General features: G+C 31.7%; 2 protein-coding genes across 2 annotated transcripts; both read left to right on the top strand.

The window, feature by feature from the left end:
• Positions 1-5,451: 5,451 nt before the first annotated feature.
• On the top strand, positions 5,452-6,616 carry LOC131848723 (uncharacterized). The gene is made up of 2 exons (XM_059198661.1): positions 5,452-5,493; positions 6,035-6,616. The coding sequence occupies exons 1-2, from the start codon at positions 5,452-5,454 to the stop codon at positions 6,614-6,616; spliced, it is 624 nt and encodes a 207-aa protein (XP_059054644.1).
• A 9,472-nt stretch (positions 6,617-16,088) lies between these two features.
• Positions 16,089-63,799, top strand: LOC131848683 (neuropeptide CCHamide-2-like). The gene is made up of 6 exons (XM_059198610.1): positions 16,089-16,206; positions 38,160-38,237; positions 57,471-57,544; positions 61,369-61,498; positions 62,973-63,040; positions 63,455-63,799. The coding sequence occupies exons 2-6, from the start codon at positions 38,168-38,170 to the stop codon at positions 63,512-63,514; spliced, it is 402 nt and encodes a 133-aa protein (XP_059054593.1). The 5' UTR covers positions 16,089-16,206; positions 38,160-38,167; the 3' UTR covers positions 63,515-63,799.
• Positions 63,800-72,089: the final 8,290 nt, after the last annotated feature.

Genomic DNA, 72,089 nt, shown 5'->3' with positions numbered 1-72,089 from the left:
TTAATTACTTCCAATCACCTTCCAGTAATGGTATTTCTGACACGATGTTAAAACCATCAAGAAAAGAGCTTAATCCTTCTTATAAGGCCGGCGACATACTTACAATTCTCCTGGTGCTGCGAGGTATGGTGTAGGTAGGTGGTTATCGCCACCCATGAGCACCCATGGGTGGCGGTAATCACTTACCATCAGGTGAGCCGCAAGGTCGTTTGTCCCCTGTGCTATAAAAAACCTATCTGACTGTAACGGTACTAGTCCAGGAGGTAAAATTGAGTACTTGAATGTTTTAATTTCTCAACTTTTTACCGCCCTATTAGAGATTCTTGAAGTAATTGACTACAAAAAAATCCTTCAAGAAACCTACAAGATGGACTAAAATATTCTTTTAGTATGCATTGTGAAAGTTTTTATTATAGGTACATATTTTTTTATATATTTATAATCTACTAGTTGTGCCCGCGACTTCGTCCACGTAGAAAAGAATAATGAATTTCCAAATTTTCATCTGCTATTTTATTCTTTTACACTAGGTTTAAAAACGACGATACTTCCATACAATATTTAATCTCCCCTTTCAACCCCTTACAACCCTTTATTCGCATTAACAGTAGCCGACGTTCTTTCTCAGGGTCTGGGTTATCTAACCAGATTTATTAATAAATAAAATTGAAATATCTGTTTGCAATTTCAAATTTTTAATGTATATTTAAACGTATATTTAACTTAAGTTATTTAACTTAGTCGTATTTCTTTAATATGAGTAACTTGATTTTCAATTGAACATATTTTACATTTTATTTTCGAAGATTTCTTTGCTATAAATTTTCTTTTTACTTTTTATAGAAATTCTAAAACGAGGGAATGTCATAGGTACCATGCTTTAAATCCGTAAAAATAGTTATATTGTCATTTCAATATAAATACTTACAATCAAAACGATTTCCTACCTCTAGTCTGATTACCATTTCAGCATAGTATTGTAGAATTAATGTCTGTAAAATATTAATAATGAAAAACCACGAATTTTGATAGGGACCAAGGGTGACCTATTAATTATTTATTAATATCGATCTTCTGCGATTTTAGAAATGGCAAACCTTCAAATAACTTGAAAACACAGCATAGCAGCTTCTTATATGTATTATCTTATTATGTTTCGAGTGCGTAGTGGCCCAGTGGTTTACTACCCAAATTCAACGCCGTAGGTCGTCAGTTCAAATTTGGACGACAGCAAAAACCTTGTATGGTAATTTCTGTCTTCCAAATATCTCCCCAGTGATGAAAACACCGATAATGATCAAAATTAAATTGAGGACCTCGGTGTGTAAAGCGGTGCGCTAAAACCTAGAACTGGTTTTACGTTCGATGGCCGCTGGTTCGATTCCACGCGGGGTATAAATATTTTTATTCATGAGTATGATTGTTTAAATCGGTCTGGGTGTTTTCTATGTATAGTATGCATTTACAAAAAAATACATCTTTTTATTTATATCAGTAGTTTAGTACCCATAACCAAGCTGCTTACTTTGGGATTAGATGGCGCTGTGTGAATTGTCCTAAGATATTATTATTAAATGCTATTATTATTATTATTAAAATCAGTCTAATATTTTCCGTATACCTTGAGAAAAGTGGACATTTCAAGTGTGTCATATACCAAAATACTGGCATTTGATAACGCCTGTCTAAAGGTGTTTAATAAATCTTATACAACAGACTTTGCTAATAGCTTATCTTTAGGGAATATTTTCTAAAATCATAGGAGTAATGAGTTAATAGGAGTATGGAATAATAATTTAGTCTGTCTTTATCCTGTCATCTCCCATAGATTTTACAGGACAGACGGATGATAACGGGTTGCAAGCGGAATTGAAAGTAAACGCTATCTCGAATATATAATTTCAAAGGCACGCTGTAAATTTTTTATAGGCACTTGCCTATAACTTTATAGTTTATCATACAATTAAAAATATCTTTATTGCTTGCTATAAATTATAAAATTATTTTGTTTAATTATAAATGCAGGTTTATTATGTCAGCACAATATATTTTTAGGTCTTTATATGTATATTTAGTCTTCAATTAGCTGCTCATTATAATGATGCAACTACACATTTATGTGGTGAGATTTTTTTGTATTAAATTGTCGATTTTTTGTATAATAAAGATGGTCAGAGAGCGAGTCTATCGTCGTCTTTTGAATTAATTGGGTTTGTGAAGATCGTTTCCATTATCATACATTGATATATGTATGTATTGTTTAAAAATATAAATTTCTTTAAATTTTAATATTTTCTCTTCAGGTATGCTATTTGCTTGTCTATATAAGTACCGTCGAGTCTCGTTTGTTAACAATAAAAACATCAAAAGTAGTACTGAAAGAAGCAACTCCATCGATCCCTGAAGACATGTTAAAAAAGGTCCTACCCGGTTGGAAGGTACCTAACAATGAATTCTGTCGCACGCAAACACTAGCACCTGGAGACCACTACATGGTACTACCATGGTGGTACCATTACTGTCGAGAATTAAGTGAGAATAATATGAAGAAATATTTGGAGAGATCATTGAGTTTGCCGCAACACAAAATTATAGTAAACCAAGTGCAACGGTTCAAGAAATATAAAGATTTAGGAGCGCGAAGGAAAGCACAAGCAATGCTATTACAGCGTTTCTGAGAAGATTGCGAGATACAGATTCTTTTTAATGTTACATTGTATATGAATGTGAAACGATAAAAATTGTGATAATATTGTAAACGGTTGACATGTTTAGTTTCATAGATTTTACAGTTTATTACAGATAGGTACATACTCCCTTTTGTTCTCCAGTTATGTAGTAGAATATAATCTTTATATATAAAAATTGCGTGTCCCGTTGTTTGTCCGCGATGGACTCCTAAACTACTGAACCGATTGCAAATTTTGATTTGAATTGAATTTTGAACATCTCAATTTATAGTCGCGATATTATTTAACCTTAGCCACAGCAATGCGTGGCTGCTAGTATATATTATGCAGAGATAAAAGGTTAATCTTATCCAATGTCCGTTTCTATATATGATTTATTATATATAGAAACGGAAAATATAGGAACGGAAAGTATAAAATGCCACAAGGTTTTAAATCCGCCATGTGCAGCTTTATTTATGGATCTGTGCATTGAAGTTCTAACAAATAAATAAAATACGAAAATAAATCTAGTAAATTTGTTTATTTATTCATGCTCTTTACAGTTTCTTATGATACGTTAAATCTACCGTCGGACCGTCTACCGTCTAGTTTGGAGTGAAAGTTCTAGACCTAAGAAGACCTGACAAGAAAGCTCTTATTCTTTTCAAATGAGTTTGTACATCATACATACATACAGTTTACAAAAAACAGATTCATTTTTAAATTATAGGGATATTATGAAGAATCATATTAGTAGATCATATTAAGGACAAAAGAGTGAGCAATAGAATAGTTCTATATCTACATATATCTATCTATATAGCTATAGAATAGTTAGCAAATAATGGAAAGGATTAAAACTTGTGTAAAATTACATTTGTGATCTTATTTCTGTGATAGAAAACCGAAACTAATCGAGGGTAGGAAGTGGGATCGATATTTGCCGATTTGAAATCGAATATACTAAGCGAAATGTATGTTTCTGATTAATTCACCGGTGATGAAAATATTTATAAAAAACCAATAATCGAAGGAAGGCAATGGTCTCTCTACTTACGGCTTTGGAATCAAAATATATGAAGGGAAATGTATACAAGTTAAATGTTACGTTCACCACATACCACGTGCCTCTAATTACAATATCTTTTTTGCCATTACCTTTTGCGAAGTCGGTTGTCGTCTCCCTACTGGACATTTATAATTCAGTGCATTGTACACAATCATTATTGGATAATGCAAGTGCCACTCGATACAAGCCTGATGTTATTAAAGAGATAAGCTTAATAATAAGTTACTTCATTCATATCGGACTATTTATCTAGATTATGAAAATGTATGAAGGTTTATTATGATATGAATCATATTTTTTATGTTCCTATGCTAATATATAACGGTTTTATTTACATTATTGTAATAAGATATTGATAAATAAAATATATTAATTTAGGAATAGGGCTATTTTAGTAATACACAAATTCTTAATCTATCCAGATTAAGAATTTGTGTCTAAATATATTCAAGACGTTTTTCTGCTCTTAATTATGGTTTACGCAACTATACTTATTTAATACTGACCGAATAAATTTATTATCATATATTGATTGATCCTAAAACAAACAAAAAAACGATTAAGGTGTATGAAACAGTTTTTACAGATTTGATTTGATGTATGTATATCTTGGCGGCGCGGGTGAAATAAATATTGTTTGATTTTGATTTAAGTGGACTGTATCTAAATAATCTGACGGGTACGTGGATTGACACGATACACTGTTAGGTTGGTGATTGAGAACTGCTTGTGAGGATGGAACACAAAGAAAGACAGTTCTGGTAAGGAAGGAGGCACAGTACCTTTGAATTGTAGGTATATCGGTGTCTCCAGGTCCCAGCTACTTGCTTCACAACAATGGCACAAACACAATGGTCTTAAACACACTAGAGCGATGCGGTGGATTAAAATGTTTAGTAATTATCACGAATTACAAAAAAACTTGATCTTAAGCGCGATCAAGGCGGGAATTCAATGTCAACTTCAGCGTTCAATTTAACAGTGACGCGCGAGCGCGATATGTCACTTTCGATACAAGCGAATCTTCTCGCTCGCACTTAAAACAATGGTATGTGCGGGAATAGGAGAGGATAAAGGAATTAGTGTAGTGCCAATCCTTAGAAAATTAACGTTTCGTACCACGCTAAATTATTTATCTGAACAAACTATTACTAATAATAATTATACAATGATAAACAAAAATGTAATGTTATATGGCGCAACCATATCTTTTTGAATTGAATTACATATATCTTTTTGAAACATTAGTTAATATACAGTTCTGTGTTATTATTACTTATATAATTACTTCACAAGGTCAATACTATAATTTTTAATGCCATAAAAAGAGATTTGTATGTCATATAAAAATTCTAACCAACTTTTTAGAGACGGTCTAATGAACCTAAAGCTACCCAACTATCTTTGACGGAAGTCGTAGATAATTTCTCATTAATACTATTTTGGACTTCAATGCTAATGACATCTTTAATAAATAAGATCACTTTTACTTAATTCGTTATAATTGAATAAACAACTTTTTCATTTATTAACCCTTCTGTATCAGTTCTGAGATATTAGTTTCTAATTTGCATATTATTTGTTATCTGTATTAGAAACGGATATGCAGAAATGTGTCATTCCCCTGCAGGAAATTTACAAAACAAAATGTTATGTTTCCATAATCTCACCTCAACTGCGATAAGCGAGAACGTGCTATGATTCCGATTAATGGTTCCATGTAATGTGGATATAATGGAACTGAGAGCAATTGTAAGATTTACTTTTTAAATACGTTACTTGTCTATAATTTATGACTTTGGAAACAAATCAATTAATCCGAGAGAACGCGATAGCAAATGTGGTAATTTCATAGGTTTTTAATTAATGATAATGGAATGGTGTGCCCACCTGCGTTAACGGTTTACACTGGTGGGGCACAAGTCGAGGATGGTAAGACGAACACAAAGTCAGATCAGTTAGCCCATAGTGACAAATTCGCAAGGAATTTACGCGTGGAGGTCAAACCGACAAGGTACTTTGCTAGCAATGGGGTCATCAGTCTACATCTATAATCCCCTTCCCCCAACCTCACATGTTGCGTTTACCACGACAGGACGTCCAACGTTGAGAATACCACCACAGTGATTCCTATTTTGTAAATAAATTACCACATCTGGGATTATAGTAGTGACAAATGTAATAATTTTTTTGGACTTCCTTTGGAAACTCAGACTCCCTACTATAGGAGCTTTTTCAACCCATGCTCACCTGTGGTCATGAGTGGATAATGATGTTTTGTTTCTCATTTCAGTTATTAATCGCATTACACTTACGCGCTGTCTTATCAAAGAAATACATTTCTTCCTCCGACGAGAGCATTGAAAATCTAATCTATTACAAGGATTGCAATCATAAACACGCGACTGTCCCTCCTCCAATTGCTAGAGCGGAAGTGCGTCCACCACCTCCTCAGCCTGAATGCCCCTTCCCTAAAATGTGCTGCACCATGAGCTGTGGTAACGAATGTGGTAATAATCAACAGCCATTTATGAGCAGACAAATGGAGCCGCTGCAGGATTTAATGCCACCCAAGCAAGCATCGTCTCGTCAACCACATTCGCCAGCGCAACCTCAAGTCCAAAGGCCTAGAAAGAAAAAAGGGAAGCAGCAACTGAAAATGCAACCGCCAATAGGAGGGAGAAGAGAGTTTGGGTTTACAAAAGAACGTATTAAGAGTTTGATCGCTCAAGACGATGATATACGGAAGATCTTGAAGGACCTGGTAAGGGTTACAATGCAAAAAGTGGATTTGTTAGAGATGATCAACGCTAGAAGAAATGGCAATGTTAATATTGAAACAACAAACAATAGTGATGAAGATTATGATGATTAGACTATTGTAAAATGAATTTGTTTTCTTAATACTGAATAAATCACACAGCGCCAGCAACTATGTACTGTAGAAACTAACTGTGAGACAAACTTAAATATATATTTTTGGTAAATACATACCTATTTACATAATGAGCATACTAAATCTTCCAGACTGTCATAATCATAAATAGAAATGCATTTTAGGAGTATGGTACACTAAAGTTTTTTCTATTTATGTAAATTGGTAAACAAGCTGATATCTTATACATACGAAATAACCTAACTATATCTTTCTGCTATTTCTCATTCTTCAATCTTACAAAACTCTGAACTAAGTCTAACTTAGTGCAGTGCTAAACTACTGTGATATAACATTTTTTATTTATAAGAGGTAGTACATTCTATATAATGAATTTCGAAATTACTAATAACTTAAATAATATAACATTTTATAAGAACGCAAAAACACTTTCTAAAAATGTTGGAGTGTAAAAAAGGAGCTTATTTAAAGGAAATGTTCATGCTAATACAGAAATTTAAAGATACTTTTCAACTTGGTAACTTGAACAATGTCGTTGTAGACAATAATGGTTTTGGAGGGAATTTTGTAGCGGGACTTATTTGACAATTATCATGTATTAAACGGGTGTCGGTCGGTCCCTTAGGATTGTGAATATTAACAGCGCAATGCAAATTTCTCTAGAAACTGCATAATATTGAAGGAGTTTATTTAAACGGGAGCGAATTAGTGGTTCTTTCACACTTAGTTCTGATGCGAGACTGATATTAATCTACTGTTTAATAAACCTAATAAATAATATATACTCCTATAACAATTGTTGTAAACTCTGCACATTTTTATATGTTTATTTTTCTATAAATTTTAAATGTATTTTCTTTATAGAATTGCCATATATTTTTATTGACACCTTTTTGTCTTACAACCGTTTGTACACGTATCTTCATTATAAGTATTTACCATTTTCTATACATTGTTTGATTTATATCACACATACAGTCCACTTATTCTATCGCCCATATTTTGGTCCATCTTCGCTAAAAAACCAACCAACATTTATGTACATGTTACAATAATAAATAATATATATAAAACTCTTGTTTATTTATTACAAAAATTATAAAAATAAATAACAAATATAAATAAATATCTTAAACATATAAACAACTTAAACGCTCTAAAATTATAACATACAGAAAACACCCCGTTGAGATTCTTGCCAGTTCTTCTCTAGCTAGATTCTTCTCTGAAGTAGCTAGCCGAACTGGAAGGGATAGTGATAAAAATATCACGTCCAGAGGCCGAAAACCCCTACATAAAAAAACGATTCTGAGTTTGAATTGCAATTATAATATTACAGTTGTATCATTAATTAATTAATACGAGGTCATATAAAGGGTCCTTTTTTTGGGATTTTCAATTCTAACTCACAGTAGAGTTTAAATTCCCAAAACAAGATAAAACCTTAACCAAGTAAGTGATAATGACGTATTTATTTGACATAGATTCAAATGATAATAATGAAATACTAATAAATATACATAGATCATAAAGTATTGAGGAAAATGAAATTATACAAAGAATCGTAGAATAAATGGAAAAGCAATATGCGTTCATTCAGTATTTTGTATTTTGCTGTGAAACGTGCTTTGGAGAGGTTCTGAACTGTATCTGAAAAAAATAGGTCAAATTTATGCACTTTATATAAAGGGGTTCCATGCTCATTTTGGTTTCTAATATTTCTAATATTATCTATCTATAAATATTATCTTGATTATGTATTTACGACAGGCATAGTGTAATTTTCTAGTACCTACTAATACGGTGTATGTTTTGAAAAATATCTAGTTTTATCCTCTACTCTATTTATAATAATTATTACTAAATATTCAAAGAAATATAAAAAGAGGTTACAGCATATATTTTTTTATGTCTGCATCACTTTTATTGTATGCCAGTTATAATTCTTCGAAATTTTGAAAATTGTTATTATTTGAAGAAAATGTAATTATTAATTATTCACGGCAGCTTGGCCCGATAGTGTTTTTTTTTTGTAATAATATATTTGGTTATCATAATGTTTCGTCATTGTTCTTCAAATTTATATTTCAATTGTAGTTCTCATATTTACAATACGTAAATATAAACATAGGGTAACATTTTCAAAAAGAAACCTAGTCGTAACATAAAACCTACAGTTATTTCGACTGTTTCTTATTAAGTGAAACGTTTTTCTAACATTTAACGAAGGTTCGATTATATAGCTTTTCTCTTGAGTCACGCTAACGGAACATTAGCTGCATTAAAGCGACTTGCACTTGACCGATTTCATATTTTAGACTAACTGGGCACTTTAAAGTTTAGCATGTCTCAAAGCGGATTTCAAATGAAAATAGAAATAATCCTGCAACACACTCCCATGTCCATACCACGTGTATGGCCAGGATTAACGGTTTGTACTGGACTGTTTGAACTAAGTATAAATATATTTCAATACTGAAAAGAGCAAACTTGAGTTTTAGTTATTTATTTGAGGCTATTTGACCCTATTATAAATACCTTATAGACTAACATACATATGAGTTAATATTACAAAATTAAGATATTGAAATTGTCTGTGTGTCATGGCACTGATGATGGTAATCTGCCACGGTTGCGCTGATACCACACCCTTCGACCAGTAGTCTTCCTTCGTAAAGGTGGGCAGCATGTTTGTGGGGACCAGGGCCACAAACGCCTTGAAACTCGCGTTGTGGCTCGACTTCAACATGCGCGATTCTTAATATCAGGTTACACTAAGATTTTTTTTATAGGATGCCCTATCCTTTGATATAAACGAGCTTGCGGCACACCGGACGGTAAGTGATCGCCGTCGCCCATGAGCACCCGCTACACCAGGGAAATTGCCGGTCTTTTTAGAAGGAATAAGTTCTTTTCTTGAAGGTTTCAATATAATATCTGGGTGGACTATGGAAGACCAAGACTTTGTACGGCGAATTATTAAAAAAATACTTATACATAGAAACTGTCACAAATTATGTGCATGGTGCGGGAATCGACCCAGAGGCAATCTGTAGTCGAAGAAGCGTACTAAAATCTGCCTTAAATATATATATCACTAGCTGTTCCCGCGACTTCGTCCGTGTGGAATTTAACTTTATTTTTCTAAAATAAAAGTAGCCTAAGTTAGTCCTTATTACATCAGCTACCTGCCAAAAAAAGTCCCGTCAAAACCGGACCAGCAATTTCAGAGATTAGCCGGAACAAACAGACCGACAGACAGACAGACAAAAATAATAAAACATAAAAATGTTATTTTGGTATATGTACCGTATATATTCATATGCATGTAGTAAAAAACGGTTATTTCAATATTACAAACAGACACTCAAATTTTATTTATATGTATATATAATAAAAATATGAATGACGGAATATAAATAACATGTTTATTTTTTCTGTAATTATATTATGTAGCGTATTCGTATACTAATATAGTAGCCATCTACATAAATATGAGGTTATGATAATAAACTTATTTGGCGGGAACCAAAGGTTACGTGTGGGCAACAATTTGTTTTGTTGAAACTGTACAGTAAAAAAAAACAAAATTAACTTATTAAATTCATAGTAATTATGCTAGAATTGTGTCATTTATAATATAATATGCTATATATTGTATATATTTATAATTCCCGGCAAACGTTGTTTTGCCATATAAATTAATAACGCTCTAAAAAAATAGGGGTGGACAACCCTTATCACTTAGGTATGAAAAATAGAAAGTAGCCGATTCTCAGACCTACTGAATATGCATATAAAATATATTTCATAAAAGTCCGTCCGTTTCAGAGGATTATGGTAACTAACATTGCGACATGAGAATGTTATATATAAGAATAATTTGTTAATAAATATTTTAAAAGTATTTATATTGATTTTAAGAACATTGGAAACAAATGTTTCTTCACTTGTTGACTAGAGTCTTTTTTATACCATAATGCATTATTGCATTCTATCATGTCATTATGGTAATGACATGATAAAAACTACCATAACCTAAAACATTGTTAGCATATGTGCGCTTTAACTATCCTTAAGAAACTCCCAATGAAATTAAACAATAATTTGTATTTTTCTTATCATTTAAAAAGTGTAAATATTAAGTTTCTTGTCAATTATTCTCGGTACAAAAATACATTTCGAATTAACGAAATCTACGGTAGATTTCGTTACTTCGAAATGTAGTATTTGACTGATCATAAGCGTCTAGTAATAATGTCTATATTCATGTAGGTCACATGAATAAAGATAAATAAATTATTTTTTAGTCTTCAGAAAAAGCCTGAGGCTTCCTCTGAAGACTAAACGTAGTTCAATCCACAACCTGATTGTTATACAACCTACCTACGAGTTAAAAGTGGTTTCATACACTAATGGTACGTGATTTCCAGGGTGCTGTTCATGTCAGTAGGCGACGGTTGTCACCATCAGCATCGGTTGTCTACCGGATTAGCACCGCCTTATTCCGATGTTCGCGGGTTCGATTTCTCGCACGGTACTAACATTTGTATTTATTACAATAATTATTTGTATCTAGTATTTTACTATGTATTTAAGAAATATCTACGTATTTCTAACAATTGACCGATATCTACAAGGACTATTTAGTTTAGTACTAGATGGCGCCGTGTGAATTGTCCTGAGATGTTATTATATTTAACTTGACATTCATGGCATTATACACTTTCTTCCTTGGTCTTATAAACAAAGGGGCTAATGAGGTCACCTAACTTTTACTTTTAAATTTGCTGGTTCGAAACACTTTATTGTACAGTAAAAACTTAGTGTTCATAAGACAGAAAAAAATGAATACGAGAACAAACTTATTCTATAAAGGGATTTGTTTCAGTCAACCTTTGTTATGGCAAGAGAAATTTGTGTCTATGGTGCTATATATTTTTAATATTTTTTAATACGGTGTGTATTGTAAACCTCACTAATTCCAGCCAAGCAGCTTGCTTTATAAGCAGAATGTCGCTTAAAAGGCGGGATAAGGCAGTAAAATTACAGGGTATGAAGCATGACGCTTTTGTCTTCAGGAACGCCTGCTCCTCCTTCAGTAACGCCTGCTCCACTTGCGTTTCTAACGCATGAGTAGACGTTACATGATAACATGTTATCCATATTATTGTTCATATATATATTCAATAAAATTAGACAGCTTCGGTGGTCTAGCGGTCTAGTTTAGTACACCTCCTTACTTCCGGTTTTCGCGGGTTCTATTCCTATCACGGTGCAAATTAAATTCATGAGTATGATTGTTTGTATCAGTCTGGGTATTTTCTATGTTTAATACGTATGCATTTTTATTTTATTTTTAAAATCTATGTATTTGTATCAGTTGTCTAGTACTAATAACACAAGCTCTAGATACCTTAACTTGGTTCTAGATGTCGCGGTGCGAATTGTTCTGAGATTATCATTATATTGCAGTTATGACTTGTCAGCTTGTTTGCACTTTAAAAATCTATTTTTATGTAGAGTAGAGAAGTACAAGTACTTTTCTGGATTAAATAGATATATAAAAGAATTGAAATTTTCTCTAATATCTGCTGTACAGAGAAAATGTATCAACATATGAAAATATTATAATAATATTATATGTTAACACGTTTGTGTACTTCAAAGTCAACCTTTCCTTAATGTTCTGAACACATTAAAACATAAACGTTAATATTATAATTCTCTCACATATACCAAGCTCATTACAATTCAAGAAAATAACAATTTATAGGGAGAAAGGTAATTGTTGGTAATATGGACTGATGACCCCATTGCTAGCAATGGTACATTGTCAGGTTGACTTCCACACGTTTCCCCCTAGAAACCATCATAATTTCGATTGAAAGCATGACATCTTATTCCTCTGGTATAGCAACACATGGATACAGTCATCACATAATTATGTGATACCCATGGTACGGTTCACGTATGTAGGCTATGGTTACCTTTTACTCCAGTCAACTTGTTTGTCCTTAAAATTACATAAAAAGTATGTTATCCGCGCAGTCTCCTACATCTGCGGGTCTCTAGTTTAAAATATGACCAGGATCAGTGAACGTAACGTAACTACATAAATATAAATATGTTATTATTTATCATAAATATAACCTGTCTCATAAATAATAATAATATATGTTACGTTGCAGCGTAATATAATAAAAAAATATCCAAATATATCCTAATCAGTTAGGCTACAACAGTTAGTTGGGTAAAAATTGCTACAAAGCATTTCGAATATAAATCTTATACTTAGGCTGTATATTTATCTTTGTTCTCAAATAGGTAGGTGGTCCCTGAAAAATGTTTCACATAATAAAATAGGAACTTACTCCACTTAAGTTACTGTACTTCTAGTATTCGGCGGGGCACCAGTGGAGGACGATGAGATGAGTATGAAATCAGGTATTTGGTTCAATGTGGAAAATTCACCAGGAATTTGATGATGGTTTCTAGGGGCAACCGCGTAGAGTGACTTCTACCTGACATGGTATATGATATACAATAGTTTTTTAATGTAACTAACTCACTCACTCATATATATATAGAGTGGAGGTACTCCACTCTATATATATCTGCGTCTGCGTTATTATGAGGTAAATCATAATTTATTTTCAGAGGGATTTCAGTGGGAACTGCTTAGAGGTACTTGACCTTATTACTAGTACTACAATGTTATTAAAAGGCGATAGGGATTGTTAGTAATGTAGATTTACGACCCTATAGCATATACCATGTCAATTTGGCCTCCACGCGTTTCCCTCTGGAAACCATCATGATAAATTCCTTGGGAATAAGTCACGATGCGCTAACTGACCTAACCTGATGCTCATTTTATCATCCTTCCGAATGCGATTACACCATTCCGGTATAATCTATAAAATAAATTGTTATCAATAGGCCCGCTAGTTCCCCTTAATAATATCCCTCCCCATGCTTGGGATGCTGTACACGTCTACAGGCAAAGGTTACCACTTCCCATTAAGTGATCGGTAATATTTACCACTCCAGTAACATAAATAGAAAATTATAAATTTTCAGATATCTGTCCGAGTTAGTATGTAAGTTTTGGAATGCCAGAAGCAAGATTTTGTCGGAAGTTCTGCGGTCTGTTATTGGCATTCCATTATCAACCATTAAACTATAAATGTGATAGATATTGGGCCGGGTCATTGGGCTCTGTAAAACATGATTGAATTCAGTAACGACTGGCTGGCTGGCATTTGAGAGTCTTTTCAATGGGTGTTGCTTTTAGGAAGTACTCTATTCTGATGACTATATCTGATTTATTTTGTTACTAAACTAATAATTTATTTATTACTGGCTGTACCCGCGGTTACACTCGAATTAAATTTATAGCCAATATATTACTGCAAAGTTTCATCAAAATCCGTCCATCTATCCATCCATACTTACAAACTTTCGCGTTTATAATATTAGTAAAATAGCGACTTTTGCTCTTTGGCAGTTTGTATTCGTAAAAATTGTAAACTAGGTTTGATCTTTTAGATCTTGTAGGTAGGTAGATTGTAACTGAAAGGTAAGTTTCATGACTTAGAAACTTTTCTTCTTAGCCATGCTATTTAGTTTATTATTGTGAATAAGTGCTATTTGTTTCCTTGTCTGCATTGATCACTATGGCACACTATACTTATTGTTACGAACATAATTAACTATATATTTATTACTAGCTATGTCTTCGGTTACATTCGCCTAAAATTTATAGCCTATGTGTTATTCTGCTCTAAATAACTATATTACTGTAAAGTTACATTAAAATCCGTTCAGTAGTTAAACATTACGATTAAAATTTTTTTTTCACAAGAATTTAGCTTACGTTTCATAAACGCAAAATACTTTTATGGTAGAGTATACTTTTTTATTATCCTCTTCGAATACTACTTACATTTTGAGAGGAACTGGCAAATAAATATATATATAATGTTTTAAAACATGTATATATAAAACGTATGTACATCAAAACAATATTGGTTTCATTGGTTTTGATATTCTTTCTTACTTATGGTTGTGTAATCATAATTACATAGTATAAAAGTCGCAGTCGACAGAGTCTGTCCTTATGTATGCTTAAATCTTTAAAACTACGCAATGCATTTTGAAGCGGTTTTTTAATAGATAGAGTAATTCTAGAGGAAGGTTTATATATATAATACACGTACACCCGTGCGAAGGCAGGACGAGTAGCTAGTAATGTATAAGTACACAAGAATTTTACAACGGTGGCACTATTATTCTACAACAAATACAACTTAAAAACAAATTAAAACTACATAAGTATGCAACGTCAGTCCATACAGATTATTCACTTATCATTCTATGTATGTAGTTGTTGTAGATACTCATACATACGCACATTCTGATGTACCATACGTAATTAAAAAGCATCGAGTGTTGCCACTCAAATAAAGCAGTGAAAACAACTATAATCAACTGATTGCGAACTTAATAACTTCATACAAGTTTGGGTGTGAGTGAGACAGCATGAGGCTGTTTGTACAGCTGTCCCGGTCTAACAGGATTGGAGTTCAAATCTGTGTTGCGAGTGGCCGATGAACGTAGGGCGGGCGGTAGCATAGAGTTACAAATGTATAGAACGGAATCTCATTATTATAGGAATATTTATTATAACTAACATATACTTTTAATAAAAAAAATGTATAAATTACCGAATTAACATTGTATCTATTATATTTTTTTTTGGATGATCTTCGTATTTTTGTCATAATATTTGTGCAAAATTGGCGCTTATGTTTTTTTAATTTCAATCATATTCATTAGACAGTCTAAATATTCATCAAATAACAATATTTAGTATATCAATTTGGAATAGAAATATCTTCATTGAAATAGGTCTGTTCACAGATACCTTCAATATATATCTTTTTTAATGTATAGCTTGGTCTTGAAACCTTATTAAATTGAGAAGAATAACAAGAAAGTAAAAGTCTTACGTTTTTACATAAATTGTTTTGTACGATGAATGTGTATAATATATTATATTTATATTGTATTATAATCGAATTTACAACCATCTAGAAGGTCTGCGACAGCTGTAGGATAGACTTCCAGATCATTATTATAGATATTGTAGGGTGCAAGTTTTATTTTGAATTTTTCTTCTAGTAATTTTTCCCGACCTAGTGGCCTCTAACAATACTTTGTGCACGAAAAGCTGTCATACCACACTGAGTAATAGTTAATTATGCATGCATCTATCTATACAAGTACAATATCATCAAAAATATGCACTTAACGCGCTGACCAATTAAAAAGTGTTCACGTCATAAAACCCACGCATTGCTCCCTCTAATAGCTACCTAGCTCTATGGCGAGCGTTTAAAAGCCTGCGGGTTGGCCGCTTAAGCGCACTCTACACTGAACTCGCCAAGGAACATGTCCTCAGTATAACCCAATAATCCCCGAATAGTTAATCAGACCAACGAATCGTCCAGTATACTCATCAACTAATTGGCGCTCAAAACCCACCGCGAAGACTAGTGTTGCAGGTAAGTTTCGACACTTTCTAGAACTTTCTAAAAAGTTTTTATAACTTTTTGATTTTTTCTTATAGTTGCGTCGTCTTTGCAGAAAACTAAAATTATGATATGGTGGTTAGTAGTCCAAAAATTCGTATGATGATGAAAAAAAAAATCGTATGATGGTGAAAGAAAGGCAAATCATTTTAAGACAAAAACATTTAATTTAATATAAAATAAATAATAAATATTTATATAAAATTTCAAAAAAATTAAGTTATAAGGAGACTTGGAATTAGGGCCGGATAAGTAACAACTGTACAAACAGATTTGAGTTAGAATTTGTATAAAAACTGTATCATTCAATATTAAAGTACATCTGGTCAGTCAAAAAAGTCCTGTTTCTAACAAAAAATATATTAGATAGGTATCTTTTTTTTATTTTATCTTTTTTTACCATGACGATATATTTTACTTGTCATGGCATAATTTAAAGAAATAACTACTTACCAACAGCGTAAGGAGTCGGACATTTATACGAATTATTTAAAATTAACTGATTTACGTTTAAATTTTCTGTCTCGTTGCTTTGCGAGACTATTAAGGTTTACATTGTAGAACAAAAATAGAGTGATCTCTACTGAAATAGCAATATATAATAGTTTATAAGAATATTAAGAACAATAGAGTTTTGCCGCTATGATTACAGAATGTGAAATATTATAAATAAGTCAAGATATCTTGTTGTATTACAATCCGTTTAACTGAATTGTAATGTTTAGTATTTCATTCTTTTTCATTTATAAGGAAGATACATAAAGCGATACTTAATTGTTTATAAAATGTATTTCATTTATCTATATCTCTATTACACATGAGATACTTATAAATTTGATTAAAACAAAAATATTTTTTTTTTGACATCGAACTTTAAAATTTAAACCTTACAGTTAGATATATATTTAACAAAAATATTTTTTTTTTGACATCGAACTTTAAAATTTAAACCTTACAGTTAGGTTTGCAATATATATTTAATTGAAAAGTACAGGTTTCCGTAACAATCCGCGCGAATCCGTGATGGGTGATAAAACTAAGTTATCTATAATTTAATAAATACAAAAACGTTAAATAAAAACTATATCTATAATTTAATAAATAATTAGGTACATTTTGAAAAGTCGCATTAGTTGGGATTGAAATGAATTACATAAAAAATTATTTTATTTAGTATACAAACATGGTAGCTAACTTTTTGCACATTATTATATAATTGTTTCTGTATAAATATTTAACTTTTTTTTTACAGTTTGACAATTGCTGTTATATATGATTGATAAATATCCGTTGTCACATAAATCTTAATTTAATTAACAAGTCGTACCGGATATAAATTATTAAAAGAAAATTTTAGTTCAAAATAATATGAACGTAACTCTACATTATAATTACAATCATTAGGTATATTTTATTTTTGAAAAGTTGTACGTGTGGTATTTTAGGATTATTAGTTAGAATTAAAATGAATTACATAAAAATTAATTTAAATAGGTATACATCAATCAATTGAATCTGTTGCTAACTTTTTCACATTATAATATATTTAATTATTTCTGTATAAATTTTTAACTTTTTTTTTTTGGTATGTAGGTTGTATTGGGGGCGTGGACAGTATTATAATTGCCGTTATATATGATTTTAATTTCTGATACTTTTTACTGTTTTAGTTATCCGTTGTGTCATAAATTTTATGTAGTAATTTTTTTAAACTTAAACATACAATTTCTATGGGATCTTAAACTTACAGTCCACTTATTACATCGTTTAGAGACCTATAATAAATTAGTCATTTTAAAGAATAATTTTAGTTCATAAATAATATGTTTAACGAGCTAACCTAACTACTGATTATAATTACAGATTTACAAACATTTAACCTCGTAAGAAGTAGTAAATAATTTCCAATATTTTTGTACCCTCCTATATCTACATATTTTGACAATTTACCAAAGGCCAAAATCTCGTACAATGGAGTTGTACGAAGAGTAAGATAACCCCATACCGTAGACCACTAATTTGGTACTTGTGTGGTATATTTAGGATATAGAAAAAAAACTTACATAAGTTAATGTTTGAAGTTATATTACATAGGAACTTGAACTATCTACTACTATATAACTACTAATTAATAAGCTACGCGGTGACATTGTAGGCGCAAGGCAAAGTGGAAGTGACCCGGCCTGGCGGCTGTCAATAGTGATGTTCAATAGCGCTCGAACAATGGTTCATATAAAATCTCAACCCATAAATCAATAAAACATAATAAATTGGCTGACTGAGAAGAGTCGGCCAAAAATTCTCTGTACATTGGAAACTACTGATCCAATGTTTGTAACAAATATAATGATAAAGTACATCTATGTCATCATAATGTAATTTATTATAAGTAAAATAATACTTTTTGGTTCGTTAAGTAGTTTATTAGGTATCCATAAGAGATCAAAAGTAAAATCAGAACAATAAAAGTTAAAAAAATAAAATTTTTTGTACACATAAAATATTTGAAAAATAGTTATTTTTTGAACAAGTATTGTACAATGTAAAGTAAAACTTAAAAATAAAAAAAAAATTAGATGTGACAAAGGTCTCAAACACCTTTGTCACATTGAATTTTTATGATTCGTTAAGTATTTTATGAGCATACCATAAGAGACCAAAAGTAAAATCGGTACAATATAGATTAAAAAAATAACTATTTCGTAAATTTTATTCCCTTTGACCGTACGAGATGTAACAAAATGCATCTTTAAAATTGGTATAACGATTATTTAATTAATCGAACCCTAAATAGTTAACATAAACCCGCACAATACTGGTAACCGAAGGAAAATTATTAAATAGCGCCTAAGAGAGAGAACTCGAGATAAATGAGTTCGTTATAGTTTCCGCCCGGAACAAAGCCGCCGGGTATTACAGAATATGGAGCACAGAATCATTTTGATTTACCTAGATTTATGTAATCAAATTAATTATTAGTACAAGATATATCTGGATGCAACTCTTTCTTAAAGTTACAGTAGTTACCTGTAGTATCATTCATTATGTACGAACTAGTTGACCCGCGTGAAATTTATGTCGCCTATGTGTGTGTTATATATCCTATGTGTTATTCTGATGCATAAGCTATAGAGCTATACTGTAAAGTTTCATCGTAATCCGTTCAGTACTTTTTGCGTGAAAGTGTAACAAATATCCATACTCTCAAACTTTCGCGTTTATAATCTTGTTAAAATATTAAGCTGATTAATCTATTTGGATTCCTTTTATGTCTTTGTTGGTTCTTATCATTTATTTTATTAACACTAGTGGTCATCCAATGGACCAAAAGTAATTTAAATTACAAGTTTGAACAATTATTAAAGTTTGATTGTAAAAGACTAATGAGTGTGTCAAATATATGTAAAGTTGAGATAAAAAGATTCTAATCTAACGCTTAAGTTAAAACGGTTTATGTTGTAATATTTATTATTATTAGTAATAGATTGAGATTGTTAGGAAAATCTTATTCGGAAAATATGATTTCTTTATTCAATATACATACGTAGAACTATTTTATACACGCAAAATGAATATGAAAAAATACAAAACCTTATATTGGGAACGCAGTCAATTTTCAACTTAGTTTTCTTCGCTCATACACGAGTTTTATTGTAAGTTATCTTTTTTTCGAAGTTCTAAAAGTATTTCAATATTTTATATACATAAAGAACATATTTGATCTCATAAATGAAGCAAGTTATTGTAGTCATATATTATTTAGTTGCGTGAAACCTGTTGAAATGTGAAATTTATGATTTCCCACATATATGTATGTAGGAATCGTAAATATATAAGCATATCATGTGTATAGGTTGATACTATGGTATATACTATGGAGCTGTTTAATAGATGACTGTACCTTCCAATGGTCGTGGGTTCAATCCCTGTACAGTACAATTATTTTAATATGTGTACAGTCGTGAGGATGACTGTTTATATTAATCTAGTTGATTTTTATGTTTGTCATATACATAATATTAAATATGTATATGATAAAAAAAAATAAGGTTTTTATTATTTCTTTATTATATACAGTACAGATTTTGTTTAGTTTGGAACCGAATACGTAATAATTAAATTATTTATTTCCTTTTTAAGTACTTATTTCTCATTTCTATTCTCATCTTGATCGTTTCCTCAGTACTGAGGATCGCGACTCTACTTGTCAACCAGTTGTATCCATCAGTTGTTCTCAGGTACCTGGTGTAGTGCTTATTTCTCATACAAATTCATTATATGTCTGTCTTTAAAATAGATTGTATTTATTTTTAGATCGGACCAAAACATGGGAAAAGTATGTATCATCTGATGATTCATTTTATAGCAATCCATTGATTAAAATATGAGTTACAAAGACAGAACGCTCGAATACTCGATAGCATTCCAGTTATGTATAATTTAGATTTATTGTTAGCTAAAATTTACTAAAAATCAGGGATTGGTTACCAAAAATTCATATCCTAAAAGCTGACACGCGATCATTAGTGCGACAGTTTTTTTATTTAATTGACACTTTCAATAATTACTCAAATTGCCGCTAGTGTTATTAACAATTTAGCAAACGTATATATAAATTACATGTGGAACTCAAGTGTAATCAGTAGTAAAGATTTATTTTATGTACCTTATATAGATAAATTATAACGTAAAACAAAAACTTTGTACCTACCCCTTTTTACGAATATTGCGCGGAAGAGTATGAAAGTTCACACACTTTTAGTTTATATATTATCTTTATATATATAAATTACGTGTCACGTTGTTTGTCCGCGATGGGCTCCAAACTACTGAAGCGATTGCAAATTGTATTTGCACATTGTGTGCAATTTAATTCAACTTGAAAGATAGGATAGCTTATATCTCAATTTATAGTCGCAATATTATTTTATTCAAGAACCTTAGCCACAGCAACGCCTGGCCGGGTCTGCTAGTATATTTATAAATTATTGTTAATGTAGAGAAAGAGTATAGAAAGCTAATATTTTTTTAAATTATGCATAAAAATACATTAAAGAGATTAAAAAAAAACTTACTAACATGTTTTTTTTTCAATGGATGATAATGAAATCTTACACCATCTTGCGCTACTGGATTATGCTGTCGAAGCACCAGTAGATGATGATAAGATAAACACGAGGACAAGTCCATCGTGACGTTCCATTACAAGGAAATTATCACAATGGTTTCCAGGGGGAATCATCTCAACAACTCAGTAGCACTTATAAAAAAACCGTAAAATTTTGCACTTTGGTTAGCTAATGGAATAAATTCTTGCACGTCTAAACGGTGCGCCGGCTTCGTGTGGGGTCACGGGGAAGACAATTTCGTTAAGTGCCATTCTGTGTGCTTATCAATGTAATCGCATCACAATATGGATTTTATGATAATGTGAAACAAATTCAGTCCACACAAATCTATTATTTCTTTGGATACAGTTTGAGACGCTGTCTTGTTGTCAATTTTAGTGTCTTGTCTAGTTTAGTAAAAGGTGTCTAAGTAAGGTAGATAGTCTATAAAGGTATATTGCTTTTATGGATGATAATGGAATGATGCACCCGCCAGCGCTAACAGTTTACGCTGGCGGAGTAGTGTAGGGCGATAAAATGAGCATGAAGTCAGGCCAGTTAGCCCATCTTGGCAAATGGTGATTTACCACTATAGTCTCCAGGGGAAATCGCGTGGAGGTTTATCGGATATGGTACATTGCGATATTAAGGTGTATTGGACAGTAGTTTTGTTCTATTTTTCCCGTCTATTACCAACTAATATTTCAGAAACTGTTTTGATATTTTGTGGTGTTGATGGAATAGTGATTCCGCACGCAATTAGATTCTCCCAGAAATAATATACGCTTGTTCAGTACCAGTTGAAGTTGATACGACCAGGATGAAGATTAGCAAAATGTAAGTGATTAAAAATGGAAGTAAATATAATTCCTAATTAATTTTAATTATAATAATAATCGAATTTATTTAGAGAGGTTCATCTTGTTTAGAGGTTCGAATTTGTTTACGCGAAGGCTGATGTAAAAGTTAACATAATTTTTTTATTAGCTGATTTAATAGGCTTTCAGACAGGAAATAATATGTATGTAAATGTAGAGATGCCGCCAACGTACTTTAATCGTACGTATTTTTTTATAATAATTAATTGTTTTTCCAAATGGCAGACATCTACCTATGAAGCAAAAACTTAATTATAGAGTAATCGATAATTTATAAATCATAAAAGTGTTTCTGCTGAACAAAATACATATATGTAGTTATATGTCTTGTAGATATAGAAGATGAAGTTTATTTTAAAGAATAAATCTCAAAATTCTGGGTATTCCTACTTTGAAAACTGTATTATGAATAAAATTCTTCATCCTTTGGTATTTGTTGACGATACTTTATATACAAGCAAGCAAGAGTGATGACTTCAAATGACTAAATATCTTTCAAATAACTAAATAATAGAAGTAGATTTTTTTTCACACGGCGCCATTTAGCCCCAGGTTAAGCAGATCTTGTATTTTTGGGCACTTACCAACTGATAACATTACTTAGATATATTGTTGTACATATATATAGAAAATATCCCGATCGATACAAACAATCATACTCGTGAATACAAATGTTTGTACCGTGCGAGGAATTGAATCCTTTATCATCGGATGTAAAGCAAAAGGCCGTCACCAAGATCGTCAATTGTTATATCTATCCTACTTCTGAAAGTCTATTTTCATGAAACATTATAGCTCTTGAGACGTCTGTTACAATAACAAACAACTTATGTCATATCCGTATTCAGGACAGGTCGTATGTCGTGAGGTCGCGACCTGTTGCCATGTTGGCACACCTCGGCCGCTATTGATAAAATGTACGAAAGTGAGGTGAATCAATTATTATAGTAGTTTACGTCGATAACCGATTCCGTTCAATAGAGCATCCTTTATCTAGTGGCGTAGCTACCTAGGGACAAGGGAGGGCAGTGCCCCGGGGCTCTCGAACCCTTACCAGAAGAAAATCTCATCGAAATGAAAACTTTTTAAAATTTCCTCCATTTTTAAAATAATTATGACAGGTAACCCGACTTTAATCACTCAGTTGAGAGAAATTCGAAGTTATACCTTCGGAATTCCCCTAAATTCTTTCTATGGATTGGCAGTGTTGTAAATTTGACAAAAATTTACAACATTGCCAATCCACAGAAAGTCCAAAATCAAATTGTAAATTTGATAGCGATATGTGCGTCTTAATAAAACTGTAATCCACTGCTCAGTAGTGGCGCCCCATTTTTTGTTTTGTCCCAGGGCCCTTGGTTACTTAACTACGCCACTGCCTGTATACCACTGCATCCGTGAATCTTCACAGTAAGGATGGTGTTCAGTTTAAAATACAAATTATTATCTAACTGCTTAGAATTGATATTTGTTTCGTCAACAGGGCATCTAATAAGGACTTAAATTAATATTTAGTTACTGCACTATGTCGTTTTTATTTATTTGTTGTTTAATATTATTTGAATTGTTTAACTATAAACTAAACGTGTACAAAACGCTGCTGTATTTACTAAGCAATTTTATTCTTATAAGAATATTGTCAACACACAAGTTTCTTGCTCATTTAAGTGATGAATCTTATCAAGATTTAAAAAGAATTGATAATTATACCTACTATTGAATTCAAATTTCCATATCAACAGTTCTCGAGACAGGTTCTTGGTACTCAGTATTTCAAACTGTTCATTGACTGCGTCATAATGTGATAAATACATCATGACACAAAAAATTACAGGACACAGAGATCAAATAGAGATATCCCGATTAAAACGGGAAAGTTGGCAACCCTAATTGTACCTACTGTCCTGAGTGTCCTGACATTCCGCAATACCGATTTTAATAACCTTAAAAGATATCTTCAACTGTTGTTTTAAGTTTATTAATGAACTAATTTAATTAGTTTTACGTAGATAGTTATTCGAAAGGATAGAGAAACTTCTTTGAGACGTATCTATTATAATTAAAACTAATTTTCTCTACTTTGATTTGGGAAATCAATTCAAGATACAGCTATTTAATACGTTGCCTTGCTATCCAAAGGTGAGGAGTTTGATTCTCGCACACTATATTTAAAAGTATACATATATAATGTAATGTAATGTAAGTTGGACTCCATTTTCCGCAACTAGCCTCTCATTTGACGACCTCGGTGGTCTAGCGGTCTATCACACCGCTTTACGTCCGATGGTCGCGGGTTCGATTCCTCGCACGGCACAAACATTTGTATTCATGAGTATGATTGTTTGTATCGCTCTGGGTATTTTCTATGTATAATATGTATGTATTTACGAAAAAAAAAATTATCTATGTATTTGTATCAGTTGTCTAGGACCCATAACACAAGCTTTAGCTAGCTTAACTTGGGTCTAGATGGCGCTGTGTGAATTGTCCTGAGATTATTATTATTATTATTATTATTTGGGCCGTTGTGCGTGTAGAGCCAGGCTACTAAAGTAGTCAGCCAAGCTCCTCCCAGAAGCGCATAATTCTTCTGGTGTGTTGGCAGGCTTCACGGAGCGACCTCACCGTTCCGAGGATTTGATTACGTTGTGTGGCCATTGCTACGCACTGCAGGATTACTGAGCAGCCGTGTCCTCGGCTACAAAACAGCCCTGACACAAGAGACTGTCAATAGCACCTATTGTGTACAGATGTTTGTTTAAGGGACAGTGGCCCATTATTGTCCCTATCATTATTTTTAGGTTATGCCTGTCCAGATTTAGTAGGCGTTTTGTCAATCGCTATATATATATACAAATGTAATAGTATGTATGTTGTTATATTTTTTAAAGGAATGGTGCACCCGCCTGCGTTGTCGGTTTACGCTGGCGGGGCACCAGTGGAGGATAAATCGAGCTCCAAGTCAGGTTAATTAGCTCATCTTGCCTAATGCCACTACTATTTCGGATATTGCCGTTGGTTTTCGGGTCGTGTTTAGCCTGTTTATGAATGTGTACAGAAGTTCGAATGGGTTGTCTGCGCGCGTAGGGAGTGGCTATATGCGTACTACCTAATATACTATAGTAGATAAACAATCGCATGAATGACTTGTGTATGTAATACACAGGTAATACGGTGTGGCTAAATCGATTGGGTTGATATGTTGATGAAACTTCGGACTAACAAAAATACTAATAGAAGATTAAAAGAAATATTTTTTTTATTCTACCACTCATTTGGAATACAAATTCTAAACAAGAAAATTATCAAGATGCTTGTCTCATGCTATTTAAAACATAATTTTGTACCCAGACGGGTAGAGCGAATAATAATTGTTATAACGGCGACGGATGAAAGACGACTGCATGCAACTGAAATGAGAATGTTGAGGTGGATGTGTGGTGTGACAAGAATGGATAAGATAAAGAATGAATACATTAGAGGAAGTATGAAAGTGGCACCGGTGTCAGAGAGGTTGAAGAGTAATCGTGTATCATGGTATGGACATGTAATGCGCAGGAACGAGGATAATATTTTAAGAAAGGTGTTACATATGAATGTGGATGGTTATAAGGGCAGAGGAAGGCCGAAAAAAAGATGGATGGACTGTGTGAAAGATGATATGGTAAGAAAGGAAGTAAATAACGCGATGACTGAGAACAGGGATGAATGGAAGCGAAAAACATATTACGCCGACCCCAAATAAATGGGATAAGGAAGAAGCTGATGAAGAAGATGATGATGACCCTATAACAATTATTTAACATTTTAAGTTACTTGTTGATTATTAGGATAGCAGAACTGTATAACCTGTATATTTTATTACTGACTTTAACCACATCTGATTGATATCCTGTCTCAGTCCAATAGGGATTGAAGTTACAACGGCCTGCGCCGAGGTTCGAACCTCAAAAACGGTACCTTGAGATTATATTCGCATCTGTCTCGCAGGACTTGGCCTTGCACTGCCCCTCCCCCCCCCCCCCTTCATTCCAGTGAAGCTGTAAAAACCAGCTGCGGCCAATAGCAATGGCACAGTGAGATTTTTTTTTGTAAAATTGGAAAATAGCGAGTATAAAAAAAAAAGAATTTTATCGTGTAAACATGAATATATGTATACATGTGATCGATTCATTTGCTTAGTAGGAGGATATATGAAATTGAGTGCAAATAAAACACTAAATAACAATATAAACAACACTAAATGATAAAAAAATAAAAATATAATGTATAATAAAAATAAAATAATTTGCTAACTAATTTCACTTTAGTTGGTGCCCATTAACGTTAAATCTCACAATATTGGAATCGAATGAAAATAAATAGTTTAATTATATACAACAATATGTCTATTTTTGTTTTCCGTTTGTGTTTGCCACTTTTTTAAGGCTGCGATTCGGTAAAACCTTTGAAATGCGCGACTTAAAACAATACGAATTGTATTTCTATAGAGTGGAATAAAGTGAGCATTAACATTTGTAATTCTGATTCATTAGACTGTATTTAGAAAACGGAACCTTCTGTACCAGTATCCCGAATATCTAAATAATTTACTTCAAATACGAGTCCATCCGGATCCTGAGTCTATTGAAATTATTTTATATTAATAACTAGCTGTATCCGCGACTTCGTCCGCGTGGAATTTAACTTTATTTTTCTAAAATAAAAGTAGCTTAAGTTACTCCTTATTACATCACGTACCTGCCAATAAAAGAGATTAGCCGGAACAAACAGACAGAGAGACAAAAATTGTAAAAAAAGTTATTTTAGTGTATACATGTACCGTATTTATATTCATATGCGTGTAGTAAAAAACGGTCATTTCAATATTACAAACAGACACTCCTATTTTATTTCTATGTATAGATAAGTATTATTAATATTTATTTATTTCATTGAACAAAAGGTTGTTGGTTTACTTAAATTCTACAGAAAAAATGAACAACTAAATCGGTAAAGAATTAACACGGTTTTGGAGGAAAAAACTTTAATAAGTAACTATCTATTATAAACAGTAAAACAGAATGTTAATCCACTCGTTATATATCCAAGTGTTACTTAAAAAATAGACAATTTTTTTTATGGTAGGGGATAGTTAACTGTTATTAACTGTTGCTTTAATGGGTCTTTGTTTTTATACGTTGGAAAATATGACACAAACGAATTATATAAGAGTGTTGCTGATAGTGATGTACTAAATGCAGTTATTAAATTCCCATCCTGATCATCTGGATGAATGGTCTCCACAGTGCGGTTTTCTAGAGACTTTTTGCCAAGCACAACCACATTGTGGAATCTCCTTCCCGCAATTGCATTTCCGAACCGATACAATATAGAAACCTTCAAGAAAAGAGCTTATCCTTCTTAAAAGGCCGGTAACGCACTTGCAATTCCCCTGGTGTTGCGGGTGCTCATGGGCGGTGGTAATTACTTACCATCAGGTGAGCCGCAAGCTCATTTGTCTTCTGTGCAATAAAAAAAATGATATTTTTCTACTCGAGTACAATACACGAGTTTATTGATAAGGTAAAATTTTCCTCAAATTACTTCATTATTTTTAATTGGATAAAAATAACAAAACTCAGCAGAATCTTATATGTAATCTCTACACTCATCTGTAATTTGATAATGACAATTTTTTTTTATTTTCTCAGGACAATTCACATATCGCCATCTAGACCCAAGTTAAGCTAGCTAAAGCTTGTGTTATGGATACTAGATAACTGATACATATACATAGATTTTTTTTGTTATTAAATACATATTATACATAAAAAACACCCAGACCGATATAAACAATCGTACTCATGAATACAAATGTTTGTGCCGTGCGAAGAATCGAACCCGTGACCATCGGTCGTAAAGCGGTGTGCTAGACCGCTAGACCAACGAGGTCGTCAAAATGTCGACAATGTTCGTATATTAGATAATATGTACTTATTTTTATAAAACGCGCATGATCATCATTGCCTTGCCTTTATCCCATTATTTGTGATCGGCGTAGTATGTCATTCTCTACCACTGCTCTCTATCGGTCGTCATATCTAAACATACTCTTCTTTTATTCATATCATCTTTCACACAATCCATCCATCTTTTCTTAGGGCGTCCACTCCCTATACATCCATCCACATTCATATTATACACTTTCCATAAAACATGATCCTTGTTCCTTCGCATAACATCGTTGGTGGGTTAAATACTGATACTAACTCAGCTCAAATGAAAAAGTATGTAAAGTTGTATAAAGTTATATAACTTTACATATTTATTTATTTGAAAATTGCTCCAGCTGAGATTCATGAATATTCTTCTAGTTTGTATGCAACAAAGAATATTTATATTTCTATTCTATTCTATTGTATTATTGGGAAAACATTAAAATGAACACAATGTTTTATTGCCAACACCGAAATTTATACTAGTATCCGTGAATAATACGGAAGTCATGCATCTATTTTCTTTGCGCCTACATATGCCTACGTAAAAAGTAATTTTTATTTCCAATTGGCCATTTTATGGAAGCTCAAGGATCCGTTGAGGACAATAAACGAAATTAAAAACATATTAAATATTCTTTTTAGGCGAAATTGGCACACATGCTTTGGGCTATCACTGTTTTCCTTAATGACTTGTTATAAATATATCCTTTATTTGCCAATTTTGTGGGATTTCGTTATAGACGCTCTCAATATAGGTGTTTACAATGAAGTTGGTGAATACCAAATGATATCTACCTACCAATCTTGTTATAGACTATTAAATGTTAATAAGAAAAGTCTAAACTATGAGATTATTGTAAAACAAATATTATGCAAAGAGACTATAAAGGTGGACACCCTGTTAGACATGTTTTGAATTTTAAGCATTAGAAAAATATAAATGGTAAAGGTTGTATCAGAACTTAAGTTTGATAAGATCTTAGCCAAATGTCGTGTTTAATATTTGCTTACCTTCCTATAGTTTGATTATATGACGCAATTGCTGTCGTGTTTTGTTTTAAACAGATTCAAATTGACAATTTTTCGTTTATGTATGAAGGAATTTATAGTTGCAGTTCTGAGTGTAATTGCCCCGGTTCTATGACATATGTCAAATATTAGTTAAATCATATTTATTGAGCAAAACCTATTAATCATTAAACGATTACTTAAACAACAATAGTTGTTTATATACGGGATTTTCATTTAACGTTAGACATAGACATGTACATAAGCATTGCAAATTAAATGGATTTAAATAAAAAGAAAGTCAATTGTGTACGTTTCTTACCAGTTTTTCTCCTTGAATCTATATACCTAGGTAAAAAAGATAATTAAAAAAAGTGACGGCTATAAGCGGCAGAAATGTCCTATATAAGTAAATGATTTTTGAATATGAATTTTGTTAGCATTTTTGACAAAACTTCAAAAGGGAAACCGTTATACATAGTAGCATTAGAATAGAAGCATTTTCCAGCAATTAAGAACATAATATTTTATTTATAACTGAAAGTATTTACTGAAACTTGGCTTGTAATGTTAACAATGTTTGCAGTGTCAACAAAGACAACACCGAATTTCTATTGAAAACGTCTTGTAACAGGCCGTATATTAATCAGAATTTGATGTTTCTTAATAAATGCGCGGTAACAATGTTTGACATACATATAATACATACAGACAATATGTTGTATTTTACACGGGTAAAGTCGCGGAATCGAAATTACATCTTTACATAGTACCAAATGAAGATCCTTTTGCTGTCTGTTCGCTTACATCATTTTTATTACAGTTTTCAGCAGTAGATCAGTAGATAGAGTGTTTCAAAAGGAATGTTTATATGTATTCATGCATGTTATAGTACATATAAGCCGAGATTTCAAAGATTCGTAAGGCTAGTGCGAAGTAGGGGCGGATAATATTATAAAATGAATTAGAATAACATCTTATATATAAAATTCTCGTATCACAGTATTCGTTCCCATACTCCTCCGAAACGGCTTGATCGATTCTCATCAAATGTTAGGGGTAGTCCAGAATCGGCCACATTTTTTTTCCCCCTAAATTTAAGGCATTTTAAAAACAACGTTTGCCGGTACAGCTAGTTACATATAAAGATGACATCTTAATTATCTGGAATGAGTGATATCACGGGTTGATGATGATATCAAGTAATGCCCGTAGTACTGTTATATATCTCTAAATATATATAACTCAAAGACTGATATAGTGATCTATCAACGCACAGCCCAAACCACTGGTCGGATCGGGCTGAAATTTAGTATACAGGTAGATGTTCTGACGTAGGCATCCGCTAAGAAAGGATTTTGATAAATTCCACACCTAAGAGGATAAAATAGGGGATGTAAGTTTGTATAAATATTCTTAGATTTTCGACTGAATGAAATGAAATTAAAGATTGGAGCTACTATGATTAAGACGTTCGCTTAAATAGGTTATTGATAAATTCAACCCCCATGGGGATAAAATAAGGGATGATGCAGGATGTAAATATATTAGTTTGAACCTATCAGTACCTAATGGAACGAATAAATTAAGACAAACAAGATATTTTTTAGTTCTTTAGGCTACTTTTATTTTACAAAATTAAAGTTAAATTCCACGCGGACGAAGTCGCGGGAACAGCTAGTAATGTATATAGGCGACGGTTACCGTTTACCACCCAATGGATTATAAGCTTGTTTGCTATTCCATTTACATGAAAAAAAATTGGATATTCAAATTTCTTATTATGTTTTTGTTTGTGTACGCATGGTGGGTAAATTTGACCACATTTATAAAATTGCTGGACCCTCATTAAAACTTTGTTAATTTGATGGTACACTATTATGCAACACATTGCCCTCTCGTTACTATTTCATAATGTAGTTTGTATGTTAATATAAACCATAATGACATATCATCTACTTCTACCCAGTTATTTGTGGTCGGCGTAAAATGTTTTTCTCTTTCATTCATCCCTGTTCGCAGTCATATCGTTATTTAATTTCTTTCTTACCATATTATCTTTCACACAGTACAACCATCTTTTCTCGGCCTTCCTCTGTCCTCATAAGCATCCACCTGTATATGGTTTACATTAGAGTATATCCATAAAGACATACTTCTATACTAATAAATGTAACAACACGACTTTTATCCCAGAGGGGGTAGGTAGACTCTATGTGAATTGTTAATAGTTGACAAAAGCAATTAAAATGTGGTTTCTCCAGAAAGGCAACGCATACATGTGTGCTGTTCGTGTACATAGACGTTAGTTGCGATTTACTACAAGGTCATTTATTTATTTATATACTCTTTATTGCACCAGATAAATTACAGGGATCAAAATTAATAGAGTAATAGAGTATATAAAGCGGCATTATCGGGTAGAGGACAAAAGACAAAAGATGGTAGGTGGTGCTGGTATAGAATGTTATAAAAAATTCAATTACATAAAAAAACCTGCAAATATGTTTTTTAATTCGCATTATAAATTCTAGTCGGCTTCCAGTTCGCATAATTTTGTTTCCTTCAGGCCCGTTAGCTCGATATATTTGTATGTTACAGCAGTCCATTCTAGTCCAGTTGTATTTTACTCCGAAATTTCACTAAAAGAAAATAAGTTAATGTTATTAAGTCGTCGACTAAACTAATTATATTCATAAAATATTTTAATTCACTCACTTGGGAAGAATGTCTATAGACTTATTATTTTCAGACACGACAGCAGTTTAGAATATTTTATATTAAATTATATCACAAAGGAATATTACGTAATCCACTAGTATAAAAAATAGTAGTAAAAACGACTATCTGGCCCAAATATACGAGTAGGTAGTATAGGCACGTTAAGGGAGTAAATCAATCTTTGACTTTGGTTGGTCGAATATATCTTACTATTAATATTATAATAGTAAGATTATTCTATTAATAGTTATTTAATTCAATATAATAGTATTATTATTAATATTATAAGCGCGAAAGTTTGTGAATATGAATGGATGTTTGTTACTCTTTCACGGAAAAACTACAAAACGGATTTTTATGAAACTTTACAGTAATGTAACTTATACATCAGAATAACATATATATATATACATATATATAAGCGGTGCCCGTAGTTCCACCCGAAATTTATAAATATATATGTATATACTATACAAAAGTATATAAAAGTATAGGATATGAATAACCTATATTATAGAATTCTTTCAGAAATTGCGAATTATAACGTCGCGTGTTCGCCCCCAAAAACCCTTCCCGTATGTATCATGAATCATATTTACAAACCGTAAAAAAATAATAACATATAATATTGTATATTGAAAAGCAATTAATGTTTTCGCTTATTTATTTATTTATTTTATTTATTAAAACTTTAATGCACAAATACATAAATAAAGGTACACATGGCGGACTTAACACCTTGAGGGATTTTCTCCCAGTCAACCATTAGGGAGACAAAGATTCATGTTGGCGGTGCATTAAGAAAATTATTATGTTGCTTATTATATTTATGTTATTTTTTGTAATCTGCGTATTTTTAGTAATTGAACTTAGACACATTATTTAATTCTGAGGCGTGTTCGCCGGGTCAGCTAGTTTATAAAATTCTTAAAGAATTTGCGAATATACGCATGGGTCCCTCTAAAAATATACTCTAAAAGATAGATGAATTGAAAACTACCTATATTTTTAACAGCTTCGCAACTGAATTTTCATTCTCAATATGAGGGTAGAATCGAATAGTGACTGTTCAGTCGGAAGCTTATTTAAATTAAGATTATGAAAAACATATCTGCGATGACTGCGAATTTTGCTATTTAGCAGTTTGAGTCCATACAAAATCTAAAACTAAAATTGAACAATACACATGTTTCATGCTCGTTCTTGAATTGAGTCTGAGTTAACTTTTCAAGATGAGTGATAGAATAAAAAAAACGTCTATTTAGAATGATTATTGGAATAAGGGTTGTTTTTATTGCCACTGCCTAAGGGTTTTCTTAGTTTCTCACAGGAACTAATCTGATTGGACAAATTCTTAAAATCAACATATCGACAAATCACAGCGTTGCATCTATCTTGCAAACAGTCTTAAACTCAATTGTCACCAGTTGACCACACAACCAACGGAAGCTGAGCTGCCTGTATCAGTTACATCTCACATTTACATATCGATTTGTAGGTGACTGGAGTTCAATTTATATCGGCTGATAAATGTCCAGGGCGTATGTCATATCTAACTAAATTGTGCAGACGGTGCCAAGGTACATCCCAATTACATTTATGTTCCGTACTCTAGTTCAGATATCTAAAGATTATCTTCCTGCCATTCCACTATTTTTTTTATTGAGTGTTTTGGGCTACTGTCATGTGCTTAGGACGTGTAACACTGCGACCTACATAAATATATTGTGGTCGCCCTTTTTTAAAGTTAATTCGTAGGAGCGAAGGTTTTTATCACCTCAAGATAGAGTGTGAATTTTCCAAAGGGTTATATGTCATTTACACATGAGTGGCTACAACTACATAGGGTATGTAGTGGCGTTGAATGAAGAAGAATTAAAAATGAATGAATGAAGAAAAAAAACAAATACATAAACTAATCCTTATTCATAAATAATTACTTTTTTTAAACTACATATTATACAAAATGTATTTTGAAGATGAAATAATAAAAATTACTATTTTTCTAGTCAACTGTTATGAGGACAGATAAATTTTATTTACAATAAATGAAAGTTTGTTTATCATATACATATACAGGAAGTAGATGCCGTACATCGTTGTTCTTTGAATGTGCAGTTTCTCTCTAACTCAACTATTCAACTATTTTATTCTTCTTTAAATAAATCGACATAAATAGATCTATATTAGTTTTGTTTCAGCATGGAATACGACCTACACGAAAATAACAAAACAGATACAAAATTGCCGTACAAAAATACAAATTGTTTATATCCACATTATTTTATTTTCAGAACAATGTAAATAATTAAAATAATTTTATAAAAAAACCCACACAACATTCGTCCTTCTGTATACATCTCGGAAAGGTCGCAATAGCTACTTATGGGAGGGCGAAAAGAACATTGGTCGCTTTTTTTCTGAACTAATATTTAAGTAAAGCAAAAAAAGTTAATCAAATTAAAATAGAAATATTTTACTAAATTGTTTTATTTATTTATAGGTGATAAATAAAACTGCACTCAAGTGTAAACAATACTAGTGTGATAGTGACATGGTTTATTATTAATATTATATAATAATAAACCGAGTTTTTTCACTACCGGTTTTGGTACAATTACAGAGTAAAAAATTAATTATTCTATCTAGAACATAGCATTCCATTCCTAAAGAATATAAACACTAGTATTCATGAAAATTACAATCATCACAAGGTTAATGATTAAATAAACTGGCACAAAAAAATATATTCAATTGATTTTCTTGCCAGTTTTTGTCAATTGGATGTCTCGTATACCTACTGAACTGGGCGGAAGGGAAAAGAAAAAATGATTTTTTTATAAGCGGTTAAAATGTCCTACATGAATGAATAATTGTTGAATTTGAATTTGATTATTGTGGTTACACTATTGTATATGTACTATACAAAAATATAAAAATCCTGGTTTAAACCGGTTGAAAATAACGATATACAAAAAATATAGGTATCTACTACTCGAAATTATTTCTCAAAGTTAGACTCAAGGAAAAGCTAATAAAACTTCTGTTTTTATTAATTATTTGTTGCGCCGAAGATGAGAAAAGATATCTATTAATCTTTTCCCATTACCGAAAATTAATACGGGAAAGTTGTAAAAATTACTTACCGAGTGAACTCTGTTTAATTGTTGTAATACAACAATTTATTGGTAGTCTTTGAAGGAACCTCTCATTTGTGAAGTTGTTCAAGTTACGAACTCTCATTTACCGTATCTTAGAAATACTTTTAATAAGTTATCTAGGTATTATAATACTTATAAGTTTTGGGAATTTTTGTTTGACGACCACCGAGGTGTAGCTGTTTAGTACACTGCCTTACTTCCGATGCTTGCGGGAACACAGGTATGGTCACGGGATCGTATATGTATTTAAAAAAAGGTATATTAGTTTTTATATTGGTTATTTAGTACCCATAACACATGCTTTGCTTACCTTCGGACTAGATGGACCTGTGTGAATTCTGCCGGGATAGTATAATAATATCTTCCGTGCAAAAGAAAGTAATCATATTTTATATACTAGCTGTACCCACGACTTCGTCCGCTTGAAATTTAACTTTATTTTTCTAAAATAAAAGTAGTCTAAGTTACTCCTTTTTACATCAGCTACCAGCCAAAAAAAGTCACGTTAAAATCTCTCCAGCCCTTTCAGAGATTAGCCGGAACTAACAGACATACAGACAGACAAAAATTGTAAAAAATGTTATTTTAGTGTATTTACCGTATTTATATTCATATACATATATTAAAATATGGTTGTTTCAACATTACAAACAGACACTCCAATTTTATTTATATCTATAGAGTATAGATTATACTATTAATTATAAAACAATCACCAGCCATCTGAAAATGCTTGCCAATAAATATAATCAGATATTATAGATACAGATACTTCGAAATAGATTGTACTATCTGAGAAAAAAATTAATAATAATTTGAAAATACTGTTTCCTGTAATTTAATTGTCATAAGTCACCCTAAACGAAATACAGGGGTGAAGCTGTAAAGGCCAGCTACGAACAACATCTTTAGAATGGTTCGTGTGGGAGATAAAAGAAACCAGGGAATTGTCGTAAGATATATATTATACAAAGAAATACTACTAACTAGGGGCAGGAAGGGAAATCAAAAGAAACAATAGAAAGAAGTGACAATTTAATATGAAAAATTATATATATATAAATTTAATAGGAAGCTTATAAAATAGAACATATACTAAATAAGTGGTCTGTATTTATAAAAGAAGCTGCTTGGCTTTAGAGTTTTTGTGACACAGAGGTAGGTCCACAAAGTTTATCTATGGTATATGACCATAGATAAACGTATATGTGGTATACATATATATATATAAGATTCAAGCAATATTTACTTGAAAATTAAGTAAATTTTCAAGGATTATATTCAAACATTGTCATATTATTTGAACACTAGATATAATTTAGTATTAATATTCATATTCCATATCAACTATGAGAGAATTTAGATCTAGTTATCCATACATATTACTCATTAAAATGAAAATTTAATTAATAATAATTGAAATAATAATCTATTAGTGGTGTTACACTAAATTGTTGAAGTTATTTTCATTGCGTGTGAAAGCAATTGAGTTGTTCAAATTTAGTCGTCTAATGTTACATATTATACAAATATATAATGAGATGTAACAGTTCAGTTTGTATGGATATTAATTCATCAACAAAGCGTCTTTGTTATATAATTTATTCAAAGAGTAAATTAACCTTGCTTATTTTTAATACGATTTAAAGAGATATAAAATATGCGTATGTTCTGTGATTATATATCTGTATTTTTTTTATATATATGCTTAAATGTAAGCATATACTTTACTGAAATTGCAATGAGTGACTGTTTTTTTTTCGGACTGATCTAATGTGGTCCGTCCACATTCCGTTACGAAAGAAAATCTTCAGTCACTGCAATAGTTTTTATGTTATACAATATTATGTTATCTGTGGTTATAGTAAGGTTTTTTTTTTAACTTAAAATAGTAAATGTCATAACACTTAGGTAAAATTTTCTAAAAAAACTTATAGTATGAAAACATAGGAAAAAATGGACGCCTATTCTTTTCTGGGTGTTATTTCTTATTTCCCTATTCACAATTCATAACGGAACAATATTGGCTAACTTTTACGCAGTCTTTGTGAGTTACAGCGCGAAGCCATTAAAATAGGACCAATGGAATAAAAATAAAGGACTTACTTAATTACTATATACTGTTTTCTTTTGTTTAATTAGAAAATGCTATATATTTGCCGATAAAGTAATCACAATACCAAAGCGCCAAAGGAATTTTACTAAAATTGTAAAGTGTGAACGTTTGCATCTCTATATGTTATAACACTATAACAAGCTGAACAGATTCCAATATAATTTCTATAAAATAAGACGACCTAGTCTACAGGTTTAGGACACCGCTAGATCAGTACTTTTTCTTCTCAAAAGTTATAGACAAAAAACATACATATAAACTTTTTAAAGGAAGGCTCAATTAAAAAATTAAAAAACAACAGAGAGAAGGGCTTGTTTAATGTAATCATCTAACTGATCCATTTTAATGGACACGCAGGAAAAACATTATAAAATCGTAGAGGATGTAGGTATTTCATCATATAGACTAGATAGATTGAAAAAAAAATACACAATATAAAGACAGATCTTTTTTCTTTGTCGTAGTCGGATAACCAACCGTTAATAACAGCATTTTATCAGGTATCTGACTATAAATTTGGTTAAATAATGGTAGCTAACGGGTTTTTTACAACTATAATAATAATGCATTTCTTTGGATGTTTCTCATATATCGACACTATATAGACGATAGTTAACAGTGTACAACACTTTCCGACTGTTTGTAATAACAGTTTTATAAAAAATATATACTCTTATAATATAATATGTATAATGAAAATAATATAATAATAATAATGATAATAATCTTATTAATATTACAACTGCGAAAGTTTGTGAGTATGGATGGATATGTTACTCCGTCACGTTTATGCGTGACGGAGTAACAAATACTACTGGACGGATTTTGTTGAAACTTTACAGTGATATACCTTATACATCAGAATAACTCATAGCCTATAAATTTCACGCGAGTGTAATAGCGGGCACAGGTAGTATAATAATATAATATAAATAATGAATTATTTGTTTCAGGATCAAAAATGGCACAGATTTACGTAATTGTCACCGTAGCAGCTGTACTTGTCCTATCACAGGGTGTCACCGCGAAACGTAAGTACTCAATTAAAATTATAATGTATATCATCTCTGTTATTTATAATAACTCCATCCATTTTAACTATACTACAGTAGTCTCTCTTCTTTATTTGACGGCCTCGGTGGTGTAGCGGTTCAGCACACAGCCTTACTTCCGATATTCGCGGGTTCGATTCCTCGCACGGCACAAACACATTCATGAGTATGATTGATTGTAATGGTGTACCTGTTTTCTATGTATAATATGTATCTATAAGAAAAAATCGAAGTATTTCTAACAGTTATATAGTATCAATGTTAAATCTAGCGTCAAGCGCCTTTGAAAATCGGCGGCTCTTTGAACTGGATGCCAGACGCGACGAGCTGAAAGCCCGACCACCTGCGGCTATCAGCTATAATTATGTGAACAGTGTGCTCTTATGCCCGCAATGTGCGAGGATTTTTATAAACAAAATTGGCTACATAAGCCAAATGCGAGCACATCAACGGCAAAGTCGGAATTGAAGACAGTCCCCGTGGCCGAAATCGGCCGGGATTACATCATCATCATCATTCAAGAAGGATATATTGAGGTTTCTTAAGGGTCGGAAACGGGCACGTAACACCCTTGGTGCTTCGGGCATCCATAGGCTACGGTAACCATTTACCATCAGATGGGCCGTATTCTTGTTTGCCACCATAGTAGTATAAAAAAAATCATCATTATCATCATTGTATTATCAATGACACAAGCTCTGCTCACCGTGGGACTAGATGAATAGAAATATATTTTTAGTAATTTAAAAAACAATTGGGGCCAAGCTTACCCTCTCGACCTCAGCAGGACGCACATTTTAAAGCAGGTATCAGTTAAATAAATAATTTCTACTGGACCGCAAAAGGTGTAATCAATAAAATATGGTTTTTCTTTTTGGACGTTGGATTAAAAAGATTTAAAAGGTAAAATACAACTACTGAAAATGCACGCCCAAGATACTTTTCAGGGAGTGCGTTTTGGCATAATGGCAAGCAAGAAAATAATCTCGTATAAACGGAATTCTTACTAAAAATATGTTCCTATGTATAATTGTCTATTTTGGTCTCGGTGTTTTCTATATGTACTATATGTACATCCATATGTATTTACAAAAAATATATATTTAAGTATTTCTAATAGTTATCCAGTACCCATAACAGAAGCTCTGCTTAGCTTGGGGCTAGACAGCGCTATGTGAATTCAGGGTAAATATTATTCATAGAAACGTCAAATTTATAATTCATTTTCTACCGAGTTGTCTTCTTAATTTGAAAGATCGTGACATCAGTACATAGTATAAAACAAAGTCGCTGTCACTGTCTGTCTCTATGTATGCTTAAATCTCAAGATTTAACTACGCAACAGATTTTGAAGCGGTCTTTTTAATAGATAGAGTGATTCAAGAAGAATGTTTATATATATATATATAATACATGTACACCCGTGCGAAGCCGGGGCGAGTAGCTAGTTATTATATATAATAATTATACTATTAATATCGATATAATATTAATTATTTTAAATTTATGGCATGCAAAATGAGACGAGATGTGTTTATTAGTTACATTAAGTTTGTACAAATGTTTGTCTCAACTATCGCACTACTGGTTAACACGAATAAAGTTGGCCCAAGTTATTTCAGCTGTCGTACAAGAACTTCATATAAACAGAGCATTGTTTATTTAACAAGTCTGCACTATTGCTCTTAATTGTTAATACTTATGACTTAATGTCTGTTGCTCTTATAAGTTGTTTAAATTTGAATGTGACGTTGAATTAGGGTTCCCAATTTTCAGATAAACTCCTCCTTGAATATATTACCGAGGTACGTGAAAATACATGTAATCTAACTAATATTATATGGATAGCTAGATAGATGCATGTTTGTAAGTTTGAATATGGATGAATGGATGTTTGCTACTCTTTTACGCAAAAGCTATTAAGTTTTGAAGAAACTTTACAGTAATATAGTTTGTACATCAGAATAATATATAGGCTATAATTTAAAAAGATATTTATATTATAAATTAAAATATAATGATAAATGTCCAGTAAGTGTGATGCAGGCAAAGTTATGCGAATCAGTTAGTAATATAATAATAAAATATCCCTCAATAATATAATAAATAATCCCTGTCTAGCCACAAGCTAAGCAGAGCTTGTGTTATGGGTACTAGACAACTTACATAAATACTTAGATACAATTTTTTATAATTACATACATAATACTTAAATGAGTAGCAACCCTAAATGTTTGCCATTTGTACAAACGAAGAGCTTCCAATATTTGCTGACGAGCCTACACCTTTAGTTTGTTCCACCACCTACAATTTCTAGTAAAGTTGTAAGTTTATAAATAAACATTTGGCGGTCCCGGTGGTTTAGTGGTTTAGCACTCAGTCTTACTTCCACCTCACTTCCAGTGGTCGCGGGTTCGATTCCTTGCCCTGTAGAAATATTTGTATTCATTAGTTTGATTATTTGTATCCGTCTGGATGTCCATACCTATACCTATTACATAAAAAAGATTTTTTATTTTATCATTAGTATTTTAAACAGATTTATATAAACTTTAGCTTTCATTCAATTAGAGATAAAATATATTTCACGTATATAATGTAATATATGTATTTAAAACCTTGCTTAGTAACACTAAGTAATACTCACTTGAAAGACACTGAATAATCTTATCCACGGATCCCCAAGGGTGTACTTTGATTAGGGTAGTTATTTAACTAGATAAAAAACTAAATTCCGTAGTTTAATTTATTTAAATTAAACTACGGAAACCTTTCCATAGTGGTTGTTATATTATTTAATTAATAATTATTAAAAGACTATATCTTCCAAAAAAAATCTAAATAGCCTGATGTAGAAAAAAGTATAAAAATTAAACAACGCCATCTAGTGGCACACTTAGGAACTAAAACAAAAGTAATCTCGTTCGATTGTATAGATCGGACTATCTCATTTATAATATTAGAATTTAATATTTCAGATCAGAGATTTTTTAAGATACGAATCTACAAGTTGTATAACTGTTTGCGAGGCGATTAGGCGACCCCCTAGAGTATATTTTGTAAATTGTATTTTTTTTATTGTAATGTCGGATCAACAAGCATCTTTCTAGATAGATAGGGGTAGCATGGGGCCGCATTGCGCCATGATCGTGGTCCACTAGGGTTTGAAACTCACAGTTTGAAAAACACTGCTGTAGATATATCTAATATATTGAATAATTATTTATTAAATATTACTGTTATATTATATTATGCTCCATTGGAGATATTAATTCTAATTACTTAAATATTTTATATCTTTATTACCTGTCTCTTCGTTTATTAAGGTTTTGTTTATCCACTTCTTTGTTTTCATAGTCTATGAACGTTTTGCTTATATTTTGTTAATTTTCAGTTAATATATTATTTTAGGACAGCTCTGAATAACTCTCCCATATAGTTTTCAAATATCATGAGATGTAACCAATATAATAATAACTAGTACTAATATAATTTTAGTGAACAGTAGTTTTTGTAATAATATGTTGAATAAATTGCAAAACAATGCTGTTCAATTCTTTTTAAATTTATAGTTATATGACAGTTTCATTTGTATTATGTGTTGTAGTTAGACATATACAATTTACACGGCACTCTCTAGTCTCACTCTAAACAAGATTATGTTATGGATACCAAAGAAATATAAAAATATATTTCTTTGATTGATTCTTTGATATATATTTCTAGACAAATACAAATAATAAAACTCATGAATAAAAATGTTTGTATCGTGCGAGGAATGAAACCTGCGACTACCGGAAGTAAAGCTGTGTGGTAAATTGTTAGGCCATCGAGGCCATCGTGTTATATAAATAAACGAATACTTTAAATTGTTTATAATAAAGTAAAAATTAACGTGCCTTTGAAATACGGCCAGTAACGTTATCCCTATATGAAGTAAAAATATTATACATTTATATTTCACGTAAATACAGATATAGAGACATTAAACTGTGTTTAGTCGATTTTGTAATAATATTGTTTATAATATTACTAGTAACAGCCTGTTGTGTTTTATCCGGGTTGAAAAGTATACATAATATTAGGTCGTATTGTAAACAGACCTTCCGTAAAAAAATATTTAAATGACAGCGATGCCCGTATCTAAATCCGTTGCGTGGTTTAAAAAAAGTAAACCGAGACAGAGAGCCGTGGTTGGCGACTTTGTTTTATAATATTTAGTGAAGATTTATTTCTATTTTAAAAACATAGGCTGCATAATGGTTTGTATTCGGTCAGTTCTATTTAAGAATTTGAATTCCGAATTTGATTTGTTTTATAATATATAGTGAAGATTTATTTATATTTTAAAATAAACACTGCATAAAGGTTTGTTTTCGGTCAATTCTATTAAGAATTTGAGTTCCGAATTTTTTTCGATTTGTTCCATAGTTTTATAATATTTAGTGAAGATTTATTTATATTTTAAAATAAACACTGCATAAAGGTTTGTTTTCGGTCAATTCTATTAAGAATTTGAATTTCGAATCAATTTAAATAGAGGTGACATAACAATAGTCCACATTACTAACAATCCCCCCCCCCCCTTAATGAAGTCTATGGATAGGTTTCATAAATATATGAATAAATGATAAATGATATATGATAACAATAAATGATAATAATCTACAGATGAACCTAAATAGTATGGAACCTAGATAGTGGGTTTAATCATAGAGCAAAGAATACGTTGTTTTATATGTCTACATACTGAATGTATCTTGATCAAATTTTATTTTAAGACAAAGTCACAGGACATTCCATTGTAAAATAAATAATCAAAATCGGTTCATCTGCCAAAAATTCTGAGGTTATCTAAAAAAATAAAGTCCAATTGTGAACGTTCTTTTTATAAAGCCGGTTGGGAAACAGTCTATTCCCTAAACGAAATTGTCATTATTTCGATTACATCAAATCATTCTATTTTAGACGTAAATATTGTGGGCGATAAACAAACTTTATATTACCATAAATGTTTATTATACAGCGGGTACGTAGACAATAAAAATATTACAACATTTTACATGGGCATAATGTTGATTTGGCTTTTTTGTGTTATTGTTTACATTCCCTTTCTTTCTTTCTCATCTAGTTTAGTTCACGGACGAACTCCACACACGAAGTATGGAAGAGCGCTTCTAAGGACGAACTACTCAAACTAATTCACAGATCGTTCGCTCTTTAGTTTTTTCAATTATACGCAAAAAGATTGGCTGTAGAAAAACAATTGATATTTGTCGGAATAATATTTATAGGCATAGAGGTTGACCAACAAACTGATTTTCTTTGTCTCGAGCCGGGAGCGAACGAACTAAAATTATGATATAGTTCGCAAAAGAGCAGTGAACTAAATTTCTATAAACGATTCTAGTATCTAGGTCCAAACTGAGTTCAAAACAATTTTAGTACTATACTCTGGACTATGATGTTGAATAAATGATTATTATTATTATTACTACTATGCTTATCAGGTAGCTGGTAAACATATAAATATATTTGATTTATATTTTCATAGTTATAATACTTATAAAAACATCGATACCCATTTTTAAAATTGGAATGACAAAGAACTTGTTGACTTGTTGTTGTTGCCCACCTGACGGTAAGTGGTAACTTCGCCTCTATACCTGATAGCTCCACGGATATTACGTTATCACATAACACCCGTGATACCGCGATAGGATAATTTTAGAAGACATCTTAGTCTTCAGGAATGGCAGCGCATGAGTGATACGGTCAGGGGTGTCATATGATAACATGATGTCCGTAGTGCTGTTTATGTATAAAGGAGATAGTTAAGTATAGTTAAACTCACTTAAAGTACACCTCAATATGGAAGAGGACACTGACTTCTGAAACACAGGTATTTTCTATACCTACCTCAGAAGTCAGGGACTTCATAAATTATTTGTATTTGTAAAAAATATTAGACAATAAAGATATTATTATAATAAAACGGTATAAAAAGATTAGGTTTATGTAACATAAATTACTTTTTTGCATATGTACCTTATGTAAAAGTATCTATATTATCTATTACATAGAGTTAGTTAGATATCTATTAAATATACATATATAATATCAGTTACCGTTTACCATCAGGTCTGCTATCAGCATATATGCCAAAAATATCGTTTAATAGTGGTCTCTTACAAACAGGTTTTGGATGGCGAAGGAATCGTTATGTCATTTATTTTATTTATTTGCTTCAGGTAACTTAATATTATTCATATAACAATATTGATCCATATTATATATATCTTAAGGACTAACCAATACGTAAATTAATAAAACATAAAATAAAATAATAATATTGTATTTGTGGTCACCTCACTCACAACGGCAATCAGCCACGGTAACGCCGGTACACCACCCCCTTCGGCCAGTAATCATCCTTTAAGATGGTAGATAGCATGTTGGTGGGGACGGACGTTGTGACTCGATTTCACGTCACCCTTAGGTTCAGGTAACTGTTAGTCCGGAAGTAGTCGACGATGTCCTATTCTTTGGTGGCGTAGTGTAGGTAGAACAAGTACATTGCCGTAGTCGGTGTTGTGGCTCCCAATACCGTAGTACGTAATACCGTAAAATTAACAAAGTCACAACTTTATATAATGTGTATTCACTTATACAATAATATTTCTATGTAGGAATCTTAAAAACCCATGGATTTATTTTATTAGTTGTTATATTTTATTGTTTTGATTTAACTTACTACGGACTAACAACTGAATTGTTTTTTTTGTTTTCACTTAACTTACTACAGACTAAAAACTGATTTTTTTTTTAATTAGATTCAACAGATGGAGAGTAATTAGTTAGACTTGCATAAATAGTAGTTTTTAGTGGTAGTATAGGATAAGGAAATACGTTACAGATAAAATATTTATTATCTGTTTATTGTGCTGACAGCTGAATAAATTTCCATACTACATGTACATACATATATGTAGCCGAGGGTGTTCAAATATAAGTGGGAGGCATTGGTTAATAGTATTTTAAGAGAATCTATAACATTAACTATTATTATTATTCTCATAAAACGGTCTCACAAAAATGTTTATTTATTGGTATGATTGTTTGTCTGATTATTTTCTATATATTCACAAAAAAACGTGTTTATGTGTAATATTTAATCAGACTGATTAAGATACGAGTAGAGGATGATAAGATGATGATGGATTTAGTGGTCTATAGTGGAGAATTCACCTCTAATTGTTCAATGATACGATTCCTTCAGCGTGGAGGTCAATACATTAGTATTAGTGATGCTACTACTTCCTAATACTAACAATTCCCTCTTCCCTACTCATTAGATTAGAAAATGCAATATAAATGTCAAATAACCATAGAATGCTCTAGGCTATTTGAAAGAAATACCGAATTTGGTAGACCACTTAATAAAAATTGTCTAAATAATTCATTATCACAAGCACTCATACCTGAAACCATAGACAATGTGTGACGTGGATTATCTTCATCTCGCTCTAATGCGTGCACACGAAACAATGCTTTGTGTGTACATTTAACCGATCCTGATGGGTCTTTCTTTCTACTAGTTTCGTTTTTATTGACAGATAAATGCTGTTTCTACTATGATATTTAAATAATTTTTAGTGACATTTTTGTGTTAATAATAACTTAAGAAAATCCACACAGCGCCGTCTAGTCCCAAACTAAGTAGAGCTTGTGTTATGGGTACTAGGCAACTGATAGGAATACCTAGATATGTTTTTTGATGTAAATACATGTATGTATGTTGTATTTTACTATATTTGTATAGGTAATAGAAAAAAAGATTTGGTATACAGAGAAAAGATATATTCGGATAGACTACTGACATAGGGGAAAGGGGATAGTTAGTAATGTCCATTGCTAGCAATGTGCTACGTCAGGTTGTCCTCAACGTGGTCCCCCTGGAAACCATCGTGATAAATTCCTGGTGAATTTGTTACGATGGGCTAACTGACCTGACCTCATGCTCATTTTATCATCCCCCACTGGTGCCCCGCCAGCGTAAACCATTAGCACAGGCGAGGGCTCCATTCCATTACCATCCATAATAAAAAAAGAAGACATAACAGAATAAAGTGAAGTAACAAACAAAAATGTACAATAAAAGAAACTACAGAATTTAAACACATATTTGGAATACAAAACACATTTGTGATTAGCCAGTTATAATATATATAATTTACTATAAATAGAAAACACCCAGAGGAATACAAACAACCGTTTTTTATATATATATTAGATTTATATAAACTCGATATTCGCAACACAGTTTTATACTTCTGTGAGTGTCATCGTTACTTCAGTAATTTTGTACACATGCTTCTGTTTCAAACAAAATAAATAATTCAAAATAAACTCATGAATACAAATGTTTCTATCGTGCGAGGAAGTAAAGCTTATCAATTGTCTAATACCCATAACACAGGCTCTACTTATATTATGGGTACTAGACAAACTAAAGAGCCAAGTAACAAAAAAGCAAGTCCCAAGATGGCGCTGTATGGATAGACCAGGGTTGTTGTTATGATATTTACTCAATAATATTTCTTCACAAAGTCCTGACATCTATGTCTGATAAATGGATATATCCTCATTGCTATGTTACAGCCCGGAATCTTCAGATAAATAATAAGATGAGGTAAAGTTAGTTAAGACTGTTTATTATTCCATTTTATACAATTAACGCCTTGTTTACCTTCATTAGGTGAACCCTTTTTTAAACTCAAAACCGTGTTATTCGTACGACTGGGATCTGGTTGAGTAAATTAAAAATAAAAGCCGAGTAAAGAATATAAACCGGTGTGACGGCCTTAATAGTATAGATGGTAATCTCACTGCCTCGCCATCCCGTGGTCGCATGTTCAATCAAGGCACAATATAAATATTTACATTTAGGATTAGCACGATTAGTTTCCTAAAGTATGCAATAAGTATTTTTAATACCAATTATATTAAGCTTTCCCAATTATAAAAATCAACAAAAAAAAATGCAATAGTATGTTTGTCTGGTTATCTTCTTAATAACTTTATACTTAAATGTGCAATGTTACTATAATTATTTAAAAGAGCAACACCCAAACTTCTTAATCGCAGGTCTCCGAATTAGCGGTATATTAAATAAAATAAGTATGACTATTCCAAAGTACTAAAATTTAAGTTAACTATCTATCACTCTAACTTAACTGAAACATATTTTACAAATCAACCTGACTCAAAATGTTAAGTTTATTGATATTATAAACGCGAAAGTTTGTGACTATCTACGAAAGGGTGTTTATTACTCTTTTATGCAAAAAATACGGAACGTATTTTGATGAAAAATTACAGTAATAGATCTTATAAATCAGAATAACACATATGCTATAAATTTTATGCGGGATAAACAGCTAGTATTGAAATAGAGAAAAATGCCAACATTTATTCTTATATGACAGTTACTTTATTGTAAAATTGGAGATATAGCTGTATCGGTTATGATATCTGCAGATTCTGCCAAACTGAAGAGGAAACGCAGCTTCACATCCTACGTGGTTGTAGCCCACTCATGCATAAACGAAATATCTCCTTTGGAAAGTTTACACTCTTTCCCGAGGAGATAAAAACCATCGCTCCTAAGAATATCCTTCAATTCTTGTCCCTGACGGGTCTAGGTAGCGAACTTTGAAAAGGGCGAGCACAATAGATCTATGTAGGTCGCAGTGCTACAGGTGCTACACATCTGATAATAGCCCAAACAACCAAATAAAAAAAAAATCATAGGAGACTACTTATAAGTATCCTATTATCCTTTATAAAGGATGAAACATTAAAACACCGAATTATTTTCGCAAAGTGAGAGCACGCACTTATTTTATATGTTACACCGAGCGTCACCACGATCGTCTGAGTCCGACTACAATGTCTTGTATAGAAAACGGGTAATATTATAAATTAAATTGTGTTTATTATAAAATCATACAGAAAAGACGTATCCTGTATATATATAATAAAATTAACTATATAAAAAAAAAATATTTTAAGAACGTAGTGCGTCGCCTACACTACTAAAATAAAAAAAAAACAAAACATATATATTGTTAGTAGAACCATAGATAAGATATTACCTAGTAGAACACACGTAGTAACAGTCGATTGCTGTAAATCTATCACAACCAAACTCACAAATGAACTACGGTCCATTCCTTCTATTTGTCGACATTGGTGTTCAATGCTAAGTTTGCTCAATGCTCATACGTTTGTGATCCGTTTGCTTTCTTTTTATACCTTTCTGACGTCACATCAAGAGTGATCCCGCGTTTATATGTACTCAGTACTATATATGGCCTTGAATTTCAATTTAAAGTTGTATATTTTCAATTTTATAATACGCTTTTTTTACAAAAAAGTGTTTTATATGACATTTGAATATTTTTCTGGCAGATTGAGGACAAACTCTGGCAATTTGTTGAAAAAGCTTACGCGCATAAAAATCTAACTTTCGTCTAACGCCAGGGCACTTAGGTAAAAACAGCTTGAGATTGAACAGTTATAAGAACATACATACATGATATTTTACAAAAATATCTAAGTGTTTTTTATGATTCCATATATTTTTTCCACGAGATCGTTATCATTGAAATTCAGAAAATATTATGCATTATTTTAATACATGTTTCTGAAGATTAAACAACAAATATATCACGTAATACTCAAGTTGTACCAAAATAGTGTTTTAAATACGAACATTGTATGTTCGGGATTAGTGTTAGTTAACGAACCGGTGTACACACGACGTGCTGTTTGATGAGGGCGGCCGGGGGTGGCCTAAGTGATGTACTGTAGCGATTCTGATATGCTTATTAGAAAAATAAATATTTTATCTGTAATTATATTCCTTATCCTATAATACTAAGAACTATTATGAATACAAGTCTAATGCAATACTCTACATCAGTTGAAGTTAATTAAAAAAGTATTAAAATTCTTAATCTGAAACAAAATTAACAGAGTAATAGGGTACAAGAGCTGGCTTATAGGTGTATGTAATCTCTTCCAGACAATCTTTGAATAGTAGTAATAGAGGGGAAAAGACAAAAGGTGGCAAAATATTCGTAATAATAATAATGACAATAACATATGTCAAGTAATATAATTAAATGTGTATGAGTTTTGAGGTATTCATATATATTTATACAAATAGAAATAATGTCTATTAAAATAAATTTAATAGTTCTATTTTTTTTGTTTTACCACTCATTCGGAATGCAGGTTCATCACGAGAAGATTGAGAAAGAAACTTGCGCGTTGTTCTTTTAAATAAATGTTGTTCTAAATATTATTCGAATGTATAGGATGTGCAATAGTTACAGTTATATTCAACAATATTTATCAAAATTTATATATGATTAATTATATATGTGTATTTTCTTCGTGGTTGTATACACCATATCATTTTGTCTCGCACGTTACTTTTATAATTGCTTATAATTATTATAATATTATGGTCATTATATTACTATAATTAAGGTTTCTTTTAATGCTGTTAAAATTACATTATAAAAAACCTACCCTACATTATAAAGAAATTGAATAATACGTTTAGGTAAAGACATAATCCAGTAAAAAATATTATGATTAAAAAACTAATATTGTTAATGTAAATAGCTAAATTAAATTTCATTTCATAAAGTACATACACATAAATAGTGTGTACTATTGGATTATACACATGCATTTGTAATGTAGCTGAAATGGAAAACAACATAACCACCTGGTGGTTGCCTATATACATAATGATCACCACATTACGTCATCATGACGTGATGTAACTGATAGTCATGATGCGTTATCATTCAGAATCATACGAGTCAATTGTAATAAAAAATAATACCTATAGTAATAAAAAATCTTAAAAGATACCTATTAGTCTTCAAATTAATATACTTCAATCTTATAATGACACATGTATATGACAGAGTTGTTTTTTTATAATATGAGAAAATAAAATAATTTCGCACATCCCGTGTAAAAAGGCCGCAACTACACTTGCGTCAAAAATGTTTTATTACATAAATAAAGCGAGCTTCGCGGTTTACACCTTCTGTCAAAATCTCATGAAGCTATCGACAAAAATGAAGGAATAAATGCAAAAATACTAAAATTTTGCGACTTTAGAAAACATAAAATCCCAGCATAAAATAGAGGTATGCGTATTTGCATTTATTCGCTTTACAATTATCCCGCTCATAAAGTCATAATTGTATTTACGTAAATTTTAAAAGAAGATTTACAAAAAAATGTTTAACGCAAATATACTTAAATACTTGTTCCTATATCTTACAATCTAGGACTATTGTGTAATTCTAATTACTTACTTCTTCTACGAAACTTTTAGCTGATAGTTTATGTGTGATTATTGTTACATACTTTTCCCCCAGCAAAACTTCACAATGCGTAAAGTGTAGTTGTAGTTACTTCTTTATTACACGTAACATTTCATACCTGATGTTGGGTAATTTTAAATACAGCAAAAAATTAAGAAAAAAAAATTAAGAATATGTTCATGTAATTAAAATTAAGTAAAAAAATAAACTATTTTTAGCTAATTGTATAAGCTGACGGCGCACCAATGATGGATGATAGGAGGAGCAGGAGATCAGATGAATTTGCCAGGAATAGTAATAATAAATGATAGAAAAATCGATCTGCTTTTAGACATTTACCATAGAAGAGCGAATTGATACAAGTGTATATAAAAAGAATAGATAAAAAGAATACTTCTATTTTAAATATGGATAAACGAATATACAATTGCCTGTGAATCTTATTGTAGGTCTAACAGGAATTAACTAACGATGGTTTCCAGGATGGACCGCGTGGAACTAAATGTACCTTATATTGCTAGCAATAATATTCAATATTAATTCCCACTGGTCATAATAGGTACACATACAATACTAGCTGGTCCCGCAAACGTTACTTTGTTATAAATTACTAGCTGTGCCCGCGTTAAATTTCAATAAAAAATATATCCTGTGTTATTCAGATGCATATCTAAGCTATATTAGTGTAAAGTTTCGTAAAAATCCATTCAGTAGTTTTTGCGTGAAAGAGCAACAAAGATCCATACTTACAAACTTTCACGTTTAGAATATTATATTAAGATTAAGATTTCTGAAAACTATTAAAGTACTAATCATCATAATTTCAACTTGTGGCTACCCACAGTTGGATATAGGCCTGTCCGAATTCGGCTTTGGTGGTCTAGCGTTTAAGCACACCGATTTATGTACTTCCAGTGGTCGCGGGTTCGATTCCTCGGACGGTGCAGATATTTGTATTCCTGAGTATGATTGTTTGTGTGGGTCTGGGAGTTTTCTATGTATATGTTTCATGTATGTATATAAAATCTAAGTATTTATTGATATAAAGCTTGTGTTATGGGACAACTGATGTTGTCCCATAACACAAGCTCTTCATACCGTGTGACTAGAAGGCGCTGTTAATTGTTGAGTATTATTTATTTATTTCCCAATTTCTTACACCATGTGCGATCTTCCGCCTTTTGTTTCCATCGACTCCCGGTCACCTTCGTGATATCGTCGGTTCATTTTGCAGGAAGGCGCCGGACACTCCTTAACTTACATATATTAGAACTAATATCGCTATTAAAATGTAGGAGTTGATGGTAGAAGGAGGAAATGTAGGAGTTCGATGTATGTATTATTATGATTTTTTTATGATTCAGTTAACGATGAAGGTGGTCCAAATCGATAAGTTTGTTGATAACATACTAATAGACCAATCAAAATAAGAAGTAAACCAAAAATGTCATTGATCAAATTAATATGTTTCCACATAAAGAATCGCATTATCTCCGCAATCTATCAATGATAAATTCTAGATGAAAAGCGTAATTGCGCTAAAATGCATAGTTTATACTTATAGTGCATTAAGAAAAACCCAGATTATGAAAATGTTACTCCAACCTCTCAGAGATGGTACTATAATATTAGGTCCTTACATATGAAATTGGTGTTTTGTCGTACTGGCCACTTTGATCTCAAATATCTCCTCTTTCGCCAGGAATTCAAAGTTCAAATTTGTACAGTTATTTACTCATGCATTTGTTTTTCGAAAACCGTAATCTATATGTTTTTTCCATCTTTGGTTTTTTCTTTACGTCACTGAGTTTACAAAATGGAAAACATAAAATATCGCGTTTTTTAAGAGTACGAATTCCGTCGTGGCACCAGTGTGCAGAAACGACTCGAAGAATTAATGATGTGTATGGCGATGGTTTTGCAAAAGAAAACACGGTGCGTTTTGGTTCCAATGTTTTCGTTCTGGAAATTTCGATCTGCAAAACAAGCCCCGTGAGCAGCCAGAGTCCAAGGTTGATAAAGAAGAATTAAAAGCTAATGTGGAAGCGGATCCATCGATAACCACGTCCGAGTTAACTGCAGGCTGCAGTGTTAGTAACAAAATTGTTTTAATCCACTTGAAGCAAATTGGGAAGGTGAAAAAAGCTTGAAAAGATCATGAATTGAATGAAGCAAATCGACAAACGCGCGTAGACTGCTGCGTTATTAGCCAACCGGCATAATAATGAAGGGATTTTAAATCGGATCATTACCTGTTATGAAAAGTGGATCTTGTACGATAATCGGAAACACTCATCGCAATGGCTGAATCCTAGCAAACTAACCAAATCCTGCCCCAAGCGAAAATTCAAACTCAAAAAAGTTACTTGTGAGCACTTAGTGGACTAGTGCCTGTGTTGTTCACTTCAGCTTTCTTAAATATGACCAGAATATGATGGCAGATGTGTATTGTCAGCAATTGCAAACCATGATGGAAAAGCTAGCTGCTAAACAACCGAGACTGGTCAATCACCGTAGGCCACTGCTGCTTCAGGACAACGTTACGAAATTAGAAGAGCTTCAAATGTCCAATATTTCCACCGTACTTCCCGGATCTTGCTTTCTTTCAAAATTTGGATAACTTCTTGCAAGGGAAAAAATTCAAATCCGATTTATCGATACTCGTCCTAATGGTTTTTTAGTAAAGGGATCAATAAAACTACATTTTTACATTTTGATTAAATAAATATATTATATTTTGAAAAATCAACTGAAATTGGCGTTTTGTAAGGGAGTAATTAGGTTACTCCCTTACAAATTTCATATGTTAGGACCTAATATATTTACTACACGAGTTGGAGTAAAATTAAAGAGATTTCGGCAGATCTTCAATGTCCGGGGAAATTCCAAATAAAATACGCATTCGCTGATGAGACACCAAATAATAGACAAATAGAAGGGGAAGAGTTATGAGAAAAAAAGAGCTGCACACAGCGAGCCTTCTGAAATCAAGCATTAGTATGATGCACCGTTACCGATACCTAAAATATATACAAAGACTTGATGAATCTATATAAAGATAAAAACATATCAGACGTTTTATAAGAACTTAAGTACTACATCTAAGACTAAACTAAACTAAACCACAGAGTCTGATTCAAAAGTTGAGGATAATGAACGTTAATAAAAATAATAAAAATATCACTATTTTGAACATTTTTTGATTAAGTTGATTATGGAGGCAATAAACATTTCTTTAAAAATAATAATAAATTAATAATAACCCTGTTTGTTTTCATATTCTCTAAATTAATTTGCCCCTATATTTATACTTTTGACTTACATGCACGCACATAATAGACTATTTACTGTAAGAAGTAGGTATTACATGATACAAATTAAATATTCAGTTACTTTCCGCATTATAAAAGCTATTTTTATAAATACACTAACTAAACTAAAATAAATGGCTCCCTAGAAATACGTAACTCGATGTACAAAAAATGATATTTCGTTAAATAACAACGTAATTATACTTGCAATTCTAGATTTTAATGAAATATAGGAGAGTATAAAGGCGTAAGTAGAGTTAAATTTGTTCATATATGTAAAAATACATAACAATAAAGCAATAATTGTAGTTACCCCTGCAAATGTTCTTTGTGTTTCGTGGAATACAGAAGTAACCGTGTTTTTTTAGATTATCTGGAAGTACATGAAGCTGTTCCTAAATTAAATGACACATGTAGTTGAAGGCAACTGTGACCTACGATTTTCTCTTTGAAACTTATTTCTAGAACTCATACAAAAAATATAGGACAGTTTTTTTAAGCTCCTGAAAAGTTGGTAAAAATCACTTACTTCCTTTTTCCACGAATGGTGCGATTTTATAATACTCACCCGCTCATCTCTTATGACTTAAACAGCTTGGTATTTATTAGAACACGGTATCAAGTTTCATATATCGATGCCGCTTTGGCGTGCATTCGGGGCGCTTATAAAGCCTTGTTGATACGAATACAGGGTAACTATGGGGTCCACACCCTGTAGTTATTCTGTATTCGTGTATATGTTGTTACATATTATATTAACAAATGTAACTCAAATGTGAATTTAAGTTACATTTGTAAATATAACATATAACAATCCACTATTTTTTCATTGATGGGTACTTCTTAGCTTATTGATCTTAGTAGTCCGTTAAGCATACCGTTTTTTTTCGTTGGTAGCGTCTTCGAATCCTGCATGGTGCAAACATTTGTATTCATAAGTATGATTGTTTGTATCGGTCTGGGGGTTTTCTATGTATTTACATATTATGTATGTATTTACATAAAAATGTATTTATATCAGTTGTCTAGTACCTATAACACAAGCACTGCTTATCTTGGGACTAGATGGCGCTGCGAGAATTGTCCTGGGTTTATTACATACCATTCTATAACTGTAGAGAACAGGCTGGTTAGTATAGTGTTTTATTTATGAAATAAAAATACAAATAATATATATTTTTAAAGAGACAAAATACAATTTTGAATAGTAATTTTTTATTATTTATGGTCATTTCTGAATACAGTATAAACACCTAAGAATGGGATACATACAAATAAGATATTTAAAAAAAACTTAATACAATGTTCAATCCTAACTTTTATTAATTTTATCGCCTATTCTAAACAGATTCAACTGATAAGAATAAGCAAGAAACTTAATGCATTTTAGAGTATTTATAGCTTTCGCAGACAAGCAGTGTTACTTAAAATTTTATAAAATTTCATTTTCCAAAAATAAGAAATGAGTAAATAAAACAACTATTTTAATAACAAAAAAATTAAAACCAGTCATTCTTTTGAAAACATCTGAGCACACTTTGAAATTTGTTCTCTATTAAGTTTAGTAATATATTTATACATTTATAGAAACTAATTTTATACATTATAACAATATAACTATACGTATACGTAGATTTTACGTCAATCAATGAATGATAGTTACAAGAATTGACACAATTTTTATAGCAAAGCGTTCAAAGGAAGTTGTATCGCAGCCCACGCCGCCTGCCACAATAGTGAATGGGCCTCAGGCCTTGCCGTGGATCCATGACTAACGTGACCATTTATTAGTCGACTCAAATCCGGATATCGGTTCATTTCATCGGACGACCTCGGTGGTCTAGCGGTCTAGCATACCGCTTTACGTCCGATGGTCGCGGGTTCGATTCTCGCACGGCACAAACATTTGTATTCATGAGTATGATTGTTTGTATCGGTTTGGGTGTTTTCTATGTATAATATGTATATATTTACGAAAAAAAATTATCTATGTATTTGTATCAGTTGTCTAGTACCCATAACACAAGCTTTAGCTAGCTTAACTTGGGTCTAGATGGCGCTGTGTGAATTGTCCTGAGATTATTATTATTATTATTATATTATTTAGGTCAATTACAAAATAGTTTTTTTATTGACTATCTGTTAAGTCAATAAAAAAACAATTTTTAAAACTAATTATTATTCAGAAAAAGTTAACTTAAAAGTTACGAATTAAAAATATACCTAATAAATATAATAAAACATTTTATTTGTCATATTTATATTTATCTGATAAAAATAAAATGTTTAGTTGTATTTATATATTTATCGGAGGAACAAATTTGCTCTTATTAGAAGATTATATGTAAGAATGACAACACTCGGTACATTTTTTTATACTCGCCTTAATTACCAAAAATCGGCTCGTCTGCTCAAAATTTCGCACGGTTACTGAAAACGGGACAATTTTGAGTCCCAGAATTCATATCTGGGACACCGGGACTCGTATTAATATAGTAAAATAGTACTATTATATAGTAAAAAAGGGACTGTCCTATTCGAAACGGGAATTCTGGTCACATTAGCCTTTACATATACATTATTATTACTTGACTGATAGAAATACACAATCACAAAAGCGCGATGTGACGACATCGCGCTTTTGTGAATTGTTTCGATTTGTCATATTCTATTTCGTATTTTCTCTAAAAGGTAACGTTAGGTGTGATATTTTTATTTGCATAATTCAATGCAGAAAATGATGTATTAATACTACTTGGATATATATATATATATATATATATATATATATATATATATATATATATATATATATATATATATATATATATATATATACTAACGCACTCGGCGAACGTTGTTTTGCCATAAAATATAAAATTGCTATTTAAAAAATAGGGGTTGGTGATGGAATGATGAGAGATGTAAATTTAGAGTTGTATGTATTTTTTAATACTACATTATAAAGAAATGTCCAATAAATAAAAAAAAGTAGGGGTGGACAACCCTTATCCCTTAGGGTTATGAAAAAAAGACATTAGCCGAATCTCAGACTAACTGAATATGTATATAAAATTTCAAAAAAATCGGTCAAGCTGTTTCGGAGGAATATAGTAACTAAGATATACGAGAATTTTATATATAAGATAATGATTTATTAATATTTTTAGAATTACATCTTCAGTGGTCTAGAAGTTTAGTAGGATGAGCTTTAATTAGTTTGCGTAAAACACATATGTACGCACCAGTTCCACTCGCGTGTCATTATTATAAGGTTATATTTAGGTTTCAATTCGATATTTTCATTTTCCCGTACGATAATTGATTCATACAGTCATTATGTTGCCCCGCCACCGTATACCGTTAGGTGGGGGGATGATACTTTGCTAGTACCGTCAATAGACGAATTATTCCATAATCAGAAAAAAATATATATATGTCAAGTGTACCATTCTATTATAATATATAGATTGTTATTGTTACAGGAGGTTGCTCTGCATTCGGTCACTCGTGTTTCGGTGGACATGGCAAAAGATCTGGAGATACTTCTGGTATGGAGGTAAGAGGACTACTTACTTCGACAGCTCGAGTACGTCGTTGATTATAAATTTTCGTAGTTTTTTATTTATTTCACTATGTCAATATTAAGAGAAGTGTATGTACGTAATAAAATTATGATATTGGTATTCTTCAGTTTTAAAGTTTATACAATTTATCAAAAAATCTGTCACATCCTTCTCTCTATTTATAGAGACCTTGCCTTCTTTCCTTGCCTAAGTGCGATGCAATACTTTCCATCGAAATTTTGCTGTAAATATTTACGCTTTGCTTTACTCGACTTACTCTATATGTTACAGTAAATATAAAGTTATTTTTCTTATTTTAAAAATTCATTATAATTCCAATGTCTTGCACATTTTTCAAATTCTCATACTGTTGTGGATTGTTCATGCGATTGAACTAAACAGAGGTCCTTTTTTGCTGATAATAGTGTTTTTCAGTTACGTGTAATTTTAAAACAAACTTTTTGAAAGAAAATCTGACTAGTGTGAATCGTTGATTATAGTTGCCTTCTTAGTCAAAAATTTTTGATATGTATTAGTTATTGTAAAAAAATTCACAATTTCATAAATTTAGAAAAAAAATTAGACTAATTATGACAGTAGAAAAATTTCATGAACTTGTCTACAATTGTAGTTGCCTTATTCTATGTACAAAATATATTGAATTTTCTTACTTATTGTAAAAAAATCATATTTTCATATATTTAGAAAAAAAATAGAAAAATTTATGAAATTAGAAAAAAATAATAAATTTTCTAGGATATGACACATACAGCTTTAATACTACTCTAGATAAACTTTATGTTAAACTATGTTGGTATGTTATCGAATTAATTTCAGTGCAGCTGTTACTTGTTTAAATCACATTAACTTGCCGCATAGTAATTAAACGCCCGTCGACGACGTTATTGACAAGTACTTAAATTACATAAACCGCAAATGAAATTCATGTACGTGTTAAATTTAAACCAAGCGACTTTCATTATTGATCAATTACTTATACTAACTTTTAAACAATACATTTTTATTTTTGGATAATTTTCCCAGCGCTGTCTAGTCCCGCGAGAGAGCAGCAGAGCTTATGTTACCCGTAATATATGCTCTGTTGCTCTCTCTATATGTACTTATATCACTTGTCTAGTACCCGTACTAGAAAAGTGATATACGTATATATGTACATAGTATATAGAAAACACCCAGACCGATACAAACAATCATGTATACAAATATTTGCATTGTGCGAGGAATAGAACCTGCGACTATCGGAAGTAAAACGGTGTACTAAACCACTACACCACCGAAGCCGTCTAATAAAGATTAAATTGTTAACAGATACTAAGTCAATACTTACTGGTGATAGTGGTAGAGGTGACGACCTCGGTGGTCTAGCGGTCTAGCACACCGCTTTATGTCCGATGGTCGCAGGTTCAATTCGTCGCACGGCACAAACATTTGTATTCATGAGTCTGATTGTTTGTATCTGGTCTGGGTGTTCCTTAAGAATAAAATGTATTGACGAAAAAAAAAAATTTCTATGTACTTGTATTAGTTATCGTAACACAAGCTTCAGCTAGCTTAACTTGAGACTAGATGGCGCTGTGTGAATTGTCCTGAGATGATGATTATTATTATTTTTATATAGTAATGAATTTTAAATGATGAGTTGTTTTAATGTATAACAATGGAATGGTGTACCCGCCACGTTGCGGGTACCAGTGAAGATTGTTCACCTTATCATCCTCCACTTTGGTCAGGTCAATTTGTCAATCATGATATATTCACTAGGAATTTATCATAACGGTTTCTACGGGGGAAGTTAGTATAGTACACAGGTACATTTTTTAATATGATAATGGTGTTAAATGGTAATCACCTGATAGGAAACCATTACCGTATCCCATGGAAACTTGAAAAAAAAAAAAAGGCTTCAAATGCCCCTTACCAAATTACAAGTTAATTATATAAAGGTATTAATTTGTCTTTGCTAAGCGCATTTTTTAGTAATGAGCAATTAAAAGCTGCAAATTTCGACTTGATCTTTGCAGTCTCTATAATAATGGACATCCTTTGTAATTTTATACAAAACTAGCTACTCGCCCCGGCTTCGCCCGGCTGTACACGTATTATATATAAACCGTCCTCTAGATTCACTTTATCTATTAAAAGTCACTTCAAAATCCGTTGCGTAGTTTTAAAGATTTAAGTATATATAGGGACGGACAGACAGCGACAGCGACTTTGTTTTATGCTGTGTAATAATAATGATGATACAAATAATTATTTATTTTTACAAATGTAATTTTCTCATTTATTAGTAATCTTTGTTAGTTTCAAACCTACTGTTCTCATAATTGAAATTTTTAGTGAAAGCTATGGCAAGTCAATCCACCAGATGGAAAGTGGCAACCATCGGCCTATATAGATGAACTATCACGTCATCGCGTGACCCGTGATACCTATCAGGCATTAGGATGGAAGGGGATTGTTAGTAATGTGGACTGACGACCGCTATCAATATAGCAGGTTGAGCTTCACGCAGTTCCCTGGAAACCATCATAATAAATTCCTAGTGATTTCGCCATCATAGGCTAACACAGTTGATCGTTCATTTTATTATGCTCCACTAGTGCCCCGCCAGTGAAAACCGTTAGCATGCCTTTCCATTATCATCTATTAAACAAACCCCTCATGCGTTAGGGGAAAGGGGACTATTAGTAATGTGGAATAATAATAATACTGTTCGTGCATGGCAATAGTTGTTCATGCACGGGATTTTCATTTAATGTTAGACATAGACACCTATATATAAATTGTAAATAAACTTGTTGTAACTGACTTTAAAAAAAAAGTTATTCAATTGAGTTTCTTGCCAGTTCTTCTCAATTGGATCTGTATACAGAATAAGACGGTAGGGGAAAAAATAAATAATAAATTCAAATTCAAAAAATTCAAATTCATAATATCTATATTCATGTCTATTACAGACTCTTATTATATGTCAAATCTACCGTCAGTTCGGAATTATTCCGAGATGAGAAGAACTGACAAGAAACTCAGCTGGTATATTTTTTTTTATAATGTAAAAATTTGACGTCAATCGGTTAATATGTCCTACATGAATAAATGATTTTTGAATTTGAATTTGAATTTACTGTGTTACTGTTAGGTTGACTGGTAGACATCTCTTTTAGAGATAAGTCCACCTTTGATCACTTTGTATATAATTAAGTTTTCTACTCTGTTTAAAGTGCTATAAAGAATAATAACTCCCATTCCCATTACTAGCCATACAATTATATTGGTAGCGTCAAAGGTAAAGACAGGAATGGAAAGTCTTCACGAATTGCAATTCCTGATGACTGATGTGTAACTGTCATTCTCTCTTCAAACAGAGCTATTATTACTGCCTGCAAACATCTATATAAACCATAGTTTATATAGATGTTTGCAGGCAGTAATAATAATAATAATCTTAGGACAATTCACACAGTGCCATCTAGACCCAAGTTAAGCTAGCTAAAACTGGTGTTATGGGTATGATAACTGATATAAATACATATATTTTTTTTCGTAAATACGTACAAATTATACATAGAGAACACCCAGATCTTTACAAACAGCCATAGGCATGAATACAAAATATTTGTGCCATGCGAGGAATCGAACCCGCGACCATCGAAAGTAAGGCGGTGTTCCAAACCGCTAGACCACCGAGGTCATCAATCTATGCGGCACCTACGAGTATGTTTGTATAGTCAACATACAATGTCTTGGTGTTTGTCGTAGAAATTTTTGATCTGTATAATTTGTTTTGTTTCAGCCGAGTTCTGAAATGATAGCCAGGCATCAGCTAGGACAAGAGGAGACGGCCCCACATCCCATTTACCCAAACTCTGGTTACAGTGGGGTGCTGCCTCCTGGTGATGACATTATCCCCGTCAGAGATGGCGGTGAGTTCTCAGACCAACGTTGTGCATGCGATTTTATTTCTTCTCCTACATTTGTTCTTCCGGTTGTCTGTAAGAGATTGCTTTAAGCGATAAGGTCGCCTTTTGTTTAGCCTATTTATGTAAAGTTTTCTTTTTATAAATATATTTATGTGGGTTATAGTGCTATTATTATTATTATTTATTCTTCTTTTTTATTTGCCGTCTCCTACTGGAGTTTGGCATCATCATTGCGATCTTAATTTTCTAGTCTACCGTTATTCTGAAGGATCTAGTGCTAATCCCAAACCACTGTCTTAAGTTCTTTAGCCATGATATGCGCCTGCCCAGTCTTTTTATTATTATTTAATTTAATTAGACGTTATTTATAACTACCCGTAAATTATGTATTTCATGCATCAGGAACATAGACAACAAATCCTATTAATTTATAATAAACAAAAAAATATTATACAGCAAATTAAATGTAAAGATTTCATTTTTGAATTTATTTGTATAACTGTACTAGGTTAAGTTATCACAGATTTGTACAATAAGTTGAAGATTTACTTGACTTACGCCCACATAAACATAATAAGATTTAATACCACAGAGTAAATGCAGACAGTATCACAAAGTAATATTTTCGTTTATTTATATGTATATCTTTTTCAGTAGTAGCTATATTAAATTTCTTCAGTGATGGTAAAGATTGGACAAATTACCGGCATCAGTGTGTAGTATATATTATATGGAGATGTATAGCTTCCACACTCGTTCATTCAATCATTTATTTAATTCATTTTTTTTTATGTGTTCAGTTTATTTCTTTGATTTCCTATTTTGTTATTTTGTTTTAGCGCAAGCCAATACTACATACTTTGTGTTAATTAAGTGAAACCTATAGTAGCTTTAATTTTACAACATACGTTAATGTAAATTAAATTGTAACGCTGTTGGTTTCTAATAAATAAATAAAAGATTCTTTGCTTTTAAATTTATATCATAAAATAATGATTCATAATAATCCAATACAAATGACCGTAATATTACTAATTATTATATTTTTTCCTGTTAATAATCGGATAATAATATTATCTATTATTATTAGTAAGTACCTTATTTAAGAGAATTATTGTACCTTCTGTAGAAATATTCCTTATTGTTTATATATTTTGGATTATTTGCCTTCTATTACATGTAGTACCTTATATAATTATTCCTTAATTAAACTTTACGACATTGCAGTTACTAAAATCAATTAATTCATGTAATAATCTCAGATTTAATTTAATAATATGATGTTAAATAGACCCAATGTGCTTCGCTAACAGAAATGTGCATTAAAATTGAAAAGGTTAATTAAATTTAAAACAGTTCTATTCTATTTCAAAAATAGATAAATTTTAACTCTCTACTTAAATACAAAATAGTTCACCTCTGTTCTAAAACAGGTCTCGACCTACTGGTTTATATAAACTGTAATATTGTTACTCAGGTGTGTATGACGACAGCGCCGCCCGAGACGTAATGAAGTTTAAACTACGAAACATCATCAAACATTGGGTGAGAATTATTTAGACAACACTTGATAGAGTGCTTGTTACTTGTTCGATGTAGAAACAGCAACCGCTGGACATTGTCACATATTGTTAAGTGACACTTCGCCTTCACTATCCTGATTGAACTGTTAATATTAATTATATGTGCGGAATATGTTTGTACAATGTTTAGGTTAGTTTAGACAAGTTTGTACGTGTAAATTGTTTGGCTCGAATAGTTTAAGATATCTAATAGTTATAGACTCGTAGTCGTACTCGTAACTTAATATTATACATTAAGTTACGATATTATTTTATTTTTAATATTGTTGTAATTCATCATAAATTTGTAGTCATATTTTTTTAAAAACTTTATTTGTGATAGAAAAGTCTATAGGAAATATCAATCATGTCATAATCAAATACATTTTTTTTTCAGATGGACAACTACAGACGGTCACAGCAGAACGACGACGGTTACTTCATGGAAAACTTGTAATTGAACTAAGAAATTTAAATCCCCAGTCCGTTACCTAATTAATAAATAAAACTATCTGTCATATAACCCGAGGATTTTGCTTTTTCACACATTAATATTATATCAACTAAGTTTTGAAATTTTTGTAAAAATTAACTCAGTCACAGAAAAGTTTTTGTAAAAATTGGGATGAGTTACGAAAAGGTTTCATCCCTGGAGGGTTCAAATATCCCGGATTAATAATAAACATAACTTAATGATGTTGAAATAAGGATTGAATTGGAGTGCCATATGTGGAACTAGAGGAGGGAAGGAGAGGGGGAGGTTAAACACTATGATGTCTATATTTATATGAGATATATATATATCTGTGGTAGAAGCCCTCCAGTGTTGAACATTCCCATATATTAATATTCAATTGTCAAATATGCAAATTTGGTTTCATAGCAATTAATGTATTTCTTGCTATATATTTAATTACGTATTACTATCCTATTACCAAACTTGATTCTTTATATTAAAAGTGATATATTTATTATATTTCTCGTCCAGAATAGAAATAATGATGGGCTAGACACAGCCTACATTTTGTAAGAAATCTATCAAAAATTATTAAGAAATTTGTTAATAAGTGGTTAAGAAATCGTCAACGATGACTTGTATACCAGGTAGACTTATCTTGAACTTAGTCATATCCCATATCCTTTCGTTGTAAATTCCTTCAGCTAATGCTTAGACACAACATAATAGTTAAAAAAAACTACAATAAATATAAATCGAATACAAAGATTTAAAATAATTACATGAATTTAAAAAAAAAATACAAAATTTATTAAGTTTGTTTTTGTAGAAATTTCTAACAAAATTTTATTTAATATCTGTTATTATTTTTGTTTATTTTTGAATTGTAACACAATAATTTTTATTTTATTTTTCGTTGTACAATGATAAAATAAAATGGATTTGTGACAAAATTTGCATAAAAAGATATGTAAAAAACGGAATTCCTCCTATTTCTTTATTCTCATTAAATATCATAAGTATATTCATATATCTAGTCAATTATAAAGTGTATTTTAAATAAAAAACTGTTATGTAGATACAAGATCTTTTTATTATGTACGTTAAAGTCTATTTTTGTGTAAAGGCTGGCATTTACTTTATAACTATTGTATAGGTATGCTTATGTAAAAATTGCTTTTCTAAAAAATCTATCATACTTAGTACATACTGATTTCGAAATAGATGTCTCGCGGCGTTAACTGTTTGTATTTTAATGCTATAAAAAAAAAGGTTTTACTTATTTTTTGTGTTGGATGATTAAAAAACATTTACTTTTATAAATTCCTTCAATCATAGAAAGTTACTTTATTACAGTATAATATGGGTTAGATTTTATTAAAAAATAATAGAGATTCCAAAAATTGCACGTGAAGTAATTTTTTAAATTATGTCCGAACATCGAGATAAGAAGTCCCAATCGACTTTGAAAACGTGAAAGTATATTGTTTGATACGGCTGAAAGGATTTAAATAAAATTGGCATATGTATGTGTATTTATATTACCCTAAATTTACACAGGTTTAATTTTACGCGGGGTATTAGTTATTTATATTTTTTTTTATACCGCGAGCTGTCTTTTTCGAGGCTTCAACATATTGTCTAAAAACTGTAAACATTTGAAAATTATTGTCTCCGTACCTGACCATTGTATTGCAGTATTTCTCTAGTATACAACGTAAGTTTACCATCAAAATAAAATTTTATTAATAATTACGTAGTAGAAAAATAACTATATCTGTGAATAATGTTTTGCGTATTAAATAAATGGTTAGATACAATACATTGTGCAAATATTTTTTTCTTGAACTACGAACGACCTTTGCAGAAGTGAGAATTCCCTGTCTAATTCAAACGGGGATCGAAATTACGGCGGCCTGAACTGTGGTTCGAACCCCTAGCTGTGTTCTCAGACTAAAGTCGTATCCGTTAGGAAGGAATTGTCCTTCAGCCGCTCCATAAGCTTTTCTGCAGGTTTGGAGTGCCATCTGCACTCGCCTATCCTATCTTCTGACGAAGCAGTAAAAGCCAGCTGCGGTCAACAGCATTAGAGTTGTTAAAAAAAACGTAGAAACAGAGGAGTAAAGGAGAAAGTAGAGACAGAGGGACAGAGTTGTTTATCAATGATAAACAACTCTGATTTCTAAAAACTCGTATCAGCTCAAATGTTTTCATGTAGATTGAGATTCGTAAATTTTATGTAATTACAATGGTATACAAACTGATGGTAAATGGTAACCGTCGCCTACTACTACTACATGAACAGTAGCATATATTGGTTTATTTTTATATGTAACTAGCTGCCCCGCGCGACTTCGTCTGCATCACACTTATCATTATATATCGCCCAATTTATATAAGATATTTCTAATGATATTTTACCCCTTAAGGGTAAAATTTTTACAAACTTTAAATGTCATATTTATTCATATTTAATCAACAGCCTCAAAAATAACTTTCAAGCTTTTAGCTTCAAAAATGACGATTCTTCCATACAATCTTTCATCCCCACTTTCAACCCCTTACAACCCTTTTTTCGCATTTAATAGTAGCCTATGTCCTTTTTCAGGGTCCAGACTATCTGCGTACCAAATTTCATTTAAATCGGTTCAGTAGTTTTGACGGGAAAGCGAGACAGACAGACAGACAGAGTTACTTTCGGATTTATTAGTAAGGCTTAGAAATGCACACCATCTGACATCCTACCTAACGTGGTAACCGTCGCTTATATAAACGAGTATGAACAATACTACGAACATCATGTGAAACCATTATTCCCAATGACTAAGATGTCAAATGTCTTATTCTCTAATGTCACTGCCGATGCCGATGCGCTTCATTTGCCGCTTGGCAAATGAAATAGGTGAGACTATAAACCAACAAAATCTACTCAAGTTCTATGTGAATTGAATTCAATTGTAATACTTGATAGTTAATATTTATTGCATTTCATAATGTCTACAGTACAGGTATTTACAATTGATATGTAGGTATATCATGTGTGTCCCCAAGTATCGTTTAGAAAAAGTCAATAGGTCTTTTATGGGAATAGGTATAAAAATTTACAATAAGATACCAAAGGATATATTGGAATTACCCTTAAATTAATTCAAAACGTCTGTTAAATCATATTTACTGAGAAAGGCCTATTTATTACTAATCGATTACTTGAATGACGAGCGTGCACGGCAATAGTTTTCATGTACGGGATTTTCATTTAATGTTATACATAGACACCTATATAAATATATATGCATTGTAAATAAACTGGCTTTTAAAAGAAAAGTAATTCAATTGAGTTTCTTGTCAGTTCTTCTCAATTGGATCTATATACCGAACTGGACGGTAGGGAAAAAATTATAAAATAAGAAATTTTACGTTCATAAGCGGCTAAAATGTCATACATGAATAAATGATTTTTGAATTTGAATTTGAATTTGAACCCCGTTCGGGCACCCAAACAATAAAATTAAGGAGTAGATACTACATTGTAGATATGATTAACACGCAATATTTAATTAATAATGATTAATACTTTTCTTCATCATTAGCTGACAAATAGGGGTTGATGGTATAAAGGTGAAGATTTTGGGGTTGTATGTACTTTTTAATGCCACATCATAAAAATATATTTATTTGTCAAAAAAAAAAAATTAGGAGTGAGTCACCCGTATCATTGAGCAGCATAAAAAATAGATGTTGGCTGATTCTCGACCTACCCGATATGCACACGTAATTTCATAAAAATCGGTAAAACCGTTTCAGAGGAAGTGAGTACTATACCAAAACGTGTATCCAAAGCTGCATTACCGGACCAGCTCTGGTTGGGCAGGAAGATAAACACGAGCTTTGAAGGTGAGTGTTGATGGAACTCAAGTCCTGGGGACTGCTCGAGGTTTCCCTCTCTGCCACTCGATGGACCCGGCATTTATTATATACTTATTATATTTTAGGTTATATGTAGTAATAATATTGGCACTGTCAAATCTATAGCTGTATAGTTACAGCTATAGATTTGACAGTGGCAATATTATTAAATATAGTTATTTATAATCACAACTACTTTTTTATTACAAAATAAGTAGACAAAGTCAAGAGTAACGGCTAGTTTGCTATATTTTCAATTCTAACTGCATTATTATGCTATATATTTAATACTAAGAATGGCAAAATGGAAAGTATGGCAAAACACAGGTTCTTGTCTCTAAATTTTTACCTTTCTTCTGTATTTTAAGAGAGAAAAAAAAAAATAATTATTGAATAAAAATAATTAAAAACATCTCCATGTTGTAGAAATAATCTTTAAATAGTATAAAATGAAATCGCTGCCGCTGACTGTTAGCTTAGTTCTTTTAAACCACGCCACAGGTTTTAATGTACTTTTTAGAATAGTTATTATATAATATAATAATATATATAATAAATATTTAATTGTATAATAATTATAATATAATATAATTGCAGGAGATATGATGATTCAAGTCTAAGGTTTATATGTACAATAGGTACCTACATGTACACCCTTGCGAAGTCGGGGCAGGTAGCGAATAGATAATAATATTAAGAAGCTGTGTAATTCAAATTACATTCAAATACACTGTGATCTATAAATACTTGCTAAATACTCAACTACTTGCTCTATATTAGGTTAATATTTAATTGAACGGAGCGTAGTGAAACATCTCGACTCGAATACTCTGTAGAGATTTCTGGACAGATATCTAATGTCATTATTGGTATTAAACATTTACGACCGAACACAGATCTAATAAATAGTTGTACAACTTAGTCAAAGGATTCAGATGGGGGAACGAAATGTAGAAATTTTAGGAAATTCACTATGTGCTATTTATGTATCATTATAGTGAACAAAATGAAGAAATTTTAGGAAATTTACTATGTGCTAGTTATGTATCATACAGTGAACAAAATGAAGAAATTTTAGGAAATTTATTATGTGCTATTTATGTATCATACAGTGAACAAAATGAAGAAATTTTGGGAAATTTACCATGTAAATGCTATTTATTTATATTATATAGAGTTGTGTTGGCCTCAGTGGTCTAGCGATTTAGCACACTACATTATTTCCAATGGTCGCGGGTTCCATTTCATACACGGTAAAAACATTTGTATTCATTAGGACGATTTTTCGTATCCCACTGGATGTTTTCACAGTATGTATTGACAGAAAACATACTAGATGCATGTTTTCTGTTAATACATACTGTCATATATCTGTATCAGTATGTCTGTCAGTTGTTCTTGTATTACTTGCGATGGTCACGGGTTCGATTTCTCGCGCAGTACAAACATTTATGAGTATGTTTCTGTATGTATTTACATAATAATATATTTGACTATTTCGATAAGTTTTGACCCATAATACAAGCTCTGCATAGCTTGGGATTAGACGGCGCTATACCTATGTATTGTCCAAGTATATTATTATATATATATATATATATATATATATATATGTACATTTTACAGCCGGACGAAGCCGTGGTAAGTGGCTAGTGGTACATATGTATACAATATAATCAACGACACGCCCTCAATTCCGAGTGTTTCGCTGCAGATAATTAAAAAAACCTTTTTCATCCATTAACGAATTACGCACGTATTTTTTTTAAAATATTTTCAGAAAATATCTGAAAGGTTTATTTTTTCTGTATCGATATATAGCTTCAATATATATACGTAAATAATTACAAACAAGCTTTTGTTAAAAAATGGTCTTTATTTAGATTTTATAGTACAAACAAAATTGATTGTTTTATAAAGATAGCCTTTCGCTAACAAACTCAGATTACTGAGCGACGGCAGCAGGCTTCAATCTTGGTATTTTTGAAGCAAATATTTGTGATGAGTCTAATGCAAAAATAAATAGCTTTGGACAACTCATCATTTGTTGAGCACCTAAAATATACACTCTACTGGCTTCATTGTTAGTAATGTACTTATAGAGCAAGAGCCCACGACTGCCAGACATACGTCATTTTCACAGTCAGAGAACTCTAAATAATATATATAATTTTCAGCTTTATTAAAATGACTTAATTTTATTTATAAAATAGTTTCGTTTGGGGGGGTCCGGCGGGGGGTTGGAACCACACTAAGGGTCTGGCAATGAGCAAGTTATAATAATGCTACGAACAATATATGAAAATATGGAGTTTCTTAAAATAACGAAGTTGATATGATTTTTTTTACACCTTTGTTACCTGGTACCTGCCAAAGGAACCACGATCCAGGTTTCATGTTTGGGGATCGTTCTTACCTGTGTTGGGGACACACATACAAGAACTTTCACGTTTACTAAAATGACGTATGACTGGCAGTCGTGGACTCTTGGGCTATTAGTGTATTGCAGACTTCTGGAAAGGGTATTTATTTATATCAGGGATGTTTGGAGCTCCGTAACTGTAACCGAATATCGAACCTATCGGATATCCGATATATAAAAATATTCGTAATCGTAACTGAATCCGAAATAAAAGTTTCGGATAATATCGGATAGGGCCGGAGCTTAATTGAGAGAGAGCTATTTGTATTTTCCTTTTGAAATTCCTTAAAAAAATAATATTCGTGACCGAAATTATCCGAAACTAACAGATAATCCGAAATAATTCCATATCCGCATCCGTATCCGTATCCGGTATAATAATCATTACTATATCCGAAACCTATCCATATCCATAACAATCCTGATTTATAAACTCTTTATTGCACCAATAGAATTATAATTATGAAAGAGATATGGATGTATAAAAGGCGGTCTTATCACAAGAAGCAATATCTTCCAGACAACCTAATAAGGTACATTTAGTTTAAAATTTTTGTACGAAAGAAGACGAGGCAGACATTCAAAGCACAGTATTTAATTCCTATTAAATTCATCGACTTGATGAAATCAGAGGGACTGACTTCATCCTCAGCCCATTATCTCTCACTGCTGCCTCGCAACAATCAGTCCACAATCATTTATCATTACATAGTATATAACAAATTCGCTGTCCCCGTCTGTCCGTCCCTATGTATGCTTTAGTCTTAAACACGCAACGGATTTTGAAGCGGTTTTTTTAATACATAGAGTAATTCAAGAGGATGGTTTATATGTATAATACATGTACACCCAGGTAAAGCCGGGGCGAGTAGCTAGTTAAAAATGAAATATAAACTCTTATAAGTTTGTTATTGAATGGAGACTAAGTTATAGATATAGATATAGATATATATATATATATATATATACAATACCTACGATTATTGATATTTTTTGTACAATTTAAGTCGAAATCGAGCGATAGTTGAGTTGTACATTATTTTGGTTCATGGATTCAATGATCTAAATAATAAGCCACTTCCTTTATTACAATTTATTTTTAGGTAAATGCCAAATGTTGAGTATATGTGGGTATTCTTTTTATGTGATTAAAATGTCATACACGCTGACCGTCCATTTGCAGGTAAGTAGTCGTTTTATTTGTTACATTACTATTATTATTTAGTATTTAAAAATTCATTTATTTTATGAATAAATAAAAAAAATATATATTCATTGGTTTATGCTGGCGGAGCACCAGTAGAGCATGACAGGATGAGCACGACGTCAGGTCAGCCCATCGTGGCAAATTCACCAAGAATTTATCACGATAGTTTCCAGGGGGAACCGCGTAGTTTCAACCTGATATGTACATTGCTAGCAATGAGATCGTCAGTCCACATTACTAAAAATCTTCCTTCCATTTATATACTTTTTTTATGGCTGATAATGGAGCACCTGCCTGCGCTAACGGTATACGCGTGTGGAGCACCAGTGGAGGATGGTAAGATGAGCATGGTGTCAAGCCAGTTAGCCCATCGTTGTAAATTCACCAAAAAATTATCACGATGGTTTCCAGCGGTAACCCGACAAGGTATATTGCTAGCAATGGGGTCATCAGTTCATTAGGTCACATTACTAACACACCTGTTTCCCTCCAATTATATTCCGTTACATCTATGCATGAATAGCACCACGGAGATCAAGCACTGAGATATCATACCTCTTAATCTGTAATATACTGCCTGATCTCAACTTAAAACCCAAATAAAACGTCTACGTTACAATATTAACTTATAGCCAATTTTCCAGTAAATTTGTATCGTAAACGTCAAAGTTAACTTTTAAAAGTTCGCTAGGTTAGGTATCCGGTGACTCATAGTTTTCACGCTCTATTGATATATGCCTACACATGTTTTATTTTAATAATAGATATTTCATAATTATAACTGTTTACTATTGTTTCCAATATTTAGTATCTGTTTGAAAAAAAAAAATTGGGACCAGAGTATTCCCAATTTTGTTTTTTAAACGGATATGACATTGAAGATCGCTTAAGTTCTAAAAGTAGTAAATAAATATATATATTTATCAATATAATTATGATCGGCGAACAGAGGCAAATCTGATCAACTTTTTAATGAGATTAAAATCTAATTCGGGACGGAGCACAGGGCTGTGCTATATCTAGATTATCCATCCTCACTG

Source organism: Achroia grisella, unplaced genomic scaffold, assembly GCF_030625045.1.
Source record: "Achroia grisella isolate CSIRO2021 unplaced genomic scaffold, CSIRO_AGI_Agris_v1 utg567, whole genome shotgun sequence".
In the NCBI taxonomy this organism is placed as follows: Eukaryota; Metazoa; Arthropoda; class Insecta; order Lepidoptera; family Pyralidae; genus Achroia; species Achroia grisella.
The sequence above is the reverse complement of the archived record's forward strand: the minus strand, read 5'-3'. Positions and strand labels throughout refer to the sequence as shown.

Bases quoted from the DNA above. Each gene is read 5' to 3' on its own strand.
- LOC131848723 (XM_059198661.1), top strand. From the start codon at position 5,452: ATGGTTCCATGTAATGTGGATATAATGGAACTGAGAGCAATT. The intron at 5,494-6,034 runs GTAAGATTTACT...TTCTCATTTCAG, and splicing joins TAATGGAACTGAGAGCAATT to TTATTAATCGCATTACACTT.
- LOC131848683 (XM_059198610.1), top strand. From the start codon at position 38,168: ATGGCACAGATTTACGTAATTGTCACCGTAGCAGCTGTACTTGTCCTA. The intron at 38,238-57,470 runs GTAAGTACTCAA...TTATTGTTACAG, and splicing joins ACAGGGTGTCACCGCGAAAC to GAGGTTGCTCTGCATTCGGT. The intron at 61,499-62,972 runs GTGAGTTCTCAG...ATTGTTACTCAG, and splicing joins TATCCCCGTCAGAGATGGCG to GTGTGTATGACGACAGCGCC.